General features: G+C 40.0%; 1 protein-coding gene across 1 annotated transcript; it reads left to right on the top strand.

Moving 5' to 3' along the window:
* Positions 1 to 41,731: 41,731 nt before the first annotated feature.
* On the top strand, positions 41,732 to 58,505 carry MED30 (mediator complex subunit 30). The gene is made up of 4 exons (XM_027884922.1): positions 41,732 to 42,222; positions 43,090 to 43,248; positions 46,940 to 47,050; positions 57,677 to 58,505. The coding sequence occupies exons 1-4, from the start codon at positions 42,049 to 42,051 to the stop codon at positions 57,770 to 57,772; spliced, it is 540 nt and encodes a 179-aa protein (XP_027740723.1). The 5' UTR covers positions 41,732 to 42,048; the 3' UTR covers positions 57,773 to 58,505.
* The last annotated feature ends 13,584 nt before the right edge of the window (positions 58,506 to 72,089 follow it).

Here is a 72,089-nt window from a genome sequence, read left to right as displayed (position 1 = left end):
CCTTTCAAAAAATGGAATTTCGTATAATGCAGAAACAATACTTTTTGGCAAATGTGAATACTGTTTGACTTTGCAGTGCACTGGACAGAGGTCCTGTCCAGTATTTCTGGACAGAAAACTGCCTTTGGTTTCCTGGAAACTGCCTTTAGTTCTAGCCTATTGCTGGGATTTTTGTCTGAGTATAAAATCCAGCATTAAGCTAGAAAAATACAACATCACTAAATGCAAAATAATACATCTGCATAAGAACTATATTAACAATATATCTTGCATCCACAGACATTTTGGGGGGAAAGTGTCTATGAGATGCAGCTTATCAGGTAGCTCCCAGCCCTGGGAGCCAAAACACAAAGGCTTAATTTCTAGTTGTAGGTATTGCTACTTTGTGCCTCTGTTTTCCCACCTGTAAGACAGGATAATGAGCTCTTCCTCCTTTATAAAACATTTTAAGATCTACTGGGGTTACACTGATTAAGAAAGAGATATTTGGTTTTGCTGCTATTTAAAATAATGAAAATTAATGAGACATTGAATTAATGTGAATTTTCCCAACCTCCCAATTTGGATTTCTTTCTTATTACATCAGGCCTCTACAGAGTTACTTAATAATGTCGTGCATAAACAACATATTATTATGATTTTTTTAATATAGTCAATCCACAATAAATACAAGCCATGTTAAAAAAGCACACAGATGGAAACCTGCTAAATCTGCACAAAAATCAGTCTGTTAAAGAGAACTGACCAACAAACATAATACTCCTGAAAATGCAGAACTGACCATCGTGACTTACAAATATGCCAAAAACTACTCTGGCCTAGTCAGGAAGCACATCTTGAAGCGTTTCCACCTACAGACTCCTAGGAATTATATTGCCTATCACTAACTACAATTTGTTGACGTATAATTCTGCTTGGAGCTGCTCTAAATTCGATATAACCAGCACCCCTGCTAGGAGCAAGCCCAGAAGCTGCTCCCTGGTTCTTCCTCCCGTTTTTCCTGTGCGTATCCACCTTTTGACCCATAAATTCACATCCTCAGGAAGCTGGCAGGAGGGAAAAACTCTTTTTTAAGAGTTGGCTCACATTTATTTGTATTAGGAAAGAGGGCATGGAGCAATCTGGCCCACCTGAATCCAGTGTCAGTTTGCCAAGGGTAGCCCATCCTTGTACAATTATCTTTATCACAATTCCAGCCCCCTCTTTATTTTTCAGCTATTGCTGCACACCCCTGCTCAGAGCCCCATGTGACAACTTTTATGTCTCTCTCCTCAGAGAGACCTTGAAAATTCCAGACCCATCAGCCTATCAGAAGCTTAGCCTATTTTTACTAATGTGCATTACCTGATGGTGCCCAATTATACTTTCATAGTCCCTTATGAAGGTTCTTATCAAAAAGTCTTTTGAAAATCCAAGTATGCTGTTTCCACCAGGTCCCCTGCATTAACACTGAAAAGAGCTCTAACAAGGCAGAGAAGCATATTTTTTTCTCAGAGAAGCAGTGCTGCTTTGATTCTGAGAAGCTATACTTATCCAAGCATTGTGCTATTCTATCCCTAATTGAACCCTCAATCGGGTTCCCTGCTATCATAATAAAGTTTACTGATCTGTAAATCCTCAGATGGCCCAGAGCTTCATTTTGAAGATAAGCATCATGCTAATGAGTTTTAAGTTTTCAGGCTTCCTTGCTCTAAAGACTGCAATATATCCTTGTCAATGTTTCTTCTCTTTAATGCTTTGTTTGGTTTTAAATCCTTGGATGAGTATCAGTCAGTCCTTGTGATTTACTGCTCCTGGGTTTCGCAAGTTATACCAGAGCTTCAGTTTATCAAAGGCCACAATGTGATTTTAAATAAATCAACAGGATTTTCCCCATGTTCCCCATCAATAAAGATTGATGCACAAGTGTACTGTAATTCCTCTGCTTATTCCTATTATAGCTGATAGAAAAGAAAAACACCCCACAGGAGTGGAACTTTATTTAAAAATACTTTTTTTCAATGTACCACTGTCCTAAAAAAAAAACCCCTATGAGAGTTTGCTTACGGGGACTGAAGCCAGAAACATAAAATCACCCAGATAATTTTCAACACTTTAGTCCACGATGGAAAAAAATCTGAGTTTGTCTGAATCCCCTCTGCAAGTGCTCTCCCTTCTCCCCTCCTCTGAGTGTAAGAAAAGCTCAAGGCAACTCCAAATTTAGGTGCACCAACTGAATTCCTTAAAGAAAGATGAATATGAGAAGGAAAAACCAAACAACGGTCCAGAGTTTAATTTGGAGTCCCTCAGTCAGCATGTGCTTCAAAGAGTATCTTTGTCTTCTCTAAGAAGCTCACTGCTTTCCCACTGTGGACCTGCCCAATGCACCAGCTGTATCAGCTCCCTAAAGAACACATCCTGTATATTTGGGAAAACAGTGCCATATCCCAGTATAGTGCATAGAGAGTCTCTCTGTGTTTCCTGAGGTTGATTTTTTTTTTTTTTCTGGAAGACTCTTATAATCCTGTTCAACTTTCATTATTTTTAAGCACACCTCAGTTTGAACATAATTCTGTTCACAGGGAGATTGCACAAGTAGAGAAGAAAATATGAGCTGAAATAGTGACACTGCTTTTGAACATGAAGTGGAAGAAAGACATGCTCTTTTGTCCATAAATAAAAACAAAAATTCTGTTAATTTTCTCTTTGAAAACCTCTGGGCATTCATACCTATGAGGGAGGATGAAGGAAAAAAAAGGAGAGGGAGAGAACTGACTGGAGATGGTAATCCAGGCTGGTGCTGTTTCCTGACTTAGGGAATATTTACTGAAACTTGATCAAGGAGTATAAAACTTGCAGAAGTTATAATTTGCACATGGTCAGGAAGGAGGTTGCTTGAATTTTTAATACAATTGCGAAGAAGGCTTGGATGTAGTTAGTCTTCAGCCTAAGGATAAAGACTGCTGAACCAAGATACTGAGTATACCAGCTGGCTGTATTCTGGGCATGAATCAAAGTTGTACAATGATAACAACTGTTATTTGTCATGGCAATACCTCCCAACATCTGCAAATGGAGTGCGTGGAACACAAGATAGGGACTCATAGTTCCAGCAGTGGACTGTTGCCCTGAGAAACCAGATCAGCAGGTGACCCAGCCACAATTGTCCAGTTGTTCACTAAGCAAACTGCACACACCAGACATTTCAGAGCCTCTAATGGTCTGTTCTTCATTTTCTGGCTGGGTAAGCTTGCAGTGCTGGGGCAGTGATCTGTGTACGTGCCACGTCAGCTGAAATCAGCGATAACTCTGATCAGAGCACATTAATTAGAGGTGCTCATAATGTTTTGGCATGATGATGCTTCATCCAAGTCAAAATATTGCATAGGTGGCTTTAATGATCTTTATCTTGAGGAAAATAGAACCTGTTGGTAAGGCCACAGGCACAGCAGAGTAGCAGGAGGGTCAAGTCCCCACTCTGTCAGATTTGAGGCAATAATATACACATGAAAAGCTTTGCTTTTTAGCAGGCATTTGGGCAGGGACATCAGCCGGAGGCTATGCTGACACTGGCACAGGATGAAGTGTGATGGGGACGAATACGTACAGCAGAACAGCCAGAGCTGAGGGACAAGACTCAAATTAAAGGTGTTTCCAGGGTTAATGACAGTCTGGTTTGCTGGACTGAATGTCTATCAGCAGGCTGGAAAGCATCAGGTGTCCTCCAAAGCACATCTTTTAGTTTCACCCAAAAAGAATTCATTCAATGAGGATGATAAAGAGTCGCTTCAATTTATCTCTGACCAAAATTGAAACACTAATGTGGATGTACCCAGAGATTCCAACATACCAAGCTTGTGGTCTGACCAATAAGTATTTTTACTGCTCCAATTTTGCAGTAGAATTCAGAGTTTTCAATTCAGTGTAGATCAGAAACGAATTAAAAATGTCAAATCTCTCTGAAGCAGAGCTATTGGTGTGTGAGTAGTTTTGCTAAGTACAACATCCTGCTGCACACCATGAAGAAAAAACATTGTTCTGCCTCTCAAGTTGGCAGGGAGAGTCATTGACATGTTTGATGTTAAAGTCTCTGATTTGATCCTCCATTTCAGATGAGAATTATAGCATGTTCTAACCTCACAGAAGTGTGACAAAAACTAATGAACTTTTATAAAGTATTCACATACTATAGAGCTGAGAGGGAAAAATAAAGTTTGACAAAAAATATTGTAATAATATTCTGTATTGAATAATATCACTTAATGGATAATCAAGGAAAGACAAAGTTTTGTATGCTTGCCTACTTGTCTATTAAGTAAGCATCATTTCTTCTGCATGGAGACAAAGACTAGGGCCTACAGAAGGACAGTACATCAAAATAGGCTTCAAAATGGTGTCATCTGTATATGCTACATAATTTTATAGGAAATGATACATAATAAATAACATGCACATAGAGACTAAAGCTAAGACTTCAGAATTATTGTGAAATACTTAGATTTGCAACTTTCAAGAAGGTAATGGAGCTTTTACATGTAAGATATCTACATCTCTCTATGTCTGTCTAAATATCTCTTTACTAATATAACACATCAGTGATGTTGCTCCTGAGGTTTGATTACCTATGAATTAATAAAGGATTTAAATATAAGAAAATACTAATCCCTCCACGTGTAAATAAGTTGTTAAACGTATGCACCCGTTTGAGGGGCTGGATTTGGGGGAGCTGGGGAGATGCCTCCATCTCTATTTGTTCATGTACTTTAGGGCTCAGCATGACAGTGCTGCTCTAACTCCAGGAAAGCTGTTGTCCTGCTGCTGCTATGACCCACCGACAGCAGCCCTGCAGGTCATGTTCACAGAAACAGCTGTCAATACCCCGAGCTAATTCCTCAGCAGGATGTCAGAGAGGAAATAGGAGTCTCAGACTGGTCTCTGCACTGTGAAAGAAAATTCTGAAAGTACAATACAGCTCTATTCAGGCTGATCTTTTTTCCTGGGGGGAGGTTTCTATAGAGGCCATCAAACCGGCAACCCAGCCATTCTATGTGTGGCTGCACTCGAGCCCCAGGACACCCATCAGAAAATGCAGCACCTGACTGCAGCTTCCAAAGGTTTTTGAGGCTATCTCCAGCCTCAGACTCCCTCCCTCCAACCCCTAACAAGCTGGGATGTGCTGATTCAGAAGCAAGGGCTGTTTCTTTGGAAATTACAATAATGGAGTTTTGTTCAAATCCAGATGGGATGGCTCAACGAAGAGGAAGAGTTGCTTAAGTTAGCAAACAAAGTGTAAGAACAAGGCAGTGAACATATTTAAGTGTGAAATTGGAAAACTGATCTGAACAGAAGTAAGCCTGAGGAGTCACTGAAGCTAAATATCCCACCAGAATCCACAGATCCTAACAACCTCCTGAAAGATTGCAGGTACAGGGGTACCCTCAGAGCAGACAGCTGATCCAAGGGGCATCCTCCCTGTGTTTCCCAGCCTTGTTCTCACTGTGGATCACTTTCACAGCCATTAAGGGGAGGTAATGCACTCTCCAGGCCTTCAAGGGTTTTGTTCACTCAGGGTGTTATGTGCTTTGACAGTTTCTCAGAGGGAAGAGTATTCAAAAACTATCAAACTCTGCCAAAAATACAGTATGTGCTTCTTTTCACAAACTCTCAGGTTAATTCAAGCCTCAAGCGACTGCTATTCAAGTGTCCTCTAAATGTGAATGGGATTGAGGATTTTATTTTTATCACTACAGAGCACTAGGCATTTTATTAAACATTGGCCAAGCTGTCAGCAATGCTAAACTTTCCCCAGCAGAAATACAACACAGAGTGTAAACTCTTGTGTCTAACAGTACTTTTATGAGAATCTGAGTAAACCATGGAGAATCTATTGAATGAACTAAAATATTTGTGGCCCACAAAGTCTACCTGAAAAAAAAGCTCACTTTTTCCTGACATGCAGTTTTTCCTGAAATGTAAGGTTGGAGGAAATACCGTGGATACATAACCATGAAAACAAGTCTATCCAAAACTGGGTAGATACCTTGTGATCACCCAAGTTCTAGCCTAATCAGGTCTAAAGTCTGGACCAGCTTAAAAATATGCAAGGATCTTTGGTTTTGATAAAGTATGGTGAAGTTATTGATTCTATTTCTTACTTGCAGAATTGGCTAGCAGCCCTCAAACCTCGTGATGAGGCATTGATTTAAAGCTTAGTGTGGTTGAAAAAATGTGAGATGCAATAGATAAACAATTTTGTCTCCTGTCATTAGCACTGGTATCCTGTGAACAAGGACAAGTGCTACAAATGCTGCAGAAGCAGGCAGAAATTGGGACAAAAGCTTCTATCTGGACAGTAATGCTAATAACAGCTACTTGAATCATTAGGTTACACTGAAAATTGTGCTGCCACATCTTCACTGCTGCCCTGCCAGTTATATTGGGTATATTATTTTTTTTACTGTAGTCACACGTCTTGTTACAATACTTTTGGGAGTCTCCAAGTCAAGTATTGAGGTCCTTTGCTTAAAATGTGAAATCTGCTGCTTGAAGTACAAATGACATCTTAGAAAAAAAAGAGAAGGCCAAGTAAGCAATCAGTCAGCATTCCTGGGAAAAGTACAGACAAATCCACAAAAGGTTACCAGCACGGTTATTACAATGGTATAGAAGGTCCCAGTGTCTTCAGTCCCCCTGGCTGCCTGAGACTGCTAAGAGCCACCTGTACCCAAGCTGGCATGTCTCTTTGAAATTACTAACTTGGTTTTGCTACAACAGAAAATAAAACTTCAGAATTTCCTGGGACAACTTATGCTGGTCTTTATGCAGCTAAACAGCACTTGGTATTTCACTACAAGATTTTCACTGAGACACCATCAAGGCTGTGATCTATGATCAATATTACTGACTATTGCCTGGTTTCTGACCCGCAGCCAGGGTCCATGGAAGGGAGGAAGACCTGTTGGGCAAGCGCTGCTGTAAAAAGTATTTTTAAGTATTGTCAAAAGCAATTGGTCTGAAAGCAACAAATATTTTCCCATGCTTGTTTTCTTGCCACCCTGTTGCAGACAACCTGAAGCCCAGATGACTCACGGCTGTCACAAATATCTGGAGGCGTATGTGAAGGCTGTGGGGCTCCTGCAGTCTGGGGAACTCATTTCAAGCCCTGATGCAGGAATATGTGTCAGTGCCAAATCAAAACTGGCCAGATATTGCCTTGGGTAGCAGTTGCTGCTTTCGACCAGGGACTACCACCGGGATCGTTCACTTTCATGAGTGTCCCACACTCCCATATAACTGTGGACTGGGTCTCAATCTGGCTTGCTGAGCATGTGTTATACGCACTCCCATTAGGTATGGGAGGGAACGGTTGAAGCCCTTGGTATATTTAATACTAAATGAAATCTCAACAAAGACTGTGTTCTATCCCTGCAGCTGCCTCAAGGTAGGACACGCCTGCCATATGGTGGACTGAAGACCCATCCAAGTATTTTGAGTACCATTTAATTGGTTTTAATCAGCAACCAAAAGCCAATATCCTTTGAAACAGAATACTCTGAAATTTCAAATTATTTCCTACCCAGATCGAGGTGTAAGACTGCAGAGCTAGAAACTGGACTTATATCTAAATTCAGTTTTCTGGTGCCAGGCAAACCTAAGCAGTTGGGTTTTCTGTCAAGGTGACTGTGTCAAGGGATTCCAACCAAGCTATAACAGTATTTGATGGCACAGAAGTTAACGATGTGTCAGCCATTAATACTGCTTAAACCTCGGATTTACAGAAGGATTTTCTCCTCTGTGCTGCAGAAGAATTCACTGGTTTCTTCTTGTGTAACTGATTACAACAGGAGATGTTGACAGCTCTATCAGACAGATAAGGGCACTTGAAACTTTTCTGCACTATTTCTAAGTCAAAAATACCTTAGGATGTGTACTGCCCACCTACACAGAGGGTGAGATTTTATTTTTGAAAGGACTGCTGACTGCTGATCACCTGCTAAGGGATAGTCACGAAGCCTTATACAGGATGCAGCTCCTTATGAAGCTTTAGGGGCAGCACTGACTACTAACAGAAGTCATCCTAAACTCCAGATATTGCCAGTTGCCAGAGCCTTTCACTTCACCTTTAAAAAACAGCTGCAGTGTCACTTTGCAGAAAGACAAAAACTACATCCATGAGCAAACTTGTTCAGACCCAGCTTGGCATCATGTCTGTGTGGCTGTAAAGCACAGATCATCTGGAGCAGCAATTAAAGTCGGAGAGGGAGGAAGAGGTCAGTGGACCAGTCAATAATCAGAGCACCTTTTCTCCGCAGCTGGCACACAACCCTTCTGCAGCTTGTTGCTTAATTAAAGTTTGGCGTTTTCTGCAGTGCACTTCTGCCATCTAGAGGTTTTCTCGCCCTGATGAAAATCTCTTCAAGAAGAGATTTTTTTCCTCTTCTGTATCCCAAATATTTCTAATCAGGTATCAAACCCCTGATAAAAGGAGGGCAAGTCTAAGACTGATATCACATATGACTAAAACCAAAATTAATAATAGGTTGGAAATACAAAAGAGATTTAATCATAGCTTTGGTGGAGTGCAGATCTTACCACGATCCCTCTGAAATAATTTGAAGCAAAAGAGATAATGCAGGAGACCTAAATCAAAAATTCTAAAATCCCTGATGCAAGACACTTATATTTTTAATGTTCTCTGAGTCTGGAAAAGAAAAATATGTTATCACCCACGAAATAATTGTAAGCAATTACAATTATAATGAAGGTTGATCTTGTGATTAATACAAACCTTTTACAAGCTGCATTGCTGAGACACTGCAGTTAAACATCCCTAAGCACATAAGGTAAGGGGATTTACGTAAGGAATCTCTTCAGTCTCCCTGTCACACCACAACCCACGTGGTTAACTCCGACCCCCAAGATGTACTTAAACATCTTTCAGCATCCCCAGCTGTTGATGCACGTGGGAAGACAGTTTCATTAGCTCCGTTACATACTATCCTGTAAGCTTTGAGCACCCCTGCTGTGCTCACATTTTCTATTTAAAAGCCCGTGTCTGCTCCTCCTCTCTCTTTAAAGAATTACCCACTGCTCCATGAGGAGAGAGAATACACAGGAGAAAACTGAACAGGAGAGGTGAGTGTGGCAGGGTGAAAGCCCCAAGGCAGGATGCAAACCAGGATTTAGGATACATGTTCACACTGCGATGCGAGGGCTGCCTCGAGGTTGCCTTTAACACTGCTCTTTAATGGTAAATAGGAAAGCTGAGCTCCAGGGAGAGCTAAAGGCTGTTCTGGACGGTGTTTGTGAGCCAAGTACATCTGGCAGCATGTTGTCAAGCATACACAGGGAGCTCATGTTCAGGCTATGCACAAGGTAGTCTGAAGGCAAGTGGACCATGAGCCAGTATGCTCCTAGTTGCTCTTGTGCATTCATCAAACCCATCCACCCATTAAATGCAATGCAGTATACTCACTGAAATGTCAGCCACCTCAGCTAAAATAAAACCCCAAAATTCATGTTCAACAGATGCCTGAAAGATGCCTGGATCCACCTGCAGTTCTGTATCTGGAAACCTCCTGCTCCTCCCAGAGCCCTGCTTGAACCTCAAAGCCGGTGTGAAGCAAGGTCCAAGTGCCCTCAGCAGCCACAGTCAAGAGCCATGTTTGGCAAACACCTAACACACAACAGCAGGATCAGCCTGCAGACAATGTAGGGCTGCAGATTTGGGTTTTTCCACAGAATGGGTGGAGGAGATTGCCTGAATTTTCAATGTAGTTGTTTTACATATAACTGCATGGTGCAAGAGGAAGGTTTAGGAAGCGATGCCAACCCATTGTGCACCTTCCTGGGGGCATGCTCTGAGCACTGAAGAACAAAGTCTCTGAGCACTGAAGAACAAAGTGCCTCAGCATCTGCACTATAAAAATGAGCTCTATTCTGTTTTTGAAAGAAGAAAAGCCAATATTCACTCTCAGGAGTAAATTCTGAGTCCTGGACACCAGCATGCCTTCTCACATGGCTAAGTAACAGCCCTGTGTTATGGATTCCTGCTGAGTTGTTTTGCATTTCTCCCTGCTCTGGATAGGTCCCTCTCAATAAGTTTTCAGTAACTGTACAGGACTTATATACCTTAATACTGAACATAGGTTTCAACTCTGAAGACTATGTATGTCCTAAATAATCACTGTCTATTCAACCTCTTGATCTAAATGAAGTCTTTGATGATCTGAAAGAATACTCTGAACCTGTTACCTGTTTCTGCTGCCCAAAAAGCCAGATGCAGTCATCAGGCACAAGTAGTGCCCTAATGCTGGAGAGAGCTCAGAAGAAAACAAGGGAGAGAGAAGAGGAGCACAGGGGTGTGAGAGTTGGAATTACTGGGGTGCCCCTGGGCCTCTGCTTTCATCATATGCCAGTCCCAAGCCAGCTCAGGTACAAGAAGCAGCACAAGTGCCAGAGAAAGACCTCACTGGGTTTTTTGTGATAGTGGAGGCAAGGAAAGATTTACTAGCACAAGGTACATCCATTCCAGAAGGCACGAGAAATGGAACACCTGAGATTTGTCTCTTTTGAAGACACCGGGGACTACCGGGGTGAGTGGTTAAGCTCATCTACTTCATCAGCCTTTACAGGATTTGCTGTGCCATGGAGCTGCCTCCCAGTGCTCAGATCTGACCCCACTGAGTGCTTTAAAGTTTTAGTAAAAATTGACTTGCATCTTGACCTGTTAAGCACTTCAGCTCCTCTGCCAAGCAGGAATCCCACTACTGGTGTCCCGGGAATAAAGGCCATAAACAAGCAGTAGAAACATCCTGCAGAGTAACCTTTTTGTTCAGTGCTCACAGAGTGACTAACACAGTGGGATAGCAGCAACACAAATCATCATTACTATCATCCTGAAAGACAGAGGGAAAAATACCTAAAGGAACAAAATTGAAAAGGGAAGCATACTTTCCAGGTCAGCTTTTAAACTCGAGGCTGCACTCAAGTGTGTTGTGATTTAACTGAAGGAGCTTTTTATCCTCTGTGTGTTATAAAATACACAGCAAGATGTGGCTAAATAGATATAACTCAAATACAAACTTGTTCAGGGAAGCAGGAGAAAGGCACTCTGCTAGAAACAACAGCTGAGGACAATGCACTGAATTACAAGACCTGTATTCTGCTTTATAAGCATTAATAAATTGAATGATACTATTGCCACTGGTATTGATTTGAAGCTATTAATTTCATGAAAGTGATTGATTGGTGACAATGAAATAATTCAGTATCGTATTATTAAAAATACAGAATACTTAAAAATACTGAAATCCAAGTCTATTGACTCCGTTTGGGCACAGCTGCCTGAACATGATCCTCACACAAACTGCAGGGGAATCTCTGCTCTGGCACCTGGAGCACCTCCTCCCTCCCCTTCTTCTCTGACACTGGTGCCTGCAGGGCTCTTTCTCTCTTATATTCTCCCACCTCTCTCCACTGTTGTTCTTTCCCTTTCTTGAACACATTATCCCCAAAGGCACTATCACTGTCCCTGATGGGCTCAGCTTTGGTCAGAGGTGAGTCCACCTTGGAACTGGCTGGCTTTGGATCTGCTGGACATGGGGGAAGCCTCCAACAGCCTCTCACAGAAGCCACCCCAGTAGTCCCCTCCTGCTACCAAAACCTTGTCACATAACAACGCGGTATCTTTGTGTTTCATGCCAGGTCCTCCCTGGAACAGTGTTGGAGGTAAAGAGAGGATCTGAACATTCAGGGGTAGTTGATCTCTGAGGCAAAGCACTGCCAACACAGGAGATAGAATAAAGCTCATATCAAACAGAGTGGTATAAAAAAAGGTGAGCTCTGTTTGGTACCACTTCTATTTTTTCATATTCCTCATCTCAGACCCAGTTCTTTCTCCTGTGTTTCCCGCAGGTCCAGGGAAAAGACCAAGAGTATCACACTCCATGTGGCTGAGTTGATCCCTATTCAGCAGTCAAAGTAGATATTAGGATTTAAACCCTGTGCTTAGGAACAAATTACCCCAGAAAATATATTACAGGTCTTGCTCTTACATTTGATGAACTGTATGTCTATTGATTTAAAAATATATTTTTCTTTCTTATTGTCACTTAAATGTATGGGATAGTAACTGATTCATGAAGCAGTACATATTGTTTCTTTTAACTCTGATGATAATTACTTTTATTTAATGAATAAGGTCCAGGTTCAATAAAAGACCCATCTGGCTTCATATAATAAATTGATTTTATTGGGCTGCTGTGAAGCGGAAGCTAGAGAGAGTTTTTATTGAATCTAGGCCCAAACACAATATATCACAACTCTCATTTCATCTTATTTCATCTATTAATAAAATTCCATTTAATATCCTTGGATATTTTTCAAAAGGTTTGTCCTTTATCCTCTTTGTCATAATTAGCACAGAGGGTAATTAGTTTTTACATAGGCGTTTTCCTTCATCGAGATAAAAGTCATCTAAATTATTTTCATTTGCTTATGGAAATGAGAACACCACATTTTTATTTCTCCTTCAATTGCTCCCTGGCGATTACCTTAATTGGAATTACTATTTCTATACTGCTGTTGTGGAGTTTAACTCTTCAGGAACTGCTGTGGTGGACAGCGGGCCCAAAGCACTCGGGTGATGGCAAATGAACTGGCTCTGAGTGGACCTAAAGCCTCCAGCTGCCATGTCAAATACCCATGGCAAGATTCTGAAGGTCACAGGACCCCTGTGACTTTGCTCAGACTCCTGGGGCAGTTACTGGGGAGGGAGCACAGCCCTGTGTCCCTGTGCACTGCCTTAGGGGACGTGACTGGGGTCACTTCCACACTGGGGTGCCCACACTGGCGTCCCGCCACCAGCTTGTTCTCCTGATTCCAGCACAGGAAATCACAAGCCCTGAGCAACAACCATTGCTCTGCCTACCTCAAATCCATTGCCATAGTAACTGAAGTCTTTGGGATGCCCCAGCTCTCAGCAGTGCATCTGCAAACACAAGCACGAGGAGAAGGTGAGGTGAGGCAGCAAAGGCTTTGCCCAGCAAAGGCTCACTTCCACCACAGGGCTTCCATTTGCATTCAGGGATCTTTCAAGGGAGCTGTCTGTGTTGCTGCTAAAATACTCTCTATTTGTTTGTTTGCTCAGGAGGGTTCTTATAGAAAATGAAAAAAAAAAAAATATACATATATACCTGCAATTCATAGATTTTTGTACAGTTTTACATGCAATGCAGCATCACGTAGAACTCCTTATTTGCATCTCATAAATATATATTTTCTGAAATGTCTTTTATTTGGGAAAATATTTGCATAGAAGTATAAAGTAAAGTAAAATAATATTAAATTATATATTGCAATAATAAAATTATTATCAAATATTGTTTATTTAGTGAAAAGAATACTTTAATTTTTATTCCATTTTCTGAATCAAATGGGCTAAAAAGAATTCAGACTCCAAATTTATTCCTCTCTCTTTTTTTCAATATGAAATGAAATTTTCTGTTTTATCAGAAATGATGTAAAGATTTTCAGATTTCATAAATATTTGTCTTTTATTATGACTATTTTTAATTCATTACTAATATTTCAGGGACACCAACTCCTTAGACTCTCGTTAGCACAATTTTGCTGCTACTTTGGGTTAATCTTCATGGCATTCTGCAAACTGTGATATCAGACTCTCCAAGAGAGCAGGAAGGTGTGTGGAAAACAGGGAAGATAAAATTGAAAAATATTGAATATGACTAGATTAAATACCTATTTAATACCTATTTGACATTTTTATGTCAAAAGAAGTATCTTTAATATTAAAATCTAATGATGTTAATATTAAAAATACACTTTTCTTTAATATTTCTTTCTTTTCTTTAATATTAACATCATTAGAGACTCACATCTTGACCCTTCTCACATCAGGAAAAACACTTTCAAAGTTAATGTAGTAAAACTGGAATTGCAGGGGAAAAAAGACCCATAAAAATTAAGCACCAAATTAAAAACTTGGGCAAGCATATTCATTCAGAAATCAGCTCTGGTGTGGGTCCAAGGACATATGTAAGAAAGGAAAACATTTTTCAGCTGATGGTCACTCCTAGCCCTGCAGTGTGGGGCAAAACTAGCTGTGATGCATCTGCAACCATACTTCCATGTCCAACAAACAGAAACGAAGCTGTAAACGATTGAATCCTATGAACTTTTTTGCTGAGGAATGAGAAAAGACATGTTTTTCAAATACTCAAATTTCAGATATAACACTGAAGGTGAAAAAAACACTTCTAAGCAGGTGGAAACTCAGTAAGGAAACAGAAACAACAATGTGGAATATGAGGTAACAGCTCAGAGTCACCCCTCAGAGCCAAACTTCACTTTGGAGACTTGTCTGCTTATAATTTGAAACAAAAAACCCAAACAAACCTCCAAACTCTACACTGAGTATCAAATATTTAAGCTGTGTAATCACCAGAATATCCTACTCTGGGTTTCTGCACGCTGCTTCAGGGATCAATTAGAAGCACATCTTCCTTCCAGTCCTGCAGGTTTCATCCTCTCAGCCACTCAGACTCGGGGGTTGCCAGCTGCCAAAAGCACAAAGCTGAATACTGAATGAGATACCTATGGCAAGAACGGGGCAAGAGGGGGAGGAAGGTGAAAAACCTGTTTACTGCAATTATTCATATAAGTAAAACCCTTTAATGTTCATCTTCAGAACTGGAATAACTAGGGCTATTCCTGATGACGGCATGGTGTGTAAGAACTGAGGAGGGCAGACACAGAGGGCTAAGGATGCTTCATTCCCAGTATCCTTGGGTAGGAGTGGGTGCACTTGGAGTGATGGTATGTAAGGAAGAGTTCAACTGAAAATAGTCCCTGCCCTGTGATGTGACCCTTTTTCTTTCATCCCACCTTTGTGCCACAGTCATTAAAATGGAGAAGCAGAGATTGAAGGCTACTGGAGAAGACAGTTGATAACTAAGCAGGTGGTGCCCTTTGTACTGTCCTTGGGCAAGGCATGAGACAAGACTTTGCTAACAAGATACCACAGAAAACACTTTAAAAGTAAGAGATAATGAAAGATCAGCAGTTATAGCAGGGTTTTCAGTGGAAAGGAGGGATTTATTCTGAAGGTATATTGTGGGCTTGGCACTTTAGAAGGAGGCTAACCCGGGGAAGTGGAAAGTGTTGGAGGAAGAAGCAGATCTGAGGTGGCATCATTAATGTCACGGAATTTCTGGAGATGAGGAATTCACATTGGGGTGATTGTTGGGAGGGAGTCTGAAGTAGTTATCATTTGCAGGGCAGTTGGGTTGGACATCCCTGAGAATCCCTATCTGAGCTGCCCCAGTAACTTGCACATAAAACTTACAGTTTGTTGTCCAATGGTTTGTGTCATAAAAATAATGTCATAAAAGCACAAGTAAGAGCTCTCACCACCTAACTGTAGGTGTCAATGGTGACTGGAGGACTAGTTTCCAGTGTTGTCATGTAGCTAATGGAAAAGTGCTTCTCGCAAGGGATTCAGCAAAAGCTCACTATAGATAGTCTGATTTGTCTCTTCAAGTGCCTCTCTCACTACAGAGGAAAGCTGGATGAGTAGCAAAGAGTAGCAACTCATCTTTTACATAGGTAACACAAAGCAGACTTAAGCAAAAACTCATGATGAGTTGATTGTTAAGAATTTCCCACATGATAATAATGCCTTCTTTGCCTCTGTCTTCAACACTGATGATGGACCCTGGACCCCCAGAGTCTGGTGTTGGAAGACCATGACTGGGGAGATGCCAAACTCTCAGCTTACTCTGAATTTGTTCAAGACTTGCTGCTCCATCTGGATGTGCATAGAGGGCCCAGTGGGATTCATCCTAGGGTACTGATAAGCATGATCTCTGCATTATTTTTCAACTGTCTTGGGAGTCTGGAGATGCCCCAGTTGACAGAAAGCTGGTAGATGTTGTCTCAGTTTTCCAGAAGGGTAAGAAACTTCAGGCCTGTCAGCCTGGAAACTTCAGGCCTGTCAGTCTCACTTCAGTGCCTGGTATAATTGTGGAGAAGATTATTCTGGGAGTTACTGAAAGACACTTCAGAGACAATGCAGTTACTGATCATAGCCAGCAAGGGCTCAGAAGGGGAGAGTCCTGTTTGACAAACTTAACTTCCTTTTGCATGAAGGTCATCCATCTGGTTGACCAGGCAAAGCCAGGAGATGTGATGGTTCTGGATTTTAGCATAACTTCACAGTATTCTTCTGGATAAACTGGCCATCACATAGCTGGGAAGGCCATTGTAATCTGGTGATTAATTGGATGACAGTTTGGATCAAAGGGTAAATGGGATTATCTGAACAGAGGAATCATATATGCATTAAGTAAATGTACTGATAATGCTGAAGTTTAAAGAATTGTGAATTCCTTCAAGGGTAGGGAGGAGGTCTTACAGAGAGATCTGGATAGACTGGAGAGCAAGGCAATCAATAACCATATGAAATTTAACAAGAGCAAGTGCCACATTCTCCACCTGGGATGGAGTAATCCTGATTATATGTACAGAGTGGGGAATGAGAGATCTGCGGGTTTCAGTCCATGGTAAATTGAATATGAGTCACATGTGTCCTTGCAGCCAAAAGGGTCAGGAGTATTTTGAGGTGTGTCAAGTATTGCATGGACAGCTGGTCAAGGGAGGTGATTGTTCTGCTCTGCTCTGTACTGGTGAAGCCTCACCTCGAGTGCTATGTGCAGTTTTGGGTGCCACAATATAAGGATATAAAGCTATCAGGGTATGTCCAGGGGACCACAACTGAGATGGTGAAACACCTCAAGACTTATGAAGAGTGGCTGAGGTCACTTGTTTTCTTCATCTTGGAGAAAGAAAGGCTGAAGGGTGACCTCATCACAGTCTATAGCTTCCTCAAGATGGGTAGTGGAGGGGCAGACATTCATCTCTCTGATGACCACTCATAGGAAATGGAATGAAGCTGCGTCAGGGTAAGTTCAGACTGGACATTAGGAAAAGGTTCTCAAAGAGGGTGGTAGGTCACTGAAACAAGCTCTTCAGGAAAGTGGTTGCCACACTAATGCTGTCAGAGTTCAAGGCATGTATGGATGTTGCTTTTAGTCATATGGTTTAGTTGTGGGTAGTCCTGTGAGGAACAGGAAGTTGAACTGATGATACTTATGGATCCCTTCCAATTTGAGATATTCTATGATTCAATATGGGTGGAAGAGCTAGAGAGACCAGCTAGCCACCTACTGCATATCCCTTGAGTCAGACAATCTGTATAATCAGTATTGTTCCAGATGACAGCAATGGATCATCAATTGTCAAACATGTCATGTCTTAAACACATGGGTTACTTCATAACTTTATTTTCAGACAATTTATTTTCTGATAGTTCCAAAAAGTCACAAGTTATTTCAATACATGACAAAAATCTATCTTACCAAAGCCCATCCAACACCCACTACTTCCATTTATCTTTATGAAACTCTCCTTCTCACAGCTGCATCTCTGTGTGCTTCATAACAAAAATCACTTTCTATGTCAGTATCTACTAATGAATCTTCTTTAATTGCTGACAGGAGAATAAGCAACATCAGTTTCTCGTATGAAGCCAGATCCAGGTGTTGCTCATTCTTCATAGCTGCTAAAGTAAATGGCAAGCACAGCAGCCACAATGATTTGGTACATCAAGTTTAAGCTGATGTTCCAGGTAATTTTCCTGTTGCAGCTAATTTGGTATTTTTTTGCTCATGACTTAAAGTCTGTTGTTCCTTCAACTTTTGTACGCTAATCTCACTGTGCCAGGGATGCTGTAGGTGGTCAGACAGTGCTAAGGCAAGGGACACTGTGCAGTTTCTAGGGCATGTGTGCACATACAAAAAGCTGGATATGAAATCTTTAAGGCCCAGCTCCCATCCCAGACTGTTGCTCCATACACCTACCAAAAATGCATACACAAAGCAGAAATGCAATTTACTGCTGCTGTGCAGGATGAGTACTTGAGTAAATATAATGTAAAATTCATATACTGTAATGTAGGAACAGATATGAGTTACTACATAATACAATAGTAATGCCCATGGCCTTTCAAAGATGATCACATTCCTTCTTCGCCCCTTTGCTAGTTCAATTATTTCTCTCTCTGACTTATCATTTTAATTTCTTGTGGTCTTCCCTTCTGTCTTACTGCTTTATGCAATTCAATTTCCAGTTCTCCATGTAACTTCAGCAACTGCCATTCTCACTTTTCCAGTTTTCTGCCATATAGAATATGGATTTTTCCATAGATAGATTAAAATATTTTAAAACTTGGAATACATTTCTTGATCTCATTGCACCATGCAAGTTTTAGAAATATAGAAAGAAAATCACTAAGATTTTTCAGTCAATTATTTCAATAATGATGAAGTAGTCTTTGCTCCTTTATCTTAACTTTTTCTAATATGCAGCCATAGAGAAAATAAGCATTTTGGTGAGTTTAATGTAAAATATTTTTCCTCTTGCAGAACATGATGCTTCAATATTTTTTCATGAAAAAATCTGAGCACCCAATACATCTAATTAGCATTTTTATTTCCTAAAATTAGCATTTTCTGATCTAAAATATTGGCCAGTTCTAGTTATGTTTATTATTCCCCTGTTGGAGTGTCGTCAATAGCAATAGTAATTTATTCTCTTTTAGAGACTGTAACTGGAACCTGAATACCAGGTATTAAGCCTGGTTAACACCATGACCCATCAGGGAAGCTGGAAAACATGGATGTTTTATAATTTTCCAGGCCAATTAAACCTCTTGGAAGTTTTCTGCTATATTTGAGACAGATCACAAAGTTCAGAACAATTCTTATTTTACTCAGCTGTTTGCTTGCTAATTGGTGTCAAGTTAACTTTGCTTAAGAAAAGACCTTGACATTAGGAAGTGGGGAGCAGAGATTATACGTGATTTTCCTTGTTTTGATGCTTCCATGACGGTGTCTTATGCTGACTTTAAATTAGTTAGGAAAATTTTTAGCTCTGAGAAGCCCTTCATAGCTTGGGTCATGAAGAAGAGGTAGCTGCTGCTACTGAGAAAAGGAAATTAAACTCGGAGGGTTTGGACTTCCTGACAGCAGTGGGATTTTTTCCTACATGCTGTTCCAGGGAATATACTTTGATCAGGCTGTTTGGTGAAGTGCCTCCCGTCATCCCTTCCGTCTCCCGTGTATCCATCCCCGTCCCGCCGTGGGCAGCGCTGGCACCAGGTGGCACCACCGGCCCGCGGTTCTGCCGAAGCAGTGCCCGACTCCAGCCCCGATGGCTGCAGGAGCATCCCGGGCAGGCGGGGGCTTCTGCCCTGGTCGAAAAAAGCATTTATGTTCTGGAAAGGTGATCAGATAGAGAAGCCTCTAGATAGAAGTACTCTAATTCAGATTAGTCTTGGGCACCGCGTAGGATACACAATGTAGGTAATTTGCAAGGCCATATCTGTGAATAGGACTTGATAGTTAATATTGCTGTTATTATTTCTCTTTGTGCTACTCTTAGAGGCTCATTCCTAAAGAAGAGAGAAAAGAGACACACTAACATTTTTCAGGTACTGAAGAAATTCTTACAAAGCCCTGCAGAGGATACACTGCCCCTTGCATACAGCGAGTAGGACAAAAAGTAACATAAGGGATATTTAGGTTAGATAACAGAGAAAATGCTGTAACAAAGAGATTAGAGCACTGGAAATAATTGCACATGGTGTCTCTGGAGACCTCATCACACTGGTTTTCAGGAATAAGTGAGACTAGTTTAGGATGAAGAGCAGCAGAGTAAAGACTAAAGGAGTTGTCAGGGTCCCTTCTGGTGTTGTTTTCTACAATTAGGTGAGATACAGATTGTACTCAGGTATTCAAACAGCATCTTGTCCAATGGTACAGGCTGCATAAAGTCTGATGAAATGTTTGATAAACACTTGTTATTTGCAGCTTTTCAGATCCAAAGGCACTAATTGAAAAGCTAACTCAGGTATATCAATACTAACAGCAATCACCCTTTTGGATTGCATCCCGTTCCCACCTTTAGATTTTATATTCAAAAGAGAGATCAGGGGCAAAGAAGCCTCTCCTCCCTCTTATAAAGATTTTTTAACTTTCTCTTTGGAGATACTTCCCGCTTTTTAAGATCATTTTTGAAAACTCATGTTTGTTTGATCGGCTTGGTTTGTTTCTTCAAGCCTTTCAAACTTGGAAACAGACAATGTTGTAACTTAAAAAAACAACAACAACAACAAACAAACAAACACAAAAACCAAAAACACAACAACAAAAAACCCACGTTTCATGAACAATGTATTCTAGCACTTTTATATACCAACATGTGGACATATTTCATATATTAACAAACTCAGAAATAGTAACATAATTTTCTGAGACTGATGAGGTAAAAGTATCTTCATTTTGCTAAATGAACATGATGTTTCTGGATTGGATAGAAATTCAAGATTAACAGATAGGTTTTGGCTCTACTTAAAGGGGTGGGAGGAGGTGTCCATCCTCTTGAAACTTGGCAGAGCCTTCCAAACTGAGATCCTCACTAGCTTTTTAACATTGTTAGTGACTTATTAAATAAGAGTCTGAATTTTCTTTCAGAGGAAATTCTTCTCTTTTAGCACAGTGTTCTGTGCTAAATGCTCTTCCAGCATGTGTGTTTTTCCTCATGGAGAAACTTTCAGTCCTGTGATGCCTCTTCTTTGTCAGCTGCAGTGGTACCTGCAATTGCTGCCACACACCCCTCATGCTGAGTATTTCTGTTTGTGACTGTCTTCTCCTTAAAAATGACTGAATAGCAATGAGATAAAATGATATATTATGAAGCTGCAAATAGCAAAATGGTCTCTAATTTCAGGCATTGGGAATGCTGCTACTTCAAAATGCCTTCGAGATATTAACTAATCCACAGCAAAGTACGACACAGATAGAGACTGATTTACAAGTTGTAAGCCCCAGGCTACCTGGATTAAAATAGTGACTCCAGGCCCTGTGTGCTCCAGTTACACTATGTGGAGGACAGTGAGGGCTGGAAATCACATCTATATCTGTACACCTTTCATTTCTGCTGTTATTTTGGGAGTACGTTTAACTCCCCATGGCAAAGTGGAAAAATCTCTGTACCTCTTCTTGTTTCCTTTCCCTACAAATATATGTATGCGAGGAAGCACAAGGTAAAATTGCCTGCTATTGAAGATGCCAAGTCTCATACTGTGTTTCAGTTTTGCACATTGATTTTCTTGTGTGTCTCTCCGCTTTCACCTGTGTAAACTGATCACTGCTATTACTAGGCTAGGACTCAGCCCCAGGTTGACTGTAAAGCTGCAATAAAATAAATTTAAAAAAAAAATGAACAGCATTTACTTTTATTATGAATAATAGATTTTTCATTAAAATTCCTCCCATCTCTCAGTTCCCTTCTGGATGGATTAACCACGTCACCCATGTAGATTGCTGATATGTTGTCTCTGATATCTAAAGCAGGAAGAAATGAAATAGAGCACTCCCAGGGAAGCACTTGACTATAGTAAAGTGGCAGATTACAGCCATCAAGAGATTTTCCCATCAGATGCAGTAACCAGCCACCTTGAAAATGGTTAATAAAAGAACTTGACATGAAGTCCACATTAGTATTTAGATTTCAGAGAAGCAAACACATTTGCATGTAGGCCTACAGCCATTTTAGTCTTAATTCTGAAGTCCCACATTCTGGTACAGTCTCCCTTACTAACACTCTTGCATCTTTTAAGAAAAAAAATCTCACTTTCTCACCTTTCTTAACACTAGTCATTCCGATGATCACGTAGATAAAACTGTAACAATATTATAAACAGCACACCAGTTAAGATTTTTAAATAAGTAAATGTTACCCATATCCATCACTGAATCAGTTTGCAAGGAGATGTGACAATTTCTATTAGCCCAGATAGTGCAATTAGGGAAAAAAAAGAGAAGCCTGGATACAATGTAAAAATTGAATGTTTCCCATATTTAGCAATAAATGCATCGGTTTTACTTTTTAAATCCTGTTGATCTTTAAACAAGTTCTGGAGAATTAAGATTGTCAAAACTGACATTAAATTTCTTATTTACTGAAAACAAATGTGTCAGTGGGCCAGAACAAAATATTTTTATTAAGGGAAATTTTTCCTAATTAACCATTTTTATTCTGATTTTAAAAGAAAAAACAAAATACCCAGTAAATCAATTCCTGTACAGCTCTACCTATCCTAATTCAACAACATCAGGAAATTTATAGACAAAACCCACTAAAACTAAAAGGGAGATGATTTTGCTTATTAATCTTAAACAATAAGTTATATTTCAGTTTACCTTGAAACAGAGTGATGGGTTGTTGTTGCTTTTAAATGAAATCAGTGAAATTTTAAGCAAATAATCAGTAAGAAAACTAAGGCCTGGCAAACAGTTTTTCAAACCTGTGTGTTGCACAAGGGCAGGAGAGGCTGCAGAGGAGGATGAGGATTTACAGTAGTAATAAAAATATAACCCACATTCTGAAATACAAAAGGTGAATCACTTTTGTTGTCAGTCAGCAAAGTGATAAGGACAAACAAACCATTCAATAGCACCGAAGTTCTGTAAAAAGTTTGAAACATCTGAAAATTGCTAGTGCTCTGAGATCCAGGCTATAGGAAACCGAGAATATTAAAAACAAACAAGAATTAAAGGCGGAGGAGTTTCAGCTGACATTTTCAGAAATGCATTTAGTACAGGAAAGAATCCCTTTGGACTAGAAAGTAACTAACATAACCTTTTAGAAAAAGAGTCAAGGGACCCAACAGGAAAATACAGAGCAGTCACATTCACAATCTACTTTCCAAGATCAAAAGGAAGAATAGTTAAAATAGCCAGACTTCTCTTGCTTCAAATGCATCCTTTGTTAAGACTTCTTTGAAGATCCCTCTGACACGCTGCTCATGAGAGATGCAGCCCTTAGCTAAGATGTCCTAGAGCACTTGATAACACAGCCCACCAGCAACAAATGTCTAATGTGAAGAAAGAAGCATCAACAGATAAGGCAGAAAGTAGAACAATGGGATAGGAATAACAGGTTGTCATAAACAAATCCTTTTCATGCTGAAAAGAATGCCTGCATACCTTAGAGATCAGTGTTAGAACTGGCTCATTGCTTTGTCAACAAGTAAAAATAAAAAAATAAAGAATTGAAATAGTTTATGTATTACACAATAGCAGAAGAAAATGCACATTAAGACTGAAAAAAATAACCTATGTTAACACTGATTTACTCTCCAACATACCTGCCCTGGAAATAGTATGCAAGGCATATTCCACCTTCTTCTGCTAGATGAGTTACAACTAAATCCTAGTGACATCAGACAAAACAGCACAAATGTTTGCAGGTGTCTCTTCAGGACTCAGCTAAGGTAGGCAGTTTGTGGATTTCTATTTTTAGGGATATATCCTCAGCTGCTACAGCAGCACAGGTCTACTGATGCCAAGATGCCAGAAGTTAAAATTAAGCACATAGTTAAGGCCTTATTTTGAAGCACAACAACAGTACACACTATGCACTCTTAAGGCTTGAAGAGGGGATTTATTGAAAACTCAGCTGTTTCCAGCTCTCTGGGGCTGCAGTCTGAAGACTTTACCCACAGTCACCATAAAGGATGTCCTTAAAGCCAACAGCATTAAATCTTTGCTCCTTCCATTGAGCCTTGCATGACTCAGTTCCTCTTTAGTGTTATTTGTCCCTGCTCCTGCATGTGTCCACTAATCTTTTATATATCATAGCAATCTAAACTAGCCACTCTAAGTGATTCAGTGGAGGGTCTTCATCTGCTCATTTGTTAGTAAAGTGCTATGTGTACCTTTAGTACTACATAAATAAATAATAAGGCTAACAAGGCTGACTCCATACATAGGGACTTAAAAGTCAGACAATCTTAACATTAACATCAATCTGCCACTTTAGTAGCAGCCTGTGAAGCTTGCAGATTCCTGGCCTAATGTGCACATGCCAGCCAGTTTCAGTTGGCAGCTTAGCTGCAGGTGACAAAACATCTTTTCTGACTTGCATAAAAATACGTGTGTAAGCAAAGAAAACCTTAGAAAATAGTATCTACTATAAAGAAAAATTATACAGGACAACAAGATATTTGGAAACTGGGAGGGAGATGGTGTTTAAAGTCCCCGATGATTCAAAAGTGTGGAAAGATGTTGGATTCAGTGATGCTGACGGTGATAGATTGGGCATTTGGCAACACGTATCTCTTGTCGTTCCAAGCTGCTTGTCTGGATTCCTGTTGCCTTTGCTTTGTCTCTTTCATCTGAAATAATCTGTCAATACAGAGAGCATGGGAATGGAAACTGAATCCCTTACCTGACCAAGGCTGAAAGAGCACTGCCAGAAGCAGGAAGGGGCATGAAATGCAAGGGATGTGTGAGCTTTTGCCAGGTGTATCTGTTAAATAATGCAAACACATTAAACAACACAAACTGTGTCCTTTGTTCAGTACTGTGTGAACTACACTCAGAGATCCTGTTTCAAACTTCATCAGTCTAAGGCCCAAACTCTCAGAGCTGGCTTACAGAATTACTGGATTTGATGATTTCCATCCCTTGGCACACAAAAAGCTGGTATATTTACAGAGGAGCACCTGGCACCTCCTGAAAGAGATTTGAGGCTGAGTGTATTATCAGTGAATCAAATCACAGCATTACCCCCCCTTAAGATATCCTTGAAAGAGATTAAACATCTTATGAGACAAGATGGGGGAAGTGAAACAAAGGCTGGACAAGGTACGGGCAACGACACTGATAAAAGTGAAATCCTCATGTCCCCACACTGAGTGAGGCATTTCCAGTCACTAGTCCCTGTGTCTCATCTTTGCTAGATGGTTGTTTGAAGGAAGCTTTGTTGTTATGCAGATGGACTCTCCAGTATGAATCCCACTGTCTCCTTGATCAGCTCTCTGAAAATACTAGCTTTCATGTCGGAGTAGTACAGGGTTATCTACACACTTTCCTCTTCTCATAGTGAAAGAAAAGTGAAGGACCTACAATGGCTGTGAAGACCACGGTGAGCAGCTCACAGTGAAGTCTCCACTCCAGTGATGAGCATCAGAGTTTGAGTTGCCAGTGACACATGGTAAGAGAGACCCCTCACTGGACTGAACCAGAGTACTCACACACATATTCATCCCACATACAGGGACTGTCAGCTGTTTTGTAAATGGAAACAACTACTGTACAAGTGGTGAAAAAAATTGTTCCACAGAAGACAAAACTGAAGGTAAGTACATGACAGGGCAGGAAGTACCAGAAAATAAATAAAATTATATCAAAGAAACTGCTCCTGTATAAAAATTAAATCTCACCCTGATATGAATCCTGTTAACTTCAGCCTGATGCAGCAGTATTCAGTTTTTCCGATGAAAGAAGGCTGCTGTAGACATTTCTGTAAATAAGTTCTACTTTATTCGAAATGAAATTGAAATAATTTAACAATTCTTTTCCTTTTGTTACTCTTTTACTGACATTTTTTTTTTTTTTTACATCTTCACTCTCCTTTCTCTTGCTTGCATTCCATACGGGGAAAACAGACTAACTAGCAAAGTAAGTGCCATTTTTCCTTTGGTATGGTATTTCACCTTTGTGATCCTTTGGAGGACACCACGTCTTGTGTTTAAATCACTAATCCGCTTTGGAGAAGGTCTCAGTTTCTGGGTGGCTTCATGTCAGACTCACAAAGTGATCACTTCTCAATTTATATTATTTCAAATTACATTCTTTTATCTGTCATTGTCATACTGCACAGTAGGACATCTTTGGAAGATGAGGGGGACTGTCTGTTTTGTCACATTCATCTCTCTACTGCAATTAGAACCTGCTTGTCTGCTAACTAATCACAGTTTGTCTGCCTCTGCCTCACAGTCATATTTTCACTTCTTCACTTTCCACACAGCCTTCAGAACAATTTCAAGTCTCTGAAATGGATATGATTTCTTGAGATTAAACTTCAGACCTATGCTGATGACCCCAGTTTTGCCGTAGCAGAAATCTTCCTCTTTCATCCTTCTTTCTCATCCAACATTTATCTTTAAAAATAAAGAACAGCATTGCACACAAGACATTGCATTCTGGATACCTGCTTCCAATTTTCTAGTAGGCCACAGCCTTCTCCAGGAGGTTTGCCACTGTCATTGGGAATGGGGCTTGCTCAATCTAAGGTGTCCTCTACAGTCAAGAGAAAGGCATGACCAGCAGTCCTGGGGGCATCACTCGCTGCAAGTGTGTTTTACTCTCCTTTGACAACCCTGGACAATAGGGTTGGTCTCCATACCACAGCTTTCAGATGCCTAATATTTATAAGGAAATCTTATCCTTACCTACTCTCCACCCCAGATCTCAAGTATGGTAATAACAACCAAGACTTTCTTTCAGCTATTATCAGCCATCTCTGTTCAGGATATATAACTTAACACTCATATTCTCTGTCTGGAGAGTGCCCAGTTAGATAAAAGAGTGACTATGCAAGCCTCCATTGCAGGAAAGGTTGAAGCACCATTCTAGGTCCTGTTAAATATCAGGCCAAACAGAGGAGGACACAGCCACCCTCCAAGGGCAGGTGGATAGCTCTGCCAGCAGTTGACCACATCCATCCAGCTCTCCTCTGTTAGCCAGTAGGATGGTTACTTGAGAACGATTTTCAGTATCCTTTCAATTTGGCTATATAATCTTATATTCTGCAGATCTTTCATATTTACTGAATTTGTTAGTGTCACAGCATAGATTCATCATTCAAATACATGCGGTTGTTTGGCCTGCTATGCTCAGCTGTCACTCATCACTTTCACCTTCCACCCTCATATTTCCTCATCTTGACATTAAGATTTTGAGCCACAAAGCTCTGAATGTTCAGAAACATCTGTAATTGAACTTTTTGATTCCAATGATTATGAAAATTGAGGTTAAATATGGCATTCACGTCCACACCAGGTAAATGGTTGTGAATACCCAAAATTCAGAAATGCCCATCTTATACATTATTAAGTTACTCAAGAGTTAGTTACTAAGAACAGATCCAAAATCTTTTGGATTTATCCACCATAGGTTAGAATTTCCCACTAGCTTTGGTTCACCCTTTCAATCAGGTGGTAAGGAAGAAGAAGGGTAATCTAGTTCAGATTTTGTCACTTGTTAATATTGCAAGGATCAGGAGCCACAGGCAGTTTGGCCAGAGCTGATCTCCACTCTTGGTCACACGTTAAGAAGATTTAGGAAACCAGAAGCAGTAATTATCACTATAACAAAGTTTATGGCATCGGGAACAACATAACAAGGAGAGTCTGCTGAAGCATTTCACTCACTTTTCACAAGGAAGACAATCTGTTCCTGGCTCTCACACTCATATGAAGGCTGTGTTCGAATTTAGGTCTTGCCTTATTTGGTCAAATAAGGATTCTATCTGTGCCTAGGAACATTTTGTCGGAAGCTATTTTCTCCTCTTCCTTTCTCCTTTAGCTCAGGCACACTTCAGTAAGATTCATTCTGAAAATGTTCTCCCCATTATAAACACAACCAGTGTACACTGGCATCTTACCATGGTACACATATCACTGCACAGACATCACCAGCAGTAGCACAATGCCTATAGATCAATTATCCTGTTGACATTTACTAAATAACTACCAGATAAGACAAGAGCTGCTATCATTCTCCTCCTAGTGTGAAGACAGGTGGAAAAGTAGTTTTGTTCAGACAATTCTCGGAATTTTAGTCAAGCACTTGGAATACATGAGGGGTCAGAAGGAATTATTTCCTTCATCTGTGTTTTTAATACAATGGTTTACAAAACACAGATAACAGGGCAGATGTATACTTTTCGTATGGACATACAGTCACATACAAACAGATACAGATACACACATACACATTGAACATGCAATACAGAATATGCAATGTTAGCTTATATGGTTCACATGTTTTTATAAACACATTCTCCTAAATGTAGATATTTGTATAGGATATATTACTAAGATATGACATTCAGTTGCATATAACTCTTTTTAAATTTATGTTTTCTGTTTTTTCAATTTTTCAGAAATCACTTATGTCCTGAATGACTTCCTAACAGCCCTAATTTAGATGGGTCAATACTAATCCATTTTTTTAATAAACCTTACAGCACAAAGCATGGCAATTTCAATATTAAAATTGCTTATTATTTTTACAGCTCTCCAAACTGTGATGCTGGTCTGAGTTTTGAATGTCAACTCAAAGCTAAGCACATGTTTAAGTACCTTCCTGGATCAGAGTCAATAAAACCAATTGAGATGGGGGATTCATGAAAGGTGGACTTATAAATCATTAGCATGGACATGGTCCCGGACTCTTTTTCAGTAGATTACAAAAGGAGACTGGACACAAACAAAGAGAAGAGACACTAAAAACTGCCACTGTTGGATGTGACAGGAAGCTGAGTTCAGGAGAAGGATCTGGCAAAGGCATCCCAGTAAGAACCTGCCTCTGTTCCTTCAGACCACACATAAAAGCAAGATTGCTACTGCTTTTCACTGACCTTAATAGGGCCTTACAATGGGGAAAGGAGCCAAGCCAGGAGATTCAGGTGCAATCTTGCAGTATTGGGCACTGTATAGGTGTTTGCATCCATCACTTAAGCCAATATTAAGGGACTGCAAAAACATTAGCACGTTGATGGAAACCAAGTCTGGAGCTCCCTCAAAAAAAACAAAACATGCTGCAGATGTGCAGCTGGAGTGATGCAACAGCACCACCTTTTAGTCAACATAAACAATTTTATGTATACATGGTAAAAAAATATCAACCATGTTCTCTAAAGTGTTTTGTATGCAGCATTATTTCAGTATTTCAGTATTTTTAGTATAGTTATCACTAGCACTGTTCTTAGCCTGGATTCCTGTTTTGCTCTCAGAGATTCTATGTCCCTTCTGTTGCAAATTTCCTGCACCTTTGAAAAAAACCAGAGTGAAGAATATGCAGATTAAAGAAATCGTGAAAATTATGGAAAATTAGATGAACTAAAACATGCTCTTCCCATAAGATTTTTACTGTTCATATGAAACACAAGATCTTGATACTTAAATTTCAAGGCTAAAGACTGAGGCACAGCAAAGTACTGACTCCAGTATTTACTCTGTAAGGATGAAAGATTGTTGGTCCCTCTGGGATTATGAGTCTGAGAAGCACTGTTATTTCAGACCTGATGTTAAGGCCATTAATGATTCAATGCAGCCTTTTCCTTTACTTCAGTAGCTGCAGTTCTGTCCCTAACGTCATTTTTTTCCCATTTAGCCTAAGGATTTGATGTGATTAACATCTGAAATATATTACTTGGGTTGGTGTTAATTAATTTGCCTCATATATTACAACTTTCAAACTCTATTGCTTATGGAAGGAAGAATGATAGGGTTAATTAATTCTGAAGAATTTTAACCATAAACAAAAGTATTTTTAAAATTAAAGAAGGTGAAATCAGAGAAAGACTTCTCTCTATCATATTTCATCAGGATCCCACTAGTGGTTAGGTGTCCTATAAAGAAGACAGTGTTCTCCCAGTAAACTTGTGTTAGCTGGATAATACAGGAAGAATGTGCTCTTAGTCCAGGTTTCAAATAATTGTCTCAGCAAAAATATGCATCTTTGAAATGGCCCTGTATTTACTGTGAGCAGGACCAAGTTCATCAATCCCACATTCTAAAGTCTCCCTAACTAAGACTTAGATTCTGCTGTTCATATTTTGAATCTTTATGAATCAAACCTTTTGAAGTTTCTCCCTCATTAGTTTTCAGTCAGAATTATCAGTTAATAAAATACAGGATGGCACAGATGCTCAACTCATGTAAATTTTCCTGACTCCTGCCACTTGATAGCTGTCTCTTTGATATCAGTGGAACCATGACAATTGCCATCAACCCCAATGTTCATTTTTTCCCTCCTGTTACCCACTTCCCCAAAGACATGAATCATTAGATGCTGCCACTGCTGTCATATAGTGCCATATAGACAAAAGATAAGTCACCTAGAAAATTTCACATTTCATGCTATCAGAGGATATGGATTTGAAAAAATAGTTCAACTGAAATGACAAATGATAAAACACTGAATTGACCTTTGCACTGTAGTTTTCTTCTTTTCATGCTTGAGTATAAGCTTTTAATTCTCCTCATGCTTGCAGCTATTACTCAGCAGATATCAGCAGATGAAGGACCTCGTCCCACACCCTCAGTACTGTATGTTTGCTCTGTCACTTCTGGCACTAATGGAGGCAGCATCCCTAAATACAAATTTATCATTAAATATTAAGAAGAAAGATTGGATAGCAGTGTTGCATCTCTGGTGGGAAGATCTGCACAAGCTGACAGAATAAAAAAGAATATTTGAAATATGTGTTTTTAAAGGTCCAAGCAAAGGACTGTCCTAAAATGTGTGGAACACAGACTGATATATTATAATCTTTCCACATGAAACCAAAAATTCATTTAATCTCAGCTGAAGAAGTAGCAACAGGGCATAGATTTTATCTGTAAACATTATTTCTAGACCCAGACTTTCATTCAGATTTTTCTGCATTATTTATGGCTTCTTTCCATACACTAATTTGGCACCTGTACATGAAAAATAAAGACATATGGGCCTGAAGATCCTCAAGCAATGAGAGCTAAGGATAATACCTCTAGAAATTAAAAATAGAAAAAGAAGTCTACAATAACATTACTTTCATGTTTTCTGTTTCACAGTGATGCATGGTTTGTTATTATTGTTTCCAGCCTCACAGCAAGAGAACATACTGAGTCTTTCTTTTGTTGCTAACGACATGGTTGGTATTTGCTAATGCCTTCTAAAAAGGCATCTTCTAGAGGGCTAGTAGTGATTAAAATAACATTATTTAAAAGTCACGCTTCTTAACCCCAAAGCTGCAATACTTATCATGTGTGCCAACAATAACCTTATAGCATTAAAATGGAAGAATTTTCAGATGTCTAGTTGAACAATAAATAGCAAGCTTGAAGTCGTTTGGTTATCTTGCTTTGTTGTGGTTTCTTTGCTTGAACAATCAAACTAATTGGTCATGTTTTCCTTTTCATGTTACTACTTTATGGTCTGTTTCACTTAAGGCTTTCTCTCTGATTATTATCACAAATATGATATGTGATATGTCAGTCACATAGTGCTGGCCAGAAATTTTCCATCAAAACCTTCATTTAATGAACAAATTCTATTCAGTTAAATGAAAACATCTGTAGCTAGTCCTCACATCATATATTGAAAGATGAGCACTTTCAAAAAGAAACTTCCCTCTTGCACATTTCAGAAGTAAAAAAATCACTGAAAATCAAACAAAAATAATTCAAATAATTTTACTGGAGTCACAGGAGATCAAGTGAAAGGAACTGGGAATGAAGAGATATGTTTTTTTAACAAATTCTGTTTGCTATCACCAGACATGCAGTTCTCTCTAAATATTGAAAATCTCTGGTGGAAATGTCTTAATTGACTTTTGGCATAGGGTGGTTTTTTTAAGGCCTACATATAGGGCTTTTTAATTATTTTCTTTTAATGTAGTATTTTAAAATCCATATAAAATATTCCTGCATTACAGGAAGCAGGTAACTGCAGCTGAACAGTCACATAATGGTTGCTTTAAGATCTATGAAGGAGGTACAGGATGGTAGCAGCCTGCTGCAACAGTCACAGTACACTGTGATGGAGCCAAGGTGATTTCTCAGCACTGCCAGTGCAAATAAAAAGCATATCATGCCACCTGCTAAAGCAGCAAGATTTCAGCTTGTTCTGCAGAGGAGCTGAAGACCCATTTGAAGGACTCAGTAGTAAGGTTTTACATGAAAGGGGACTTACACTTTTTCTGTTTCTCTTTTTCTTTGAGAATTCATTACATTGGTTGAAAACATTTGGATTTTCTCAGAATCCTTCACTATGATACCGTGTGGTTTTAACATATTCTGCCTCTCTACCCTTACAATTTGTCTGTCTGCATTCCTCCTCTTCACATATCTGCAAAGTCAGAAGCAGCCATGAAAGTTTTCTTAGGTTTGAGACAGCTTCTCTGCTGTCCCTGTCAAAGCACCACCACCAGCAAGTCTAGGGCAGCTCCTTTCAAAGGAACGTCACTGTACTTCTCATCTGTAACAGCCTGATACAGCAGCAGAGACTGATATTTGAGCTCTGTGACTGATACGTGACCTCTGTGTGGCTGATGCTCCTTTCTTCCTCTTGTCATTATTATTTCAGTAAAAGCATTGCTGCTAGCTGTGGTCCAGTCTCTACTCACAGACAACTGGAAGTAAGCCATTCCCATCCAAAGCATGAATTCTCCAAACTCTCCAAGCATTACCACGTTTGGAAATCCTCATACTGTCACTCTGCATCTGACAGTATGTTCACTCTGCTAATAAGCCTTTTTGAGTTGTAACCTTAGAACACACTTAGACCTCAGATCACTAGTTATCAACTTCATTCCAGGAAAAGCCTTGTTCCAGATACTGACAAACTTGTGCAACTGAAATAACACCAGACTTTTCACTCACTTCACACAGCACTCATGGAAAAGCACTTGCTGACACCGCATTTCATGTTAAAAAAAGCTCCTATAACAATTAAAAAAACACAACAACTCCACCAAATTCCATTATCCTCTTAAAATTGACATGGATTAGAAGATTATGAGGTTTCTTCTTCAGTAGTTTTCTTTTCTTCCATTCCATTTTGCCTTTCAAAGATTCTGGTCATAAGAACAAAAAAAAAAAATATTTGTTATGGTGTAACATATGTCATAGGTAAGACTGTGTTGTAAAAAGGAGAGTAGACTACCATGGTCAGGAGCACTCTGCCACCAGTGGTCTGGGAGGTAACATCTCCAGTAGGCAGCATGTGTGTACCCTTTTGCAAAGTTTAAATGTGTCAAATAGTATGCACATGGACTGTTCCATGCCAGCTGGACTTGCACCTAGAAAACAGCCTGATGAACATTTAATTTATTAGTATAGTTGCATCTATACAGAGTTTACAGAGCATCTGTTTCACACACAACATACCCCAAAGTTACAAAACACTTTCCAACATGCCATAACGAAATTAGGATACACAATGTTTAAGAAGAAAGGGCTAAAACCTAATATGCAATTAGTACTGATCCAGCAAGACAATGAACTTTGCCATCATCCAAGCCTGCACTAGTTGGGAATGTAGTCAGTAAAAAAGGCCAGATGTTGTATATAGATTTCAGGTTATAATGAGAAATATACTGCTTCTAGTAATTGTGATATACATCTGGAAGGTTATATAGGAACAGGATGGAAAACTCTGGGGAAATAGAGGACATCCTCTATTCTGTAATGTATTGCTTGTAATATTACACAGAGGGAATGTGGCCAGAAGTTTTGCATAAATAATGACAATGAGTCAATCCAGGAACCCTGCAATAATGCATCAGCTTAGAGGGATGATTTGTGTTCAAGCATCTGCCTCCAGCTATGGTTTTTTCTTATCTATTATTCCATTCCCTATTTCACATAGTCTTATATCACTGGGAGACACAAGTGGCATTTGACCTGCATTGAGAGATGATGGCTTTTGCGGACAGGATCGGCACTGTAGATCTTTCATGCCTTATAACTTTTCCAGCATTGCCATCTACACTGTTGATGACTTTCATGGTAAACTAGGACATTCCAAACTCCTTACCCAGAAACTATTAGGTCCCTTTTTAATCTATCTTCTTTCTTTCTGTGAAATATACAATCTCTTGTATTGTATTGTATACCATTGTAAACCATCAAAGACAAGGACTATTTTCTTCTGAGCTCACAGAGCAGAATGAGGTTACACTCTTGCCTGCAGTCTTCTGCTACTACCACAATGTACCTGACATGACCATATAATGTATGTCTGGGTTTCTTCAAATCCTCCTAAAGCTACTAAGAAGAAAACAAGAAGAGCAAAATTTAGCTTAGGATGAATATATTGTGTGAATGAATGTCCAAATTGAGACAGTGAATGACAGAGAATGAGTCTGTGAATGGTTACACATTCAGGAGAGCTACTGACCAGAATGCAAAAATTCCCAGGACCAGATTTGCAGCACCAGAAGGGCTGATCTTACTATCTTGTTAATACCTGCTCTACATGCCATCCATGTGCGCATGTAATATCTGATTCACATGCAGAATGGATTGTGGAACCCCTGAATAAGAAACAAGGCTCAAGAATCTAAATTGATTGACACTGAATAAATCACAAGTAATTTTGCTCATAAGAAGGAAATTAGGGTGAAAGAAAACATCTCTTGCCACAGATACAAGAAACAACAATGCGCTTTATAATACTTCAAGAATACAGATATTCTTTGAAATCAGCTGATAGATGGTCAGTGCTCTCCCAAATGACAGAGAGGTAGGCTTGTTCCTGTGAAGTCACAGAGGATGTTTCACTCATGTATTGGGTTTCTATGGCCAGGTTTTGGTAGTGGGAAGACTATAATGGTGGCTTCTGTGAGAACCTGCTGGAAGCTTCCTCCATGTCCAGTAGAGCCAATGCCAGCCATCTCCAGGATGGACTCAAAGCTGGCCAGGATGAGCAAATTAGGAATGATAGTAACACCTCTGTGAAAATATGTTTAAGAAGGAGGAAAAAAAAAAGTTGCAGGGCAGGTGAAAACTGCAGTCAGAGAAGAGTGGAGTGAGAACATGTGAACAGCTCTGTAGACACCAATGCCATTGGAGAAGGAGGGGAAGGAAATGCTCCAGGTGCCAGAGCTGAGGCTCCCCTGCATCCTGTGATGCAGACCGTGGTGAGGCAGTTGTGCCCCTGCAGCTCAAAGAGGACCATGGGAGTGCAGAGACCCACCTGCAGCCCATGGAGAAGCCCATGCAAGAGCAGGTAGATGCCCAAAGGAGGCTGTGACTCCATGGGAGGCCCATGCTGGAGCAGGTTTTCCTGGTAGGACTTGTGGCCCTGTGGGGGGCCCATGCTGGAGCAGCCTGTGCCTGAAGGACTGCACACTGTGGAAAAATGACCCATGTTGCAGCAGTTTGTGCATAACTGTGGCCCATGGGATGGACTCACACTGGAGAAGTTCATGAAGGACTGTCTTCCGTGGGAGGGAACCCACAGGATGCAGGGAAGGACTCCTCAGCCTGAGCAGCAGTAGACACAACAACTGATCAGAACCCCCATTCCCTGTCTCCCTTCACCACTGGAGGGGAGGAGGTAGAACTTAGAAGGAGGGAGGGGGAAAGGGTTTTTAAAATTTATTTTTACTTCTCACTTTCCTGCTCTGATACTGTTAGTAATAAATTTCATCCATATCCTCATTTTGAGTCTGTTTAGCCTGTGATGTTGATCAGTAGGTGATCTCTCCCAGTCCTTATCTCAGTTCATGAACCCTTCCTTATATTTTCTCTCCTCTGTCCAGTTGCAGAGGAGAGTGAGAGCACAGTTTGAGTGGGTACCTGTCATCCAGCCAGGGTCAACTCATTACAGTCTACCACTAAGGATTTACAGTTAGAGAGAGAAATAAAACAGCAATAGATGCAGATGAAGAAAGAAACCCCAGGCTGTTGTGTTTTTCCGGGTCTATAAAAATAAGCCATGTACTACAGAGCAGAGCAGGGATGCCCTCACACAACCAGGACATGTTTTGGGAAGGAGCACAGGACCTCTCTCTCTGTCCCACTATGGAATGAGTCACAGGAGTATCATCTGTCAACACTTTAATGAGAATTATGCCTCCAACTGTGGATCAACAGTGGGAAACTGCATACTGGCAATGACCCCTGAAGGGAAAAACCACCCTTGCACTCCTGCTTATAATGTTAATAGCACATAAGCAGTCAAACCACAGGGCAGACTAGCTTTTCTCCAGTAGTAACTGCTGTGAAGTCCACCACAAAGTCATTTGTCACCAACATACTTTCAGCATTGGTGTAACAGCTGCGAAAATATAATTAGTCCCTCCATCTCTGTCCCACTGTGTACCAGTCACTGCTTTAGTGGTCTCTTTGGATATGTTTCTGTCCTCTACTGGCCAGAGGTCAAGTTTCCCAGAAGCTAGTTGCCTGTATAAATTACAGTGCACATATTTTACATCTCATTGTAATGCTTTCTTTTGCCAACATCCGCTTCTTTGCAAATACTCCATTTCCAAGCCATTTTTTGTGCAAGCCCCAAGAGAAGCCATCAAACAAGCACGCTGAAAATTTATCTACAGGCATCATTAATGCACATTTAGCTGATGAAGACATAGAGTTCATATAAACTGCAGTTTGGAATGCCTCTTCTTCCAAACAGCTAGTCCCACAAGACACCATTTGCTCAGGAAAAGTAGGACCAAGGGAAATATCTGAAAGTCCAGTACAAGAAGTCACAGATTGCCCGCAGCTATTTTGGGGCAAAAAGAGAAACTTGGTACTGTTCTGCGAAAATGGTTTTCAGTGTCAGCGTTTGGAGCACCAATACAGTGGGAGGCTGCAGGGGAGGTGCTGGATAGTGAGACCATAAGGAGACGTGATACATCTGCTGCTGGGCTTGGGTCTGAAGTCACAATGTCTAGATTACATTGGGACTTCCAGATATCTCTTTGGAGGCAAGCAACTGAACAACTGCAAAATCAGAATGATTATAAGGGTGAGATTTCTGCACTGGGGTACCCTGGAAGAAGTCTGGAGACTTCCTGTTACTCCCTTTTCTTCTGCCACAGTTACAGGAAGAGTACCAGCTGCTGGGCATAAAAGCCCATCATGTAAAATGTAAGGAAGGATAACAATCTTCATGCCAGACGGAACTGACTATGAAACTAGTATTTAGTGTTTAAAGGAACAAAGGGGCCAAGGACGACATTTCTGGGCTGAAGGTCAAGAAGCAAACTTTTTAGAAGTAGAGAATTGATGATACAACACACCTGTCAAGATCAAGAAATGGGTGTGTAGTATCCACTGCAAAGTGAGAACCAAAAAGCTACGTTGTGCTTTAAGCCCCTGTAAGCTGAACTATCACACTTCATCTGGCTTCCCTATCCTTTGTTAATGCTTGGGTTTATATTATGGGAAATGGATGTATGTATATTAAAGGAAATGGAGTACTGCTCTCTGCTCTGATGGATGTGAACCTGACTTATGGGGGCAATGCAAGTCGCCAGTGTCCAAGCTGTAAAATAACACCTGTTGCCAGTTGGATCATTCTATGTCAGGACTGTGTTTCCACAGTCAGCCTTTTCTTTCTTTTATTAAACCAATTTTATCTCAACCTGTAAGTTTTTCATCTTATTTTCCCCCTCCCCCTCCCTCTCCCCACCCTGTGCTGCTGAGGAGGGGGAGTGAGGGAGTGAGGGAGTGTGATGGTGGAGCAGTTTGGTGGGCACCTGGCAGCCACCCAACCACATAAGGCCATTCTGAAATTAGGGATTTACAGGTCATTTTTTCTGACCACTCTGTGAACATTCAGAGGATGGGCTGTGGCAAACCACTGAAACTGGTTACCACCTGTATGAAACCCAGTAGGTATGATGCTCTGCTTCTCTGCATCCCCATAGAAGGTGCCATTAACACATCTATAGACAGGTCTGCTTATGGGTATACAGATGATGGAGACTACGCAAGGAAGGAAGCTGAACCCCTTCCATCTCACCCTTCTTGTTGTCCTTCTACCACCTGTAGCACGAAAGAGCTGTGCAACAGAATCACATAAAGGCAGAAAGGTCTTAATTGCTCAATCCCGGATTCCCCTTGGTCTAGAAAACAGCTGTGTTCATCCCCTACCGAGCAAAGGCATGGAGTACTGCCCTCTGCTCGGATGCTTTGGGCTCTGATCCTATCTAATTTATCCTATCTTATCTCGCACTACCACAGATGATCCTGCTTCCCTCTAAATGGATGCTTTCAGAGTTCATGAAAATACCTGCCTGGATGAGGAAAACACCATTGGAAAAACACTCGTGTCACACACAAAAAACAACCCCAAACCCCCAATCCTCCTCATCTAATCACAGCCATTAACTGTTCCCTCTGGTCTATAATCTCTGATGAACTAAATTCCACCTACTTTAACTGTCTGTGTTGGACACATACTAAAAAAGTTATATGCCATGCCTTCATCTGTCACAGCTTGGTAACAGTAAAATTGTGCCTCGTCTGTTTATTGTTTGCAAAGGTTCCACTAGGTCCCATTATTTCTCCTTGAATGAACACATAAACACTAAATGGGACAGGGTGGAGAATGAAAGTCTTTTCCTGGCTAACACATTTCCCCCAAGCCCATCTGTCACCCTCAGAGCAGTATGAAACCACTGCTGCTAAGGAATAGTGTGAGGAAACTTGTGAGAGAGTACACTCTTTCATGGAAGGAAAAGAGAGGATGATCCAGGGATTTCACCAGTTCTGTTTATTTTTAAATAGAATGATTCATATTGCCTTGCAAGCACATCAACTGATTTAGAGAAAATTATTTGAACAAAGCAACAATTATCCTCTTCACTCGCTTCTGAGGATTTTTATTCTCTTGATAGAACACAACTATACCACCTCTGGATTTGCTCAGGGTATATGCATGAGAACCTCTTAAAATAGAAAAAAAATCATAAGCCAATATTATTGTGAAAACAATAATCACTGAAGTAATCACTGACTCTTTAAAGAGTCCTAATTTCAAATTTAGGTTAAAGCTGATTGGACTAGAATATTACATACAGACATAGGCTCTTTGATAGGCTTTTGGTAGCTTCTCTACAACCCAACAACAAAGGCTGCTGCATGCTAAGACACTGGTTGAACCAATGCCACAGAAATTGAAATGGATGTGAAAGATGATCTCTGATTTGGACACCTTCCAGATGAAAGCACTTGGCCCAAACTGAAATCAGACAGTGGCTGCTTAACAGATTGCTTTTAAAAAGAAAAATATATGATTATCTTTTTCTCATTCAACAAAGAAAATATTCTTATCCAAAAGGAAGACATTCGTTTGTCTGGGAGGGAAACGTCAGATTTAGATGGCTCCACAGACTGGCAGTGAAGAACGTTAGGGCTCCTAGCAACGTTCTTCAGCACTCTCCACATGCAGACTTGGCTGCATGTTTCAGCTGCCTACTGTACGTGACAGCCCTATACTTCAGGATATAACTGCATATGGAGTCTGTGTCTGGCAGACCTGAACAGTAGGTGGTCTGAGTCGTTCATTACCCTCATGCCATCGGCTCTGGGACAGCAAGCTGAGCAGTGTGAACAGAGCTCTTGGCCATGCAATCGGAAGAGGAAATCGTTATCCTTTGTGCTCAACCCTTGAATAGTTTTTGCATAATTTTCTCAATGTACAGTGAACTGAGATGTAAGCCTTCAAACAAGCCCTTTGAAATTCTCCAGGGGTTGCTCTTCCCAAGCACTGTCTAGCCAGACACCATGGGATGTTCTTTAGCTGTTTGAAAATATCCCCCTCTTATTTTTATAAACCATTTTTTCCTATCAGTTTAAGAAATGACTTCTCTATCCTTTTTGCTGAGATCTTTGTTAAAATATAATTATTTACATTGCATTTTGGCAAAGGCAGAGTGCTAGAGAGAACTTAGGCACCAACAAGCTTCAGTTTAGGAAAGGGGTTGGTGTTTACCCTCATTAGTCTGTTTCTGAGGTAAAAAATGTTTTCTGCAGCAAAATGCCTCTGACAGCAAGTTTGTATGGTTCTGTTCCTGACTGTTCCTTGACTGTTTTTTTTCTTTCTTTAACAAGGATTGTATACCACACGCATGATTTCATATGCACGCACATAACCAGAGAACTAAGTCATTGGCTCCAGCATTGAAGACAGTTTATTTCCAAATTCAGAAATGCTAGAACAGACTGTAAGAACTCACAGCCAGGTGGGAGAGAACACACACACGCCCGCCCTAGAGCTGGGCTCCTGCCTTATGTGTCAAAGGCCCAACACATGCACAGAATGCCCTCTGGGCTGCTTTTTACAGTTTTCTCTTTCTCTTCTTATTTCCCTTCCCCTCAGTCAATGGGAAAAAATGCTTTGAAGTTTTACATAACCTGCCATTATCTCTCTTGATAGAAATTGCATCTTTTTTGGCAAAAACAGCCCAAGGGAAAAACAGAATGTTGCTGCTTCCCACATTATTTTTTCTAGACTTAAACCTTCCAGCTGCAGAAGGTCTCTTGAGCAAAGGAAAATCCTTAAACAGCTCAGCTTTTCTCCTCACCCAATTTCTTGCCTCCCGACACCATGTGTCAAATTTCTGATTTATTTTTACAGCATTACAAATGCAATACATTTCACAAAAAAAAGATAATTTGTAACAGCAGGTTTAATACAGCCCAACTATCTTGACTAGACTTAGTAAGAATTCATATTTTGTCATGATTTTGACTAGTTGTCAAACTGAAATATGAGTTCTAGCTATGACATGACGTGGAAATAAAAAAGAGAAATTTTGGTACTTACTGATTTTTGTATATGAAGAAATTTTTCATTAGGCAGACAGTAAGCATTGGCTGCTGCATAGACAGTTTGTATCTATCAGTCCCCTGATTTGTTTTTGAGGGTGTTCCTTCTCCCTCACACAGGAGGTCTTGTCTGTATTTCAAAACTTCCTCAATGTGATTGTATTAGTGTGGTACAAGCACTCAGAGACATTTTATACCCACACAAATACTGTGACACAGGAAGGCCATGTGTTGAAGCTTTTCTAGATTAGCAGAAATGTTTCTGAGCAAGAAAGAGTAGCAGACCACCTATAAAGCACCTAAATTCATACACAGGTGTGCCTGTGTATACTGACATATGCACTCCTACCTTGCAAAACAGATTTTCAGCCATTTATCAGCATGACTGGGACCAGATCACCTCCCCTACAGGTGGTGAAAGACAGAAAGCTGGGGCTGTTCAGCCTGGAGAAGGTTGTGTGGAGACTTCATAGCAACCTTCCAGTACCTGAAGGCACCTCCAAAGAGGGTGTAGAGTTGTACAGTGTGTACAGGGTGTACAGTTCCTCCATCAGGAACTGTAGTGATTGTACAAAGGGGAATGGCTTCAAACTGAAAGACAGGAGGTTTATATTAGATGTTAGGAAGAAATTCTTTGCTGTGAGGGTGGTGAGGCACTGGAACAGGTTTCCCAGAGAACTTGTTGATGTCCCAACCCTGGAAGTGTTCAAGGCCAGGTTGGACGGGGGGCTCTGAGCACCCTGGTCTAGTGGAAGGTGTCCCTGCCCAGGGTATGGGCATTCAGAACTAAGTGATCTTTAAGGGTCACCTCCAACACAGACTGTTCTATGATTCTACGATGTAGCACAAGGGCGGTGTGACTTGTGTGAACACGCCTGGGGATTCCGACCAAACTTTTCAACCCCAACAGGCCGCGTGCAGGGCTCGGGGCCGACACCTCTACACGCTGACCAGCCCGCAAGTCCTCTCTGGATTCAGCAAGCCAGGAAAACGACCCGGCTCCAGCAACGGAGGAGAGCGACGGGCACAGGGACCGCACCGATCGGCCGGGACAGCCTCCCACGGCCCCGCCCGCCGCTCCCGCCCCGCCGGCTGTGACGGCACCGGCGCCGGGAAGTGCTTCCGCCGGCGCTTTGAGGGGACGCGGTGCCGCGGCCCGGGAGTGCGGCGGGTACGGGGAGGCAGCAGCCCGGAGCGGGGCCGGGGCGGCTGCAGCCCGGAGCGGGGCCAGGGCCCAGGCGGGAGCGGGTGGGTCACTGCCGTGTCCTCTTGCGACGGGTCGGGGCGGTGACCGCGCTGAGGGCACGGAGGTGCGTGAGGAGCATCCCCGGTCCCACCGCCCGGCAGGGCTGCGGTGGGTGAGGGAGCGGTGTCCGAACCGAGGGGTTGGTCCGGCTCGAGGGGTGCGGCGCTGAGCCGGCTTCGTCAGCTGAGCAGTTCTGCCTGGGATAGGGCCGCGTGCTGAGAAAGGGAATGGGATAGCTGTCCTTCAGAAGTTTACTGGGATAGAGTCAAGTACTCGATCGTTCCATCATAACCTCCTCTTTTCTGCTCGTCCTAGCCGGACTGGTTGAGGCCGGGAGATGTCGACCCCCCCTCTGGCTGGGGCGGGGATGCCGCCGGGCGCCTTCTCGGGCACGCAGGCTCAGGCGGCCAGGGAGGTGAACACGGCTTCCCTCTGCCGCATCGGCCAGGAGACCGTGCAGGACATTGTGTTCCGAACCATGGAAATCTTCCAGTTACTGAGGAACATGCAGGTGAAAAGCAGCTCTTTGTTTTCATGGCCCTTGCTTCCCATATTTTGTCACTGACTGCCAGTATATACAGACAGAGGAGGTGGCTTAGGACGTTTAGATAACTCAATCAAACTGCTTTAAAAAGAAGGATGGATTGGAGAAGTGAATACTACTCTTAATGTATTTGTTTACTCCTGTAGATAAAGTGAACGTGTAGCATATTCAGATGTGCTGAATTGCTGTTGCCCCCCCCAATAAATAAACTAAATACACCCCAAACTGTGTTTTCCTTTATAAATAGCAAAGTCCGTTTATGTGCCCGTCATGTTTCTCTGTTTATTTTAACGTACAGGGAGTAATTTTAGAGGAAATCTCATTGATCTTTTTTGGTAATATTTCCCACCTAAAACTTTTTTTTTCCTTGTAAAAATGGACATAATCCCTGTATATGACTACTTACTGAGAAAACATACAAACTTTTGTTGTGTTTTCTCTCTGTGGAAAGCAGAAGATAAATAATGACCCCCATTCCCTCTGTTTTCATGACTCTTGTGTTACTGAATTTTGTGGCTTGGGGCTGAGACACAAACTCTCAAAGTGTAATAGTTGGATCACAACAGCGTCATACTTAAACATTGTGAAGACAATTACTGAAAAGAGTTAGAGGGATTGGCAGTGATCAAAGTGTAGAATACATGAAGCTGTTTGATAGCAGCGATTGAGCACATAAAATACAGAATTTTGCCAGTAAAGAAAATAAAAATTTCAGTGGTTGCTGTAGGAATAATGTCTGATTTTAAAATGTACAAAACCCCATCTGATTTCTTTTGGTCTGTTTATTTTGTGTGACAGAGGCTTTAATATTTTCTATGTTTTGGTTCTCTTAAGTTACCAAATGGCGTTACTTATCATACTGCAACATATCAAGACAGATTGGGAAAGCTGCAGGAACATCTCCGTCAGTTATCAATACTCTTCAGAAAACTGAGATTGGTCTATGACAAATGCAATGAAAACTGTGCTGGGCTCGATCCTGTTCCCATAGAAGTAAGTACATATAGATATACATATATACATCGCAGCTTGGAATAACCACTCTCTGCATAGCATATCATCCATTATCAGTTGCAGGAGACTCAAGTCTCAAACAAGTTTTAATGAGACTGGATATCAAGTGGACTGAAGTCTGTTTATTAGTTAGAGCTCATTGAAAGATTGTGAAACTTTCAAGTTAACATCATCAATTCTTACCAATTGGGAGGGATCCAATTTTGAAATTGAATCCCATTTTGAAATTTTCCCCCTGTACTCAGCACTGGTGAGGCCACACCTCGAGTGCTGTGCCCAGTTCTGGGCCCCTCAGTTGAGGAGGGACATTGAGGTGCTGGAGCATGTCCAGAGAAGGGCAGTGAAGCTGGTGAAGGGTCTGGAGCACAAGTCTGACGAGGAGCGGCTGAGGGTTGTTTAGCCTGGAGAAAAGGAGGCTCAGGAGGGACCTTCTCACTCTCTACAATTCCCTGGAAGGAGGTTGTAGCAAAGTGGGGGTCAGCCTCTTCTCCCAGGCAACAAGTGACAGGAAAAGAGGAAATGGCCTCAAGCTGTGCCAGGGGATGTTTAGGTTGGACATTAGGAAAGGGTGATTAAACACTTGAATGGGCTGCCCAAGGAGGTGGTTGAATCACCATCTCTGGAGGTGTTTAAGGAAAGATAGGATGTGGCACTTAGTGCCCTGGTCTAGTTGAGAAGATCTCAGAGGTCTTTTCTAACCTAAATGATTCTGTGATTCTGTAAAATCAAACTTGATTTAAAATTTTAGCCTTTTTCCTCAAGCTTCTTGGTTCCTTCATCATTTTGTTTCCCCTAGGAAAATGAAGGATTCAGGGTAAATTTTTTTAAAGAAATGGGAAAAAGTGGGGAATAGCCTGCTTCAAGCTCTCACCTGTCAGCCTGGCTCCCTCACTAATAAACATTATTCTCTTTCTCTGACCGTCAGTCTGGGTCTCCTTAGTTGCCTCATTCTGATGCTCCTAACCTGCTGGACCAGTATGAACCAAACCTAATTGTGCAGTGGTGATGGAAAAGTTATAGCATCAGACTTCCATGAAGGAGTATTGGCCAAAGTTTTTCCTAATAAAACTGCTATTCCAAGTAAAATCAAAACTTTGTTTTCCCCCTCATAAGTTAATTTGTTCCTAATTCCTACTAATACTCTTAAACCCTGTTTTGTGTTATGACTAGAGTTACTACTGCTCTAATTATCCAGAACTATGAAGTTCTTTAAATATTGATCTTTGGATTCGGAGGCAGCTTTATTAACAGACTTGTGATTGGCCATTGAATTTTAACCATATAACCATTATATTTTGTATTTCACTCTCTTCACTGAATAGGAATAAAGTTCATTCATTGATACTACTACTTCTGTCAGCAGTTACTGCCAAGTGTTTCAGAGAAACCTGACAGCAAGCAAGGGAGTAGGATAACTTTCCCATTTTAAAGAATAAAACTTTTTCCATGGTATGGTGACTTGTGTGCAATAGGGTAAATGAGTAAGCCTTTTTAATGCGATGTCTCACTGATAACAGGCGCAGCAGAGTTTTGTATCAATATTCGGAATTCTTTCTTTTTAACCTGCTTAGTCTTTTCTGCTCTGAAGTTAGGAGGTGCCTGCCTGTCTCATGTTTTTACTGGTTAGGGTGAATGACAGTGGCACACCATTCCTCTGGGATCAGTTTTCTTTCTTCTTTCAGTATTTCAGTAATAGTCTCAATCATATTATTTTGTGGCTGACATTCTAAGCATACCTTTAAAGAATATTTACAAAAGTCTTTTTTTTTTTTTACACAGTCAAGAGAAGTCAGTACCTACTAATATCCCTTAGTGTATTATTATTACTATAAATGTTTTCACATTTTTTGTAAATGTGTACTAGCAATATAATAGGTACTACTAAATTTCTTTTAACCAGCATAGCAAGACACGAGATAATGGTGAAGCAGATCTGGTTTAAATTTCCTGCTTTTGTGTGTTAGGTGTAATTTGGCTTTTCTTTGTGGGTTTGGGTTTTTTTCTAATACTTTTTCTGAAAGACGGGAAGTTTTCAAAGGAAGTGTTCTACTTTGAGTGCTACTTTATTTTTCCATCAGAGAGAGGAGTTTTTTTCAAGAGTAGGAGCCACACTACTTCTTTTTTATGGTCTGCAAATGTAGTAAGTAGTTAACCTTTACTACGTTTTCAGGGCAAAGTTTGGTGTGGTAGTTTTTGTCCATTTTAATAAGCTTAATAAGAACAGACTACAGAAATTCTTGCACAGAAGGAAATTAAATTTTCAGTGGGTTAAATCAAAGTAAGTTTTCTATCAGAATGCTGAAGGAGGATGCTGAATGCTTTGAAATATTTTACCCCAACGTAAGTAACAAGTTAATATGCACTTGGTGAGGAACTTACTCCCAGGCTTTTGAACGAATGTCTTCTTGCTCATTTTCATCAGTATTAGTCTTTCATTTTCTGTAGTGTGTATGGGAACATGGATGTAATTTTGCTCGGTTCAGGACAGAAAAAACAGTGTTGCACTGTGGACACTGGATGTATGCTATGTATAAAATGTTACAGCTTATTTTTTTATTAATTGTTAGTAGCTTGGGAGTGTTATGACACAGAAGCATGTATTTGTTTTGCACCTGTTATATTTACTGATTCTTTTTAATTTATTTTCTTTTTAGGAAGGAAACATACAGTAGTATTCATTTAGGAATACTTCATCAAAGATTTTTGGCTTGTGTAGAAGCTTACAGAAATGATAGTACAATATGGTCCTTTCCAACCTAAACAAAACTATGATTCTATGTGTCTGAGGAGATCACAGTGGGAAATACTTAGGAAAAACTCCCTTTAGGTTACTGTAGGCCTGGTCTTAAGAATAGCCAAACAGAGGTTAACTAAAAGAGCAAGTCATAACTAGAGTATTAACCAAGTAGCTATGTAAAGCCAGTCATAATTATGGTTAGTATAGAATCATAGAGTCATAGAATATGCTGAGTTGGAAGGGACCCATCAGGATCACTTGACTGCAACTCCTGGCCCTGCCCAGGACACCCCAAGAATTACACCATGTGCCTGAGAGCATTGTCCAAGTGTTCCTTGAACTCAGGCAGGCTTATGACCACTTCCCTGGGGAGCCTGTTTGGTGCCCGACCATCCTCTGGGTGAAAAACGTTTTCCTGATATCCAACCTAAACCTCCCCTGACTCAGCTTCATGCTATTTCCTCGAGTCCTGTCACTGATCATGAGAGTGAAGAGATCAGTACCTGCCCCTCTGCTAAGATATGTTATAATAATGACAAACTCTTTTTTGTGGTATTTCTTAGTGTGGAGTAGTAAAATTTAAAATCACAATCTGCATCGTTCAAGAATACAAGATTTATCCATGATACACATCTTGACAGGGAAGGTGTGGGTTTTGCCTGCAGTTGTGACATTGCTTGGGTCTAAGCATGGTAATAAGTGGGATTGTGTCCTTTTGAAGCACAACGTTTTCCTGGAGAACCAGATGAGGTCATTCCAAGGCCTTTGGGTTTGAGGTGACAAGTTTGTGTCCACCTTCTCTTGAGCAGTTTGAACCTGTGGAAGAAAATGGTAGTACCTTCTGTATCTCCTGCATTTGATTTCTTTTTTTTTTAATTTCTTCTTTTAATTTTGATTTTTTTTTAGTAAAGCTAATATTTCTTGTCTTCACAGCAACTTATTCCATATGTTGAAGAAGATGGCTCTAAGCATGATGATCGTGGTGCTGCAAGTCAGCTTCGGTTTGCTAGTGAAGAGAGAAGGGAAATTATGGAAGTAAATAAGGTAACAAAGTTAAAATAATTTGCATAAAATAGGAAATGTCACGTTGACATCACAAGGCTTAAATTTCTAGATTGCTTTACTAAATGCAGAATGTCTGATGAGTACCATCAAACTTGGAGATAAATACTTCTTGCACTTAACTATATCAGAATTACCTTTTAGGAAACAAGTGCTCTTGGAGTTTTTTAGGGGTTTTTTGTTTGTTTGTTGTTTTTTTTTTGTTTGTTTGTTTGTTTTTTGTTTGTTTTTTGTTTGGGGTTTTGTTGTTTAGTTATTAGTATTATTATTACTACTACTACTAATTATTATTATTATTATTTTAACTCTGGCTGTAGAGTTTAGGTTCCCTGACAGTTTTTACTTGTGTCTCTTTTAAAACCGACATATACTGTTTTGAACACAGTGTATTATGTTTATGCTTAGCCCACTAAATATCAGCACTACAGACTGAGGTAAGGTGCCTGTTGTTATTTCTCTTCAAAACTTACCTCAGGTTTTAAAAAAAAAAAGAATATTGACCATCAAATGTGAATATTGTTACAAGTGTGTGAGTTGGTAAAGGCTTTTATATTTTGACAGTTTGAGGAAGACCGTTCCTTTGTTAAGAGGAACATCTATTGAATCTTAACACATTCAGAAGACAATGTGCTATGAATTAAAAAGATGCTGTTAAATTTTCAGTTTGAATGGCAGTCTGCAGTTGGGGACAATTACTAAAGATGGATTCAAATCTAAAAATAAATATGCTAGACTAAATACTAATATAGTATTGAGATTAAAGTATGAAGTTTTACCAGACCACAATTTTGAACATTGTTTCTTCAATCTGTAAAGTACAAAGATAGGATTATTTAAATCTTTCTATGGCTGTAATATCTGTAAATACTCAGTAAAAAGGAAGTATAATCTACAAAAATAACTGAACAAAGGAAATAAGTAGATAAAATGTTTATTTTAGAGAATAATTGATGGATTCTTAACTTTTAAAATGTTTCCAATATTTTAATTTGTCTTCAACACTCAGAGATGTATTGTATTTTTCATAATCCATTTATTTAGAAAAATGGGGACTGCTTGAATTTAGAGAAAAGCAGTTGTCAGCTTCCCTGTTGTAATTGTTCTCCTAAGTGCTGATATAGCAGGGTTGTATATATTATATTGTATGCAGTGTTGTACTGTGAATTTATGCACATTTATTTGCAATCTTTAAGTGTTAATAAGTTTAACTGTCCATATTTGCTGTTGTTTTAATAGTTTTGTGACATGGTTTTGCCCTTGTTGTTGTACTTGTATGCTAATGTGTTTTTAAACCTCCTTGGTGTGATCTTGTGAAAAGAATTTCATAAATTTTTATGATGAGGTGTTATAGGACCATTGGTTGCAAACTGGTAATTAAGAATGCATTTAAACCTTCACTTAAATCTGGTCTGAAATCACGTATTTACACCTAAATGTTAGACCTACCTTTCCATATTTTCCATAGTAAATCTTCACAAGATAGTTGAACTTTCTGTAATATTCTTGTGGACAAATGCTTATTAACTACGGCAAAAGAAAGTTAAACTTCTTGTTTTTTGGAAGTGCAAAATTTTTTTCTTTTATCTCCCTCCCGCTGTACAAGCACATCCACTACCACTTTCAAAGCTCGAATTTTAGTAGTTTTCAGAATAGGAAATGATTTGGGTTTCATGACTAGAAATAAAGAAATTCTTCTTTCTGCAAAGAAAAATCACTAGAATCATTATTAATCATTATTAATATATTGATCATTATTAATTGATCTAATTTCTGACACTGGCTGCTGGGCTTAACTAGCCCTCTCTAGTTCTTAGCTTTTCAGTTCCTCTGTAGTATGTAACATCCAACTCAATTGGATTAATTTATTTTAGAAAAATTTCATAATGCAAAATGGTGCTGCGATGCTGTGATAGGGAAACCCACATTACAGATACGGAAGCTTTTTATATTCTTGACCCACTGTTGTCCTTCAGCTGTTGTCCTGTTCTCACCTAATCATTTTTGCTCTTATAGGCAGCATTTTTTCAGTCTTCTTCAGGCTGTTACTGGTACCAAAAAAAGCATTGTTGCAATAACCCAATACTTTGACTCTGTTGAGATATTTGAGTTTTTAGACTTGCCGTGGGTTGCTTAATTTTATCCTTCTTCCTGTGATACCCCAGCCAGTCTGATTTCTTTAGTGTCTCTGGGTGTATGTGAAAGGCACTAACTGCCCCTCAGTGTGGAGCTCAGGCAGAGCTAGTAGTAGCTCATACAAATCTTGTGGATCACATATTCTCACACAAAAATGCCCCTCATTCCATGAACCGCTGATTTGAAACATGGCAGCTCTGCTTTGCTGCTGCAGGTGTCTGGGCAGGGCATCCTCAGTGGAGGAGGAGAGGAACCTCAGGTACTTCCTATACTCACCATCTCATTCATGGGGCAGGAGGACCTGTTGGTGTAGCAGTTCATAAATACTGCAGGAGCTTTTGGTGTTGGTTTGTTGTGTAGTCACATCTTTCTGCTGTATTAGTCTTGCATTGTAGGTCAGAAAGTTTAATGCACTCACCTTGGCTGTGGAAGTACTTGTCTGTTAATTTAAAATATAGATCAGTTTACAAGGTAATGAATTTCTGTCCCAGCAATTCAGTAGTAATTAGCAACTGTAGGTTTAAATAAAACCCATTAAGCTTAATACCACAAGGGAGTTTTGGCAGCACTAAGAAGTATATACCATTATTACAAAACAAACAAACAAACCGTTTCTTGAGCACTGAACTACCTCTGCCTTTTGTACTAAACAAACCTCTGCTGCAGTTCCCAAAAATGTAGCTTATTCTTTTTTAACTGTATTTGCTTTCTGGGCTTGTAAATTGTTGGGGCGGTTGACTGTCTTTCGGAATAAATATTTTACTGTTCCAGAATCAGTTCAGCATTTGCATTGGTTTACTAGTACAAATCTTGACCCAATTTTCATTGATATTAATCTATTGCAACAAGTGGAAACTGTTACCAAGATTTCCTCACTTGTCTTCATATTTTTCAACTGTTTAATGTTCAGTCTACAGGTTTTTTACCATCTAAGTATAGCATCATCAGTATTATTTTCACCTAAGGCTCACCTTAGGTCTGTAGTATTGTAGTACATTTGACAGGACTTAGAAAATATCAAATCAGAAACTGAGAATGCCTTAATCTGTGTGGAGCAAGTACAGCTGAGGTTTCTTAGGTGCCAGAGGTCTGGTTTCAAATGAAGCAATTAGAAAAACTACAGTGTAATTAGTAGTCTTGGTACATTTGGATGGAAATAAAATGATGTGAAATAGCGTTAGGTCATTCCAGGTGACTCTTTAGAAAACAGTCGTGTCTGATGTTCTTTACTACCATTTGCTAAGTGTTTAACAGTGGTCTTGCTAAGAGAGGAAAAGACAATCCACACGACAGACTTTTACGTTAAGCTGTTACGAGTTTAGCTCTGGGCTTTTTTTTTGATAACATAAGCGTTGTGCACTGCAGCTGATGTTGTTTAGGGAAGTATCCTAAATTCCTTTTAAACTACCTTTCGCACTATTTTCATGCATTTTTGTTTTATATGGGTAGAGTCCTTTCTCACCCAAAATACGAATGTGCACCACTTAACGCTTTGGCAAGAGGGAAAGAATTCTTTATTTGGACACCTTCTCAGCAGATTAATCTGCACCGGAGACAGTTCCATCATGTTTTGAGTACCCAGATTGGCTCCCTGCAATGGTAGAATCAGAGGAATCTCCAGACTCAGTGGGAGGTCTGGAGATTATCTGCTTCAGCCTCCAGCTCAGAGCAGGGTCAACCAGCAAAGTAAGATCTTGTTGCTCCAGCTCATATCCAGTAGCATTTCAAATACCTGTAAGGATGGAAATTCTACCTTTTCTGGTCCCTTCTTAAGGGTTGACTTTCACTGTGAAATCTTTCCTAATGTTTCATTGCAATGTTTTCATAACTCATACATCCACTTTCCCTCATCCTTTTGCTGTGTACATTCAAGAAAAGTCCAGCTTGTTTTTTTTATGATCTTCAGTAGGTAGATGAAGACAGTGATCATGCCTGTTGGCCTTCTCTGCTTGAGACTGAACAAATACAGCTTTAATCATCTTAGTGGTCTTCCACTAGGTGTTATTCAGTATTTTAGTGCTTTATATTGATCCCCAAATTGGACAGTCATTCTCCAGAACCAAATAGAGAGGGAATAACAATTTCACTTGACCTGATGGGTGCACACTCTCTAACATAGCACAGCGTGTAGTCTTCATTGTTGCAAAAAGATCTACTGCTGACTCATGTTCAACTTGTCAAAAAGTATCAAAATTACCTCGGATCCTTTTCTGCAAATGTGATTTCTCTTCAGTCAGCTCTCTGCCTCTGCTGTTGTGTGTGTTTATTGTGTGTACAGATGTAAGATTTTGCTTTGATTGAAGTTCCCAAGGTAGATCCCTCTGAATCAGATATCCTACCACTGAGTATATTCATCGCTTTCTCCTACTTGGCATTGTCCACAAATATGATACAGTGATGTGGATTTGATAGAGTAAGTGTGGATTAGTCATTAATGAGGATATTAAAAAAACTCACTTTAGTATCAAACCTGGAAAACTTCCTAGAGTGGCCAGCTGCCACTCGGTTTTAATACTGATGATCCCAACATTTAGAATCCCATAGCCCAGACAATTTTCCATCAATCTTGTAATCCACCTATCCAAACCACATCTCTCCAATTTGGCTACAAGACTGTAAGAGATTGTGCCAAAAGCCTGACTGATACGAAAGTAAAGAAAAGCCCCTGCTCTCCCCTTGCCACACATCCAGTGATTTCTCAATAGAAGGACGTGATGTTTTTCAGGCACACTGCATCTTTGGTAAATCCAAGGTGACTGTTTCCAGTCACCATGATGTTATCATTCATGTCTGGACATGACTTCCAGAAGGGTTTGCTGTGTAGTCTTTCTGGAGTCAGGGGTTAGGCTGGCCAGCCTGTAGTTTTCCAGATACCACTCCTTGACTTTCTTGCAGATGAATTAAGATGTTTCTTTCTTCATCAGGAGCCTCCTCCCCTCTCCAGTAGAAAATTACATAGAGTGGTCTTGTAATGTCATTAAACAGCTCCCACAGCACTCAGATGCATTTTATGCCAGATAATGATATACTTCCTTTTCAGTTTTGTGTAAAATGTTGCATGCAAAGTTTTTCATATTACATCCTATATCAAAATAATATCATGGTTTCAACGTTGAAAAAAAGTTAGGAAAACATGAGCTTAAAGCTGTCTGTACAATCCCAGTTGTCACCTTTTTTCCTCATATAGGTGCATATTGTACAGCCTTTATTGCATTATCACATTTGGTTCCTCTTCCCCTCTCCCCAATTTCTTTTCGGGAAGAGTCCTGGACTTACTCTGGTTTTGTTGTAGACAAGGCAGTGTTTAGATTGAATCAGTATTGTAATAAATAAGATTATAAAAATCCTGGTTTGTGTATTGTGTAACTGGTAGGAGAGTATTCAATAAACAGGGAATTTGGGAATGAGAAACAAGGATTTATTGTGAGCAGTGAGTAACTAACTGAAGACAGGTCCTGAAAACTGAATTTTATTATTTTTTTCTCTGCCATAAAACCTCTGTGGCAGTTGTTCATTCTTCCCCTTATGGTTCATGGTAGCTTTGAATATGTGGGGAGCTGTTAAAACATGAAGTTTAGTGATGAACTTGAATCTGAAGTGTCTCTGGACAAAGTTAGTAGGCACTCCAGTTTTATCTCTGCTGATCATGTGACTTAGTTTGCCATCTGTAACTGAGGGTCATACATCTGTGTGATTTTCATGTTAAGAATGGGGATGTAACACCGAAGGGGAATGGATAATTCCATGACAAGCTACATAGCCTAGATGGTACTCAGTAAATAAGACCTCAGACCTCATTGTTGAATGATAAATAATTGGTATGGAGCAAACATCCACCTACTTGAATAAACGTGCTTCTTCCTCCCTGACAGCAGAGAGGTGGATATGTACAATCCCATCTGGGTCAATAGGTGAAAAGTACTGAGCATGCAGTGGAGCACAGGCAGTCACTGGTGCCTCTGCATGTTTCAGGAACACAGAGTTACACGTGCAGAAGGAGCAGTTTTCCCTTCAGCTGTCAGGTGAGGAGCAAGGCAGAAAACCCAGCCTCATTTCTGGTAAGGGTAGAACAGTTACGCCTGTGCATAACATCAGGAAAAGCTGTGTAATGTTTAATTGCACAGCAGTTACTGTATTAGTGATTAATATTTTTTATCCCTTTGGAAGAAAATTATACATAGGTTGATATTATGATGGAAAATGGGCAGTTGAGCAGACATAGCATATCACCTGGCACCTTTAAGAGACTTTGAGCAAATTGTTGAGGACATTCTTTTTATCATATTTTTTTCCAGCTATATGCATATAATATTGTCTTTTTGGACTATAAAACCAAAGGAAAAAAGGAAGGAGAAGGACTCATTTAAAAAAGGAACAGTATAAATTTCACTTTCCTGTGGACAAACGTTTTTCTGTAGAAATTTTGAGGCCACTGTCACCTTCATAAGACTTTCAACAATCACCTCCTACAGCAGTTTAATGGTCAGAAGGAGTAACATGAGTTCTGTGTCCAGCTCTGGGGTTTGCAGCACAGGAAGGATATGGACCTGTTGGAGCAGGTCCAGAGAAGAGCCACAAAAATAATCAGAGGGATGGAGCACCTCACCTATGAGGAAAGGCAGAGAGTTGGGGCTCTTCAGTCAGGAGGAGAGAAGACTCCATGGAGAAGTAATAGCACCCTTTCAGTACCTAAAGGGGCCTGAAAGGCTTCCCAAGGAAGATGAGCACAGACTTTTTAGCAGGGCCTGTTGCAATAGGACAAGGGGTAATGGCTATAGACTAAAAGAAAGTCAATTTAGATTAGATATAAGAAAGAAATCTTTTATGCTGAGGGTGATGACACACTTGTCCAGAGAGGAGGTAGATGCCCCATCTCTGAAAACATTCACAGTCAGGCTGGATGGGTCTCTGAGCAACCTGATCTAGTTGAAGATGCTCACTGGGGGGTTGGACTAGATGACCATTAAATGTCTCTTCTAACCCAAACTGTTCCATGATTCTATGTTCATGGAAAAAGAACATGATGCAAGTTCTCTGTAGTAGAGTCATAATCACCAAAATAAGCATATTTTTATAATTCTGCCAAGATATATGCAATTAAAGGTACTAGTGTTATTAATATTTAATGTTGTATTACGCTGAGATGTCCTTGTGGCCTATACTGTTGTAGATCTTCAACAGAGTAGGTAAAAATTATAGTTGTCACAGGATTCAGGGATGTGGTCTTCCATATAAGATTTTCAAGGTGGAAAACCCTCTTTGTTTTTTTTCTTAAACGGAAGGAGAGCCTGTTCAACAAAGGCAAGTACTGTTGATGTTTTTGCAGGCACCAGTTGGAATATGATCTCACTCTTCCACAGTGTTTACACTACTTTCTTTGCCTGAAGAAGGGAATTCTAACAAATGGCTTGAGTACAACATAATGGCTCATTTAATTTAAGTGGGTTTTGTGCTTCAGTACATGTTTTCATAAACGTCTTACCTGACCTATGCCTACTAAGGTCTTGTTGGTTACTGGGAGGTGCAGCCCTTGCCAACTCCATCTGCTGGCCATAGTGCTTGCAGGGTCAATCAAAAGGGATAGTTAATGAATGAATTAGTTAGTTAGTTAACTAATGAATATTAGTATCACCAAAGAAGACCTCTTAGGATTGGTTTACAGTCAGATCCCTTTCTTGACAGAAGGGGACTAACAGAAACTTGCCTGTCAGATGTAACTTGAATTTAGGTCTTTTAACTCATTATAGACCGCCTCATATAAGATAATTTTCCTGTGCTATCTTAAAAAAGATAAAGTCAGAAGCTGTAGCATTTATGTGGGATGAAGTACTTTTTCTTGTTTCATGCAACTGTTAATCCTGAGAAGCAGTCCAGAGTTCAACTAATTCATTTCAATAGAAGGAGGAAAGAGTGGGAGACAACTTGCAAGCAATCTGTTCAAAGGAAAATTTGTCATTGCTGCAGAATCTGCTTACAGAACTTTCCCATTTCCCAAGAAGGCCATTTCACCTATCTTTCCAAGGTTAGACCTGGGTTGAGATGTTCTTACTGGCTCAGCAAAGTCTTAAGCAGAGGCCAACACTTCCAGTGGTGCAGAACATATTAATTATGTATTACTTTGTGGTGTGAACCACTGCCTGTCAAAGATCAGTAACAAAGATCACTCTGTGCATTTCAATTAGGAGACCATGCTCTCTGAAGTGGATTTTTTCTCCTCTCTTTATGCTTTCAACAGCCTAGCAATCCAGGGTTGGTGCTTCATCTTAGATGTGTTTTTCTGTCTTTAGAAAACGTAGAAGAGCTAAGAAAATAGGTCTTCACTGAAGACAAAGATCTAAAATTATCTTCAGATAAATAAAGAAACAGTTTTATACTTCCTGTCTTTACAGATGCTTTGAAAACAAATGAAATCCAGTTTGAAGGTTCCCTTGTCTAGTATCAAATAAAGATCAAGCAATTTACAGTGTCATAATGCTTGCACAGGAAAGGAAAACAATCTTACAGAATGAGTCTTTTGGGCATAACTTACATAAAGTTCATGTGAGCTTACCTAAGTAACAGTATGTAACAATACAATTAGGCATGGATGGAGAGAGAACACAGTCTGCTTATCAGAGGTCAGTGGTTCTTATTTCTGTCTGACCATCACTGACTGTTCAGCCTTCATTTCTATTGATGAAGGTTTTGAAAAATCTTGAAATGGCATGCCCTCAGTATCAATGAGTGACAACTTGCATTAAACTAGTAGTTTTGATGTAACATTCACTGATTTCTTTAAGATTGAATGTTGAGGATGGCAAACAGAAACATGTTTAAAAATGCCACGGGTATGAACGTGCTTGTTTATCTCGTCCTGCTTGTGCTTTCTCAGGCATCGAGACCTTTGTAGGAAGACACAACTCTCTTGTTTGGATGCTGTGGTAATGACATGATTCTTAGTTTTCTCGCTTGTCTTTAGGAGTTGGATCTCTGCTGTGTATTGTGAAGTCTTGGATCAGCAAATGGAAATGACAACAAGAAGCATTAGATAAATGCCCCTAGTTATCTTTAAAATGCTTTTTAGTCTGTCAAGTGCTTGATTAGAAATTCAGTGTTATTCCTACCTCTGTTCATCCTTCTCAGGAGTCTGGAACTGAATGTTGTCTCTTCTTACAGGAAATGTGTCCCCCAAAGTCTGGGTTCAGAAACATTTCCCTTACTATGTTCCCCATGTAATCTAAGCCTAATTACCATAGTAATTTGTAATAGTAATGGTAATTACCATTACCTAATTACAGATTGTTTTTAAAGCTCCAAAGTGAATGGGCTTCCTTTTTCACTCTGAACTTCTTTCCCAGCTGACCAGCTGGGCAACTTAAAACTATTGTTGTGTTGTCTGCATCAAAATTCAGGAGACAATTTTCAGGACATTACTTCTTTCATTGCTTCATTTTATCACTGTTGCAGTTGCTTTGGTTGTATTACTGATCTAAATCCCCCTTTTAATTTATTGCCATTTGTATGGCAATAACAAAGTTATGTTAAACCTGAAACATTTTGTTTTCTTTTGATGGTACCAAGTCTTTCCTGTGCTTTCACTTTACTTGGAACTCCAGACTTCCTTAATGAATAAGTAGTTTGATCTCTAATGTGAGAAGGCTGACATTCTGTCAAATCAGAATGAAATGGAGAACATACTGTGTATTGTTAACAGCAACCTAACTTAGTTCTCAACAGCTTCAATTTGGGCAGGACAATGAATAAATGAGACAATAAATATGGGCATTATTGTGAAACGTGAAAGGTTAAGGAAATTGTATGATGTCTTAATGCCCAGATCTTTCTTCTGTAAAGACATAATTATTAAGTTTTGGTTATGCAACCAAATAAAAGCAAGTTTGCTGTTCTTTTCCTTCACATGCTTCTGCAATTTGCAAAACCAAATATATAATTTTAAAGAATTCAGCATGCTTGGGAGAACCTTTTTCAAGACAGGAGTCTAAGCGCATCACAGTTGACCTACACAGGCAGAAAGGCTGCAAAAGCTTGATTTGTTTCACCTATACTTTGTGCTTTGTTCAAACTTCTGCTGTTAATCCCTCATTTTTCTGCAAACCCAAGTTACAAAACATACATTCACATAAATTTACCTGTTCCCTGAATTCTTTCTTCCTACTTATAATGCTCTCTTTTGGACTTTAAAAAGTGGCGAATGATCCCCACAAGCCTACAGCATTTGAGGGTGTCAGGTGTTTGATAAAAAGAATGCTGTGAAGAGAACAGCATTGACTCTCTAGCAATGGTCCTTACATTTTGAGGCTTTCTTGTATTTTTAGAGTGTGCTTTTAAGGGGATGTATTATCCCACTAATAGTGCTCACAGGCAACTGAGGAAGAGGTTCATATAGCATTTCATAACACTGTAAATTTTGTTGATTTTTTGAGTGCGCTAATTGAATTGATCACAAAAAAACCTGATAATAAACTCTTTCCACAGAAACTGAAACAGAAGAATCAGCAGCTGAAGCAGATCATGGATCAGTTACGGAATCTTATTTGGGACATAAATGCCATGTTGGCAATGAGGAATTGAACAAGGAAAATCAAACGTTGTATTTGAAGAAGATACAAATCTCATTGGATATACTTAACTTCCTTGTAAGAAGAAACATGTTTTCCTACAATCATATTGCACTAATGTTTGAAAAGTCTTCAAGATTAAAATGTTGGGTTTTTTTAATAACTTAAATGGTGTTGGATTTGTTTTTATATAAGATTCATCCTACAGGTTTTGCCTGAGTGTTTCCCTTAGGCTGTACAGTGTCAGTAACTTATAGTAATAATTTGGATTGCTATGCAAATGAGGGGGTTTATAAATGAAGCGTTTCTGGATTTTCTTTATAATACAATTAACGATTTTTAAAACGTGTTTGTATGCCACTCTGCAGTGCAAACAGCCTCTACAGACAGGAAAAGCTGCAAGACAGGAAAGTCGCTTCAGAAAGCTACAGGGCCAAAATCATCAATCAGATACTGCAATTCAATATGTTCCCCGTTGTGGGAACGTACGCTGCAGGCTAATATACTATACAAGTTCATCTCATTCCATATCCTATCATTGGTATATGATACCTTAGATAAATCAGGGCAAAATCCAAAAGCTACATAAAAATTATGTCCTTATGGATATAATTAGGTCTTTTTAAGGGAAGAGTATCTTAACTTCTTTTGCAATTGCATGTTGTAATTTCTTGAGTACTACTCTAGGTATGGTATGGTGAACCATAGAATCATAGAATATGCTGAGTTGGAAGGGACTCGTCACGAGTCCAGTTCCTGCCCCTGCGCAGGACCATCCCCAAGAATCACACTGTGTGCCTGAGAGCACTGTCCAAACACTTCTTCAACTCAGGCAGGCTTGGTGCTGTGACCACTTCCCTGGGGAGCCTGTTGTGGGTTTCTTCCAACTTGGCATGTTCTATTCTGTTCTGATATGTGACCAAAACCTCCCCTGTTTCAGTTTCATGCCATTTCTTAGAGTCCTGTCACTGGTTACCCCAGAGAAGAGAACAGTGCCTGCCCTTCCTCTTCCCCTCAGGAGGAAGTTGTAACTGCAATGGGTAGTCCCCTCAGTCTCCCCTCTCCAAGCTGAACAGACCAAGTGACCTCAGCTGGTCCTCTCAAGGCTTCCCCTCAAAGCCCATCATCATTCTCACTGCCCTTCTTTGGATACTTTCTAATACCTTAATGTAATTTTTATACTGTGGTGCCCAAAACTGCCACAATATTCAAGGTGAGGCAGCCCCAGTGCAGAGCAGAGTGGGACAATCCTCCCCTCGACCAGGTGATGCTTTGCTTGATGCCCCCCAGGACACGGTTGGCCCTCCTGGCTGCCAGGGCACTGCTGACTCATATTCAGCTTACCATTGACCAGGACCCCCAGGTCCTTTTTCACAGTGCTGCTCTCCAGCCTCATTCCCTGGTCTATACAACAGCCGGGGTTGCCCTATCCCAGATGCAACCCTTGTTAAACTTCATGCAGTCAGTGATTGCCCAGCCCTCTAATTTATTAGGGTGTCTCTGCAGAGCCTCTCTGCCCTCGAGGGATTTAACAGCTCCTCCCAACTTAGTGTTGTTGGCAAACTTAGTATTCCTTTGAGTCTGGAGTCCAGGTCATTAATGAAGGTGTTAAAGAGAACTGGGCTGAGGATGGAGCCCTGTGGAACCCCACTAGTGACAGGGCACCATCCTGGTGTCACCTCATTCACTGTAACTCTTTGTGCTCAACCATGAGCCAGTTGCTCACCCATCTCATAACATGGTTATTCAGCTGTGCTGAACATTTTGTGCAGAAGGATCCTGTGAGAGACAGTATCAAAACCTTTGCTGAAATCGAAAAAGATTATGTCTGCTGGCTTTCCTAGATCAGTTAGATGGGTTATCCTATTGTAGAAGTAAATCAGGTTCTACAGGCAAGACTTCTCCCTCAGGAAGCCTTGCTGGCTGTGACAGACTGACCAGTGATGTATTCCTGTAGCACTGTGTATAGTTGGAATGCTTTGGTTTTGTTTACCAGAATGCCCTGAATAAACGCCTCATTAAACTTTTCCCTATGACTGTCAGTCCTAGGAAACTTTGGGGTATACTGATTATTTTGAGTTAATCATCTACCTTCATCTTTCTTTGTTCTGCCCTTGCTATTCTTCACAAATTTTGTTATCCCTGAAAATAGTCCTGAAAATTTTTGTTATCCACAGATGCTGCTAGTGGACTATTGTCTCTTTTTCCAGATGAAAAAATATGTAAAACAACAGTTTCAGTACAAATCCATAGGGCACTTTACTCTTAATATTTGTCAAGTTGAAAACTTACCATCTTCATGATTTGCTTCTTGTGTATTACTTTTAATGCTCATTCCATGTGCAGTCAGATTTCTTAGTAGTTTTGTTTAAAAGATTTTTTCAGAACCTTCTGAAGCATCCAGTTAAATGGTATCCTTTTGAAAGATATCCTTTTTACAGTCTGGGGGTTTGATACTGAATGCTTACTGATTTGAGATTCATGAGTTTAAAAATGTTATACTGGTTTTCACAGAATCACAGAATGGTTTGGGTTGGAAGGGACCTTAAAGATCATCAACCCCCTGCCATGGGCAGTGAACCTTCCACCAGGCCAGTTTGCTCAGATCTTTGTCCAGCCTGGCCTTGAACACTTCCAGGGATGGGACATCCACAGCTTCCCTGGGCAACCTGTTGCAGTGCCTCATCACCTTCACACGTGTTGCTCTGTCAGTCTTCTTAATTTTGTTTTTTAATAATTTCAACCCATTTGTCCACTCCTTGAGGTAAAAGCCACTGGTAATAGATATGATCACACCTGGTTAACAATATGTGACTTTTCCCTAAAATTCGGTACAATATAGTTGTCTTTTGTTTCTCCTTTTGAAGGCTGTAAATATTAACAGATGAATGGATGTCCTGTCTTATAATTGCAAATGAAGTGTTAGAAAATGTTAATTTTGATTAGTTTATACAGTGTTGAAATCTGTAACTATGACAATACCTAGATGTGAGTAGGTGTCAAAACACCTTACAAATAAGGTCTCTCTCTTTCCTCCCACATTGCAAAAGGAAGAGTGGGTATCTTACTCCACTTATTACCAGCAGCAGAACTGTTCTTTTCCCATTTAGATTGACCACTATGGCAGACTTGTTGATCAGAAACAATAGTTGATTTCTACACCTGTGAGAGTTATAACTATTTTATATGCAAAGCTTTTGAAGAGGAGATGGCTGCAAGTAGAGATTTTGTTGTTGGTTTAAAATGCAAATGCATTTTTCTATTTGCAAAGTGTGATGGCAGCTTTCTGTTTTGTGGATTTGTAAGCATGCAGCCTAAAGGAAGTATTTGAAGAGGATTTTGAAATGGCACGATCATCTTAATTGGTAGTGTAAAATTCTGAGTTCTTCAAATTTTTGTTCTATTTTTGGAACAATTATGGAAAATGGAAATAAGCCTAGACTTGGCTCTACTGCTTGCGTAATATCTATGTCTTTTTCCTAAATGTGTTTAAAGTTTGTTGACTTTTTTATTGCATACAAACAGTGCACAAGTAAACCTAGAATGTGAATAAGAGTGCAGTTATTGCAAGTAGATGCCTGGCTGATAAAATATTCAGCTGTCTCTGTGCAGCTGCTAGCAGTAGCCAAGGTCTATACTACAATTTTTCATCTGAGAGGAGAAACACTTCAAACCACTACCAGAATAGATGGGTAGTAGCTAAATTGCAAAGTGCAGAAATTGACAGAATTGTAAATTATCACAGTAAATACTGTCAAAGCAGGAACTTTGCAAGGTGTTGGACCAAAACCATACACTTTGACTTACACAGATGAAAGTAAGGGTAGTGAACGTAATTCATGTGCTAGCAGGTCTGTAAATAAGTATAGGATTTGGCCAAGAAGATGACAGTTTTAAGAAAAGTGGCAATTCCTCAGCTGTGAAACACTTTTGAAGGAATTACTGGGCATCAACATGTGCTGAAATTTAATATTTTAGTTAATGCTGACTGAACTTTAACTGCTAGTTAATGAAATGGCACCAGATGAAGTATTTACAAATTCCAGTAAAGCAATACCAACACAGATGTTTCAATGTTTGGTTTGTGTATGAATAGTTGACTGTTGTATCATTATATATCATTGAAATTATCTTCATGTTTCTGGCGTTCGCCTGCTTTCCTCAGCAACCCCGGTGGCTCTCAAAATTGCTGCCTGCAGCAGTGCTGGACTTGCTGTCCCTCCTGCACACACACAGCTCTCTGGAAGCACACCCTGTTCACTTTGAGGATCATCTTCGTGTGACTGGTAATAAGTTGGACTTGATGATCTTAAAGGTCTTTTCCAACTTAAATGATTCTGTGATTCTATGGCTACATTTGTATTTTTGATAAGGCAGAAGCTGGATATACATACAGGCAACCCCAGGAGCAAACACCAGAACGTAGGATTGTTATATTTTTGAAATATAAAAATATTTGACGGGATTGGGGTTTTGGGGCTTCTGTTTTGCCCAGATTGGACTTGGGAGAGTGGAGCTACAATGTGGAATACTTTATAGCATATTTGTGGGAGCACTCCCAAGTTAACACACACTCTCAAAATGAAACCATTCATCCAACACCTTTGTAGACAAAATAGCGGGAATTGAATGTGCGGCTCAGTGTCACAACAAAACAGTAGAAGATGCCTGCTAGGCGGCATGCAAAGGTCCAAGGTTTTTCTCACGTAAAAAGACAAAAGTGCAGAACAGATTTATGCCTTGTTCAGGAAAGATGCAAGGAGTTTACCCTTCCACTTGTCTTCCGTAGAGGCAGCAAGGCCATATCCTGAGTGCTCTAATAAACCATGACCATTCTTGTTGTACCATAGAGAAAACCCCTGCTCCGATTGTAATATTTCTTACTGAGGGAGAAACTGGAACTTGTGCACAAATGCTACTTAAATTAGTCACTGTAGAGAATGGATTTAGAGGGAGGAGGACGTGAATTCTAATCTCATAGGAACCAAGATTTCTTCGGTGTATGAGGTGGCTGCACAAGCCAGAAATACTACAGGTGAAGGATGACTGACAACTGCTGTGGAAAACAGTAAGCTTCACATGTAGATTTGAAGACCTGAAATTAAGAAAAAGTGTCAAAAAATATAAATTTAAAGACACCCAAGGACACTGTGAGTCAGCTGAGGTTCACAGAGGATGGATTAGTTTAATTGCTTTGGGCTAACAAAGGAAATGGGGGATTATAAAGAAATTTACAAATACATCAGTGCAGAAAAAATATTTGGGGAAGGAAATAAGTAGTTCTCTCACTCTTCTTATTTAATAGCAATGAAGACTGATATGGCAGAGCCTCAGGCCTTTACAAGAGCAGGGGTTTTTTTCTGAGTAGGAAAGGTTACTCTATATGTAAAAATAGCAAGCTGACTGATATGTATTGCAAGATATTAATGAAAGTGACAAAAATTATGTACCAGTGTCAGTTTTTATTTAAGAAAATTTAATGGGTAAATGAAATGTAAGAGGTAAATTAATAAAATACAGTAAAGCTTTTGTCTTGTTAAATCTAACTTCTCTGTAAATTTAAAGGATTTTTCTTACTCATATTGCATAAGGGACACATTCTGGCATCTGTTACTACAGAACAAATAACACTGCTAACAGGCTGGAACAGTGTTTGTATTGATTGAATGTTGTCAGAAGCTGAATCCACGTTTTCCAGCACTGCTCACCAGACTAGGCCCAGTGAGGACCATCAGCATATTTGAGGTAAATAAGCAGAGGCACATTTTCATATGTCCCCTTAACCCTGGGAACATCACAGCTCATTGTCTGCCTTCATGTTCAACTTGCAAACCATCTAATTGCTTAGAGTTCTGCTTCTGCACATGTTCCCAGCAGCTGATGGTATCCGATAATCACTGCTGAGGTTGTATAAACTGTGATTTTTCTGCATAAATCCTATAAGATGCCTGATGTGCTGAGGCCCCATTTGGCCCCTTGTGCCCTCACTTTTAGCTGACTGCCCTTGATACAAAGCTATAGAGCAATGTTCTGGAATGTAGTTGAAACTGAGTGGCTGAAAGGAATGAATTACATACACATCTGTGCTAAAATTTTTTCCTAGGCCTGTGTGTGCTTACTGTGAAATCTTCCTTGAGAAATAAATTCAGATTTGCCTAAACAGGAAGAAAGATTGGTGATTTTAAAGTTGTCTGAGTAGCAATGGATAGCAATGCAGCTTATTTTTTATAACCATATAGAAGTTTCAGTGGTATTTACAGTCCCAGAGGAGGGGGGAGGAGGATCATGAAGACAGTCTGTCACTGAAATACATTGTTGGAGAAGGAAGACTTTCAAACAGTAAGGGAAAAATACAAAGAAATATAAAAGCAACCATCGAAACTTAGGTGAGCGCACACTTGCCATAAAATAGAGGCAACGAAAGGGAATTTGGGAAAACACAATTTAAACCTGCATTAAAGAGATGAATTTGGATCCAGTGAGACAAAAAAAGCCTCTACAGTTTTGGGGTGCATGTCCAAATAATGCATAGTAGGGAGTGTGAGTGGGAGAGCTCTTGCTCTGAGACCAGTAGTTCTGATACAGTAATTCTGCATGAAATACTGCATTAGTTTCGGGGTCGGCATGTTACTAACACAGTAGAAAAGAAGAATACTGATGTGCTACCATATGAATAATCATTAGAATAACTTGTGAAAGTGAAGATGAGGCTCAGATGTAGAAATTCTTGGGTAGATGCAAAGGGTAGGTAATTAGAGTGATTTGGAGTGGCTGTAGTATGAAACTACAGAAAGAAGGTAAGCAAGAACTTATTTCACCAAGCAGCAATGAAGAGGGGTGTGTAAGAGAAACCTCTTAATGCCAAGATATGAAATACTAATTTCCATAGAAATTTAAGATGCCTTTTTGGATTAAAGAAGTTTTGGTTAGAAGTTAAAGATGCCTTTAAAACTTGAAAATTTTAAAACTAAACAGCACAAAAAGGCTAAATAAATGCTTTTGCAAAAGGGAAAAAAAAAAATAGAATCCTATCTTGCATTGGCAGAACGAGAGGTGGATTGAACTGACCTGACTGGTTTTTCCACCTTTAGATTGTACAGTTGTAGAGAATCCATTTATTGGATGATTGTCAGATGATGAGCTCCTGAGAGCACCTGGACTAGATGCCACCTGCAAGTATTAAACAGGCTGTCATGGCTTCTTTGTGATGACTTGCTGCAGAAATTCCTCTTCAGGTTAACATGCCTTCATGGAATTTCTATTAGAGTAATCGAGGCGGACAAAGAAATGAAGCAGTACCTTGTTTCTCCCTCCCTACTGCTCCACCTCACATCCCAAGCCTCCCACTCCTAGTTTTGATTCATTTCCTGTGAAGTAGCTGATACCTGATTACTGTCTGTTGACTCAGTGGAACTTAGGAAGCCTTTTACTAACGGGAAACATGATGCTGTTTATCCACCCTTCCCCAGCTGATAACAAAGCCAGCTGCAGTGCTTGCATGCCTTGCAGTGTGAGCTGATGTCACAGTCTGCACCGAGGGAACATGTTTGTTCCAGCACAGACACACAGGGGTGATCTAAGAGCATAAAATACATGATCGTAGTTTGCCTCAGATATGAAGTAGCATTATAAATGGTTATGTAAACCACATGTTACTTTTATAGCATTTGCATATGTTACATATATTTTTGTTTGGTGTGGGAGTTTTCAATTACTTTTTAGGAAATGAGAAGATTTTTTAAAGGTCTTGGATAGTCTGAGCAACCCCGTCTAAAATGACCTCCAGCACTCACAGAAGACAGAAGAAAGAGGTGGAAATAGAACATAGGCACTACACTTTCTCACAGGGTAGAAAATGGGGTTATATATGTGTAATTACTATTTCCACAGTCCTGATTTCTCATCATAATCATTTGGTAGCTTAGTTTATAAAAACTATGAGCCCCACCGTACCATTTGGAAAGTAATAAGCAGATTCATGGTAGTTGAGCCAAATACAATTAGATTTATTTATTTTACACCATGAAGTTGCAGAGACCACTATAATTTAAATTAGCTGTACAAGGCCAGAGTGGAATTGCAATTAATTCAAGCAAAGAGTATGCAGCTTTCAGATTTGAGCCTTTGAACTTGAACAATTCAGCTAGTTCTCCTGCCAAACAAAAAAAGCAGTCAGAGAAACAGTAAATCCTTCAGGTCTGCAAACTCAACGTCACAGACAGGAGTAAGGAAAGCAGGTGGAAATTTCAGCCCACTGATATTCTGAAACACAGTTACCAAGCAGATTATCAAATGCTCTACTACAATTTTGCTACATTTTTACACAGGACCTACCAAAAAAAAGATGATTTCAAGGACAGAGCTCAAATTTGTAGCATAAGACCAGCAACATTCACCCTCACGCATGTGTGCTGGCTGCTCTCAGGTTTGAGGCACAAATATTTATTCCTGAAGTCGACTGCTTCCATGTGCCATGCATGTAAAATTTCAGAAGCCCCTTCTATTATGGTTTGTGCACTTTTTTAAAGGCTTTTCACTGATAGGTAATAAAGTTAAGTCTCTGGTGATCAACCCTGTAGTGGTATGCCAATAAAGATCTCTATTTTTATGGGTGGAGGTGTACAAAACCAATGAGCATCTCTGTCCCTGAAGAAAAGGCTAAACAGGAGGGAACAGTGACAGAAATAGAGAGCAAAGAAATGCTTCCCCCAGGACAGAAGGATTTGTTTTTCCCTTATATTACTTTTTTTTTAAATCAGTTTTTTATTTAAATATGTGAATAACTATCTCCTTTGCATGTGAATAATATGTGAATAGCTGTCTCCTACTTGCATGCAAGTTTCCATTTCCAGCTCCAAGACAATTTGCATTTGAAGTTTGGGTTCAGGCTGTTGAGAGACAGGAATTATCTGCAGTGTGCAAATGTGAATGTGGAGTGCAACTGCCCAGGAGACTGGTGATACATCATCTCCAGGGTTTTTGTCAAGGTCTTATATTTTAACAGTGTCAGCCTTCCCAGTCTGTTGCAAGCACAATTTACACCCCTTCTGTCTCCTAAGAGGGAAGGAAACAGAGGCGACAGAGATGTTCCCAGACGAGTGACTAATCTTTACCCTTCAGGAGTGTTCAAGGATAGCCACCTCTACTAATCATTAAATAGTTGTTTTAAAAACAAGGGGAAAAAAAAAAAGCAGCAAATCAGTTAATCCCATTTCCCAAATGTTCTGCAGTGCACATCATTATCTATTCTGCTTCTTGTAGTCATTACCAGAGAGAAATTAGGTCTAGCAATGAACGGTCAGTATGATGCTGTCAGTGACACACAGTTCAATTTTAAATTTAAAATAGACTCTGTTGTCTGCCTATATCAGCTATTAACTTTAGTGTCATTGTCACAAAGCCATCAATCTCAGTCTGTCCCAAACCTATTTTCTGTGTAGAGTCAGCCCATCTTCCTTATTTCCTACACATGCAGATTTTAAATCATCTTGTAAACCTTGTACTGCACCAAAGGTTGAAGGCTGCAAGACTTGGCAGATTGAGGGGGTTTTTTTAATTCCCCCCTCCCCCTGCATACATTCAGTATCCACCATCAGATGACAGATTGCAGCTACTCTCTGAACTGGATCATGCCAGAAATGGGAAAACAGGAAAAAAAAAAAAAAAAAACCCAACCCTAAAGCTGATAGGAAATGGATGAAAGCCTGGTTCTACTGAAGCTGATGGCAAATGCAGTAAAACCTAATTTCCAAGTAATTGCTATAAAAATTGTTTCAGAGAGACACTGCACAAAGTCTCTTGTAGGCTGAATCTTGTACATTTTAGAGATGGTTTCTGTTTGTGTAGCACCAAAGCAGCTGCGTGCATCAGAAATGTCTCAGTTAGTTGTCATCTAGTTTAACACAGGGGAGTTTGTTACTGGAACATTTTAAGCACTTAATTGAAAAAGTCTTCTGTTCTGGATTTTGCCTGTTTTCTGGGCCTAACAGTGTCTTAGAACATCAACTTTTAAGGCCCATAAATTTCCGTAAAAGTTCCAGAAGACACAGCTTTGGGAACATATATGTGATTTGTAAAGGATAGCTGTAATAGGATGAGTTGCTTGGCTAGAGAGCATGTTCTGATCTTCACTTTATTCTATCAACATGAATCCTTCAAGCAAGAGTCTTTCTTAAATACTAAGTGGAGAAGTTTCTGCCTCTTGAGTCCATGACAAGGAGTTGCTTCATTAGCCTCCATCTCACTGAAACAACTGTAAAGGGGTCAATTTGTTAAATACAGTAACTGTGATGTTGTTTTGCATCAGTACATAAAACAGCAAGTAATGAAACCTGGGTAATTCTGGCCATTCGTGTGTGCAATTACTTTGTTGTTAAAGTGTTGGGCACTTGAAATTCGAGTGCTTCAAGAGCTGTATGGTTGCTTTGAGTGCCCTGCCCTAGAACTACAGTGACACTAATACTTGTTGCAAATCTTGTGTTCAAATCCCATTTTAACCTGTAGATGTCAATATTACTGTAACAAAGCCTAGGCTTTGTTTACAGGAACTCACAGGCTTGCTAAGCCTTGATGTAACTGAGCTGCTGTGATCCTTAGATAGTATCTAAGTGTTGGCAGAACTCCCGTACTGACCCTTTTGTAGCTTCTCACTCGTGGGAACTGGTGCTAGTAGGCACTTTGTAAGTGAGGCACGAGAGACTGCACAATGAGATGCAATACCCATCCCACTGGTGATTAAAGCACTTCCTTGAAAGACCTAAACTCAGGTCTTTAACCTTTGGGAGCCCATCAGGCTCAGCTTTAGTCAAACAGGGAAGCAGCAGCGTGAGTCATGACGGAAAGGAGCCAACTTTATATCTGGAAGGTGCTCTCTTACACAAGTCTTTTGTGTTTTTTTGCATACACAGAAGCCTCATTGCTGCAGGAGAAGGCAAACATGTATTTCATGAAAATTGAGAGATGACACAGAGTATGTGCATAGTTTATATTTGTTGGAAGATACAGGTCTTGAGTACAAAAAGGGTGATTTAAGATTTTATTTTTCACTACTTTACCCTGATTTTTACTGACAATAAATTAAACTAATTTCCCCAAGCTGAGTCTATTTCACCTGTGATGGTAACTCCTGAGTAACCTCTCCCCTTAATGATCCCTCCCCTGAGTGATCTCTCCCCCTCCTTATCTCAACCCACAAGCATTTGGTTATATTTTTTTATTCTATGTTCTTATATTTTCTCTCCCCTGTCCAGCTGAGGAGAGGAGTGATAGAGCGGCTTTGGTGGGCATCTGGTATCCAGTCAGGGTCAACTCACCACAATTACAGAATGGGAACAAGCAAGTGCTCCCCTTAGCTACAGCTGCTAAGGCCAAAGGAAAAAGGTAAGGGTGGTATTTGAGTAACTCTAACACTGCTTCTGTGATGGCAGAGAATTTGCAGTATGGGCTTGAGCATGAGACATGGCTGCAATACCTTCTCATCAGATCTTTGCAAAATTGTAAGATAATACTTCATTAGAGAAAATATACAACATATCCTATTCCTTATGCTCTCTTCACACACTTGTAAATGTTGCATAAGGAGCAGAGTATATATGTAACTATACCTATAACTCCTTGTCATGTGAAAGGTGGGAGTTTGCATTTTTGCCTGTCAGTATCTCTGGGAGAGTCAAGACCCTGGTGAGAGTGTCTACTGCAAGAATATGTCTTTAAAAAGCCCCAATCTACTAATGAATATATTAAACAAGCACAAGGTCTAACACAAAGCAATCTGCTAATATGTTGTGGGATAAGCACAAACAAAAGCTTTAGTCTTCAAAGCAGCATTTAATGCATGTAGAGTATGTTTCTCACCCAAAGTGTCCCTCTGGCATAGAAGATGAACTTAGCCCATCGACTGATCCAACAGTCTTGGTGGAGGTCTTCTCCCACTTTACCCCTATCCCCAGATTACTTTTGTACTACTTGCTTTATGTTTGGGTGGAGTTTGAGTGGCTCTAGTCATAAATACCTTTTATTTCTGATTTTATTTTATTTTTAATGGGAGGCACCTGAGGAGGGGTTTTGACATGTTTGTTGGCTTCAGCAGCAGAACATGTTGATTCTTCCTTGTGAGACAGCTACTGTTTGTCTCAGTACCACAGTGTTCTCCCATTCTGCTGGGATTAGAATGGAGGGGGGGCACATAGTCTCCATTTAGCTCCACACTCCATTCTGTTTCTCTGAGCAAAAGCTTGTCATTTTACTGGAGAGGATGTTGGCCTCAGTCTGTCCGGGGAGTTGCAGCTGCTTTTTACCTTAAAATTCTGAATCCCCTGTATGTTTATTTCTATCCATCATCCCACACTCCTCTCCCTCCAAACACAGCTAATCACAGCTGCACACATATAATCACAAACCCAAGCTCACATTATTCATGTTTAGTGTGGTTGGAAAAAAACATCCTTCTCCAACGGCAATCAGTATTCCTGGCTAAGCTACTAGGTCTGACAGGACTCCAATAGCCTGTCCAATAGGTGACATCCTCCACCACTCATTGAAAAGATGAGTCTGCAGTGCCTCTTGTCTTCTAGGAGTTGTCTAAATAAGGAAGAAAACAGCTAGGACCAAATATGAGAGATACTTTATGGCAGGAGAACAGAAGTGTTCTGGGTAGGAGTTCTCAGGAAACCTTGATCTTCACTTGGATTCTTTTTGTACCTCAGAAGGGTGTTTGATTTGGAAAGGTAACATGACTCCATCTGTAAAATAAGAAGGATAATGAAAATTTGTCACAGACATCTTAGTTCTCTTAGTTATTGATGCCTACCAGCAGATTGGCATGGCACAAGGCTTGAATAATGCTGCTGCCTGTGGGGGCTTTTAACCAATGAATTGTAAATACAAGTCTGGAGCTCATCAGTGGCCTGGAGTGTGATAGTTTTGGCAATATTTGCCCTTGTCTGAATGTCATAATGGAGCACGGAGGGCTGAAGGAGCATACATCAACACAGGAAGTTGTGCTTTGAGAAAGGATGTATGAAAACTGGAGTGCATGCCTTTCTAAACTGCACAAAGGAAAAATTCAGTTGTTGAGGATGGTCTGGAGCATGGAGGAACGATAAAGGCATCACCGAGGTGTGATGTACTGGCTGAGTGGAAATGAGAGCAGGAAATATTGCAGTTGATGCTATAGGTCAGAGCAGCGTTCTGGGGATCCTTGAAGGGAAGCACAAGTAGCTGAAATTTAATGCAGGAGGCCAAAGGAAAATGATGGAAGAATTCAGAGGTGCCGCTGCGGAGGCAGATGATTTACTGAGACATTTGAAATAGGTTGCAAAGGAAAAAGGTGAAAATGAAGAGGAGGCTCTGGTAGACTTGAGGAGAAATGATCAGGGCATGACCACAATTTTTGTCACATGGCTGACACGGGTGAGACTTAGAGAAGTTGCTCATGGTGAAGTGATGTAATTTGGCAAATGTCTGGCTCTTGTTTCAGACTGGGCAAGATGAGTCTGAGGAGATTTAATTAGCATGTAGGACTCCTTGAAGGAAATTGCTAAGTGTTGCTATGCCCAGAAGTTTCTCAGGAAATAGAAGGCAAAATGAAAAATGGTCACGATTTCCTCCCTTCACAGAGAAATTCTGCAAGAGTCGCAATCTGTGCTTGCTGTCCAGGAGATGAATATTCAGACCTGTTGTCTCCCTATGAATAGAAAGCTCTAGAAAGATCAAGTCCTTTCTTGAACCTCCGGAGGGTTCATGCTGAATGATGTTTGAAACATAGCTCAATAAACCCATTATGGAGAGATAAAGTATAAATTCATATCTTGATTTCATATTGACTTGTTACAGACAAGAAACTGTTCTGAAAATATTTTCACATATTCATTCGTCTGCCTTTAGAGAATGCAGTGTGCCAATTTCTGAGAGAGAACAAAATTATCATGCATTATTTTTAGATGCAAGCAATTTGTGGTTAATGTTACTCTGCCAGAACAGGGTACCAATCTCCTAGTTTCAAAACCAGTCAAGTTTATTGGATAGCTATAAAACTCAGTGTGAAGGAAAGAGGAGAAATTTTCACCTAACTCAAATAATCTGACATGTACTTTCAGCCTACAGATAAGACTGAAGCTGGAGTAGCTCAACAAGAGAAGATGAAGAATATTAATGTACTGAAATGTCTATACGTGGATGCAAGGAGCATGGAAAATAAGCAACAGGCACTAGAAGAGATACTAAACAATGAAGTTTATGAGCTGGTGGGCATAGCTGAGGCAAGGTGGGCTGATTCCTGTCAATGCTTTGAATGTCAATAAAGAGTCAGGCAGCCTGCACAGACAGGCAGA

Source organism: Empidonax traillii, unplaced genomic scaffold (assembly GCF_003031625.1).
Source record: "Empidonax traillii isolate 1590-97213 ecotype Southwest subspecies unplaced genomic scaffold, ASM303162v1 scaffold157:size2224338, whole genome shotgun sequence".
Taxonomy (NCBI): domain Eukaryota; kingdom Metazoa; phylum Chordata; class Aves; order Passeriformes; family Tyrannidae; genus Empidonax; species Empidonax traillii.
This window is presented reverse-complemented; position numbering and strand designations above follow the sequence as displayed.

Bases quoted from the DNA above. Each gene is read 5' to 3' on its own strand.
- MED30 (XM_027884922.1), top strand. From the start codon at position 42,049: ATGTCGACCCCCCCTCTGGCTGGGGCGGGGATGCCGCCGGGCGCCTTC. The intron at 42,223-43,089 runs GTGAAAAGCAGC...GGTTCTCTTAAG, and splicing joins AGTTACTGAGGAACATGCAG to TTACCAAATGGCGTTACTTA. The intron at 43,249-46,939 runs GTAAGTACATAT...TTGTCTTCACAG, and splicing joins TCGATCCTGTTCCCATAGAA to CAACTTATTCCATATGTTGA.